General features: G+C 34.2%; 3 protein-coding genes and 2 pseudogenes across 3 annotated transcripts; all 5 read left to right on the top strand.

Moving 5' to 3' along the window:
- The first annotated feature begins 802 nt into the window (after nt 1-802).
- LOC126719953 (xylan glycosyltransferase MUCI21-like) lies at nt 803-2015 on the top strand (annotated as a pseudogene).
- An 18626-nt stretch (nt 2016-20641) lies between these two features.
- Nucleotides 20642-23524, top strand: LOC126719952 (receptor-like protein 7). Its single transcript, XM_050422449.1, has one exon. It carries the CDS (start codon nt 20642-20644, stop codon nt 23522-23524), a length of 2883 nt encoding a protein of 960 aa, XP_050278406.1.
- A 12080-nt stretch (nt 23525-35604) lies between these two features.
- On the top strand, nt 35605-58253 carry LOC126719951 (receptor-like protein 33). The gene is made up of 2 exons (XM_050422447.1): nt 35605-35947; nt 55302-58253. Exons 1-2 carry the CDS (start codon nt 35816-35818, stop codon nt 58251-58253), a joined length of 3084 nt encoding a protein of 1027 aa, XP_050278404.1. The 5' UTR covers nt 35605-35815.
- LOC126718939 (receptor-like protein 32) lies at nt 37586-39370 on the top strand (annotated as a pseudogene).
- Nucleotides 58254-68460: 10207 nt separating the features above from the next.
- On the top strand, nt 68461-69579 carry LOC126719950 (receptor-like protein 33). The gene has a single exon (XM_050422446.1). The coding sequence runs from the start codon at nt 68461-68463 to the stop codon at nt 69577-69579; it is 1119 nt and encodes a 372-aa protein (XP_050278403.1).
- Nucleotides 69580-72089: the final 2510 nt, after the last annotated feature.

Here is a 72089-nt window from a genome sequence, read left to right as displayed (position 1 = left end):
TGAATAGCAGGAAGTTGAGAAAGCAGGGAAAAAAAATTGAAAAAAAAAAAAAACCTATAGCCGCGTTTCTTAAAACGCAGCTATAGACTCTTATCCAGCTACTTGAAACAACCTATAGCCGCCTTAATAACCGCAGCTCAAAGCTGTCCTGGAGCTGCGTTTCCAAAAACGCGGCTATAGGTCTGGTTTTAGCCGCAGTTTCAAAAACGCGGCTATAGGTCTGGTTTTAGCCGCAGTTTCAAAAAACGCGGCTATAGGATTTGAGCTACGACCCATAGGAAACGTGGCTCAAAGCCTATAGCCGCGTTTTTGGGGTCTTAAGCTGCGTTTTTCAAACGCAGCTTTAGACCCTTTTTTTTGTAGTGACTTATTCTCAAAAACCCAAATAAAAAAGGAGAAATCATTTTGGATTTATCTATTGAACCATTAATTCTTAAACTTTATATTGTTAGGAAGTAAATTAACTGTGTATATTAAGCATAGGGCATATTACTGACAAACTTAATTGTTAAAGCTTGATTCCACAGGCAGAAGGAACAAACTGTTTATGAAACCATAGCTGCCTTTATAGTACTAAATAACATTTTTTTATTTTTCTTTTAGCAAAAAATCCAACAAACTAATTTTTATTAGTGTAGAAATAATTTATATAAAGCAAACAATCATCAATATTACTCTTATTTTTTTCTATGTAATTAATTTTGTTAAAATATCCAACACCCAAAAAAAAAAAAAAGTTTCAATTTGGAATAATCTTGAAGCTTCAAGCTTATTGGTGGGGCTAAATTTCTTTCAAATTCTTATGGTTGCAGATATGAAAAGTTTAGAATCCAAATCAATTAGCAAGCCAGAAGCAAAAGATATCAGCTGTGATCGTTCTCACAAAAACTATGACTTATGTACAATCAGTGGCCCAACAGTACTGGACCCTACTAGCTCAACATTCTTTGTAATGGACCCCAAAACCTTGACCCCACAAAAGCCCACGGTAGAAAAAGTCAGGCCCTATCCACGAAAATGGGAGACTCACACAATGTCCAGAATCAAAGAGGTCACCCTCATCTCAAGCCCAATAGTCCCAAACTGTGAAATCCAACACAAGGCCCCAGCCATAGTATTCAGTGCTGGTGGACTCACTGGAAACATCTTCCATGACTTCAATGATGGCTTCATCCCCGCCAATTCAATCTTCCCTGATCAAGATGTTGTACTTGTGATATCGAAGGCTCGTGATTGGTGGGTTAGTAAGTATACTGAAATATTACGTACTTTCACTAAATACCCCATTATAAACCTTGATAATGATATTATTACCCATTGTTTCCCTTCTGCCAATGTGGGTATTATATCACATGATTTGGTTACTATAAACCCAAAATTAATACCAAACTCAAAAACTTTCACCCATTTCCATGCCTTAATTGACAAAGCCTATGGCCAAAAGCAAAACCATCCCTTTAAATTTAATCCTTCTAAATCTAGGCCAATTCTTGTGTTGATTAGTCGTAATGATGGTGTTAGTCGTGTACTCTTGAACCAAAATGAAGTAAAATTTGAAGTTGAGAAGATTGGTTTTAATGTGATTATTTTTGAGCCAACACCTATGACCCCTATGCACAAAGCTTATGAATTGATACATTCGAGTCATGCAATTATTGGTATACATGGTGCAGCCCTTACACATCCAATTTTTCTCCGGCCTGGCTCCGTGTTCATGCAAGTGGTGCCGATTGGGACTGAATGGGCGGCGGAGGTTTGCTATGCGAGATTGGCTAGGAATGTGGGGTCAGAGTACATGGAGTATAGGATCGAAACTGAGGAGAGTAGCTTGATAGAGAAGTATAGCAAGGATGACTTGGTATTAAGAGACCCAGTTGCTTTTAGAGGAACAGATTGGTCTCTCATGAATGTGTACTTTGAAGGAACAAAATGTTACATTGGATTTGGACAGGTTTAGGGAGTACTTGAAAGAAATGTACAAGAAGGCCAAGAAATTCATGAACAAGGAGGAATAGTGATAGTGTTGATAGACATATATATTGGTTCATCAAAAAAGAAAAAAAATAGATATATATATTGAAAGAACATTAGATGATTCAATAACTATTTTTTTGTTGATTATTATTATTTTGTGGAATTCATGGGTGGAAAAAAAAAAACCCTTTCAGTGAAGCATAACGCAAAAAAAATTAAAAAAAAATTTTGCCAAGCCAAAATCACTTACTGACATGTTATTACTCCTCTTAGTAGGTTCTCTAGTAGTAACATAATTAAGTTTGATCAGAGAGCAGCGAATCTTAGCATTTACTATATTAAAAAAATGTATGAGCAATTCTTGAATTTACTAGATATTCAGATGGTGTTAGCTCTATTGCTCTACTGACCATTTAATTAGTTGATCGACAGCCCCCAAATGGACGTTTTCATGAAGATCAAACCGAAAAATTCAGCTTGATCCCATTTTTTTTAACGAGTGATTGAAGTTATTTGTTAAAAATATTATTAAATATTCAATTATAAGCTACAATGCACTTTTTGATATATATATATATATATATATGAAAACTTGCCAATAGTTTATTGATTTGCAGGTACCGATTTAGTATGATTGTGTGATAATTTGTACACGATTTGACTATAATTGAAAAGAGAATAAAATATTATTTAATAATTGTTAAGGAAAACTATAAATTGAATAAATTACTGAAAAATATGCTCATCTAAACTAGGGGTGGCAATTCTTGTTTGCGTGTCGGGTTCGTGTCATGTCAACTCATGAGTATCCGACTATATAGGTCAACACTAACCCGACATGTTTATTAAACAGATCGATATTCCTCAACTCTAACACGACCCATTTATTAAACAAGTCAGTCGTGTTGACCTATTTATTAGATTTTATCAAAATGAAAAAAAAAAATTATGAAAAAACAAACAAATAAATATTTTTAATATAAAATTCATAACTAACAAGTAACTGTATCACCAATAATCATTCAAAACTAAAGCATATCTCAATATCACAAATAATCAATCACATTATGTCAAAGAAATTAAACCACAACAACTAATAAGTTTATATACCTAGGGTATGAAGGGTATATTAGTAAAATGTTATTTAATTAAATGGGTCAAACGAGTTTCATAAGTTGAACACTAACCTAACTCATTTATTAAACAGGTTAGTTGTGTCAACCCGAATATGACACGAACCCATTAAGCCTTAACCCATAACCTTCTAATTTCGTTTTGTGTCGTGTCAGGTTTGCGGGTCGTGTCCAATTTTGCCACCCCTAATCTAAACACATAGAACAAGTGTGATTTGCTAATTTAAGATGAGAAAAGCTCATGAATATGTTGCAAGGAATGGCTTATAAAAAAGTAAAAAAGAAAATTATACTTCAACCTATGACATCTGTTCTTGATTATAGTTTTTTATCATCAGATCAAGACACAAATTAGTTTTTGGCATAGGTGGGGGATTAACCCCCAAATCTTTTATTCAACCATCAAAGGTTTTATCAGTTGAGTTAATTGAGAATGTGATAGTATTAACTAAGGAAGTAAATATTGTAGTTGTTTAGCCGAATTGGTGGTATGAACCATACAGAACATTAAATTGGTACTAATACTCTTCTAAAATGTACTGAATAAAATATCAGGCTATAGTGGATTGTACCGACTTATTACTAGTGGAGATATGGTGGTACCAACTCAATATTTAGAAAATGTATTGATATGGACCATATTGACTTGTTCTCCCATGGGAATATTGGGCTTTTGCCCTTATTTTGCAAAAATAACAGCAATATGTCCCTGTTTTGAAATTATTTAGGTTCGTGTTCCTATTTTGAAACTCGATTTTAACAAAATTGAGTTACAAGTGGAACTCGACATTAGCAATGTCGAGTTTTATGCATATTTTGTCACTTAATTTTTTTTTTTTTAAAAATTTAAGTGAAACTCGGCTTTTCTAAAGTCGAGTTTCAATTAAAAATTTACATATAACTCGATTTTAAGGATATCGAGTTTTATATTGAACTCGATTTTATTAAAATCGAGTTTCAAAAATAAAAACATAGACCTAAATAGTTTCAAAACAGGGACATATTATTGTTATTTTTGCAAAATAAAAGCAAAAGCGCAATATCCCATTCTCTCGCTAATAACAATTGTGTTGCCCTGAGATAAGGTCTTGTGGGACAATTATTTCCCTATAAATATTAAATTACAAGCAATTGCCTTCGCAGACTCTACACGATTGATATATTTATTCATATTGTCCTAAGTGGTGAGTCCTACTCCTACCCCTCTTGGAAATTTCAGTTAGAAGTTGAAAGTGGATGGTTCAACGAGAAAAAGGCTTTTTGGCCAATAGATTATAATTTGTTTAATGGGACTTGCTTTTTTTCTTTTTATAATTAGGTTAATGGGAGTTGTTGGGAGTTGATTTGGACTAGGAAATTTCAGTTAGAAGTTGAAAGTGGATAGTTCAACGAGAAAAAGGCTTTTTAGCCAATAGATTATAATTTGTTTAATGGGACTTTCTTTTTTTCTTTTTATAATTAGGTTAATGGGAGTTGATTTGGACTGACTTAACAGTTTTTTTTTTTTTTTTTTTTTTTTGAGAAGAAGGCAAGCGAGGACTGACTTAACAGTTAACACTAAAATGTCATCATTATCACCGTATTCATTGGTTTTGGTTTTTATTTAAGTAGAGTACTTTTTAATTCAGAGCAATAAGGGGCTATAATATATATATTATATCCTTTAAACTTTTGTTTACCAAACTTTCTACAAAAGCAAGTCAATGACAGAGTGTTAGTATCTTTAATCATTTGATTCATACCGACTTAACACTAAAATGTCACTACGATCACCGTATTCATTGGTTTTGATTTAAGTAGACTATCTTAATTTAGAGCAAAAAGGGGATCTACTACATATCCTTAAAAACTTTTGTTTACCAGACTTTCTAGAAAAGCAAGTCAATGGCAGAGTGTTAGTGTCCTTAATCACTTAAAATTTTGGTTAAATTACAAAGTCAATTCTTATCCTTTAAACCATATTCGATTTACTCCCTAATCTTTAACTTGTGTTAATTTGGTCCCTAACATTTTCAAGGTCATGTCAATTTAGTCCCTGTCGTTATCTTTTGAATGAAAAAAACTGATGTGTCAAACAGAATAATAAATTTTTTTTTTTATGCCAAATCAACTACTAATTGTACCTCCACGTCAAAATTAAAATGTTCACACGTGAAATAGTTTGGTGAAAATTCTGATTCATCCAAGATTTGTCCAGTACCATTAAATTCATATATTCAGCTTGAGTTCTCGCTTAGATACAAGTAACTCTCTCACTATTGGAAATTTTCATCACATGTTATGTGAAATCCACGTACAAGGCCTAATTATAAAAGATATATAAAACTTGTGAAGTATTTTTTTTTTTTTTTTTTATCACAAAAACTTGTAAAGTAATTATTCCTATGTCTACCTCCAGTATTAGGTCAAAATGGCCAAATACCACTTTTTTTTTTTATTATAATATTTTGCAATCTACCACTGTTTGCAAAATATTTAGCAATCTACCACTTTTTGAAACTTGATTGTATGAAAATCGAGTTTTTCATGGTCCTCGAGTTCAAGTACCATGAACTCGAATTACATAAAAAAATTTCAATTTTGATGGTACTCGAGTTCCATAAAGTCGAGTACTATGGAAAACTCGATTTTCACAAAATCAAGTTTTAAAAATGTGATAAATTGTTAAATATTTCACAAAGAATGGTACATCTATACATATTTTCACAAATAGTAGTATATGGTAATTTTGGCCTCCAGTATTATATGTTGGGTTTTCTTTATTTTCTTTGTTGGGTTTTGGGTTTTGTGCATTTGGGTGTAATGGGCAATTGGAAAATTCGAAGAATTTTCCGTCAACGACGAGCTTGAAGGTCACCTCCTAGAGTATACAACCACGTACCTCCTCCAAAATGGAAAGATGGTGTGCCTTTATGGGAAAAGAAATCCTGCAGTTTGGTTGGAACAATACATACACTATTATATGTCTTAGTCTTCTATCTGAAGAATGATAAAGTATTTTAAAAGTAGTTATTTTTGTTCCCATCTCTATCATCAACAAAGACCCATAGAAAACCAGTGAAACAACTCTGAAAATACCCAGCCAAACGCTACAAAAAAACCCAGCAAAACCCACTGCAGATATCACCAAAAAAGCCCCCATGTACCCAGAAAAATTCAATTAAAACCTCACTGCAAACATAACACAGGACACGAAATTCTTATCCAAACGCCATAGGAAACCAACCCAGAAAAATTCTCACAATACCTTTTGAAACAGAAAAACAACTCCAAAAACTAACCATAAGAACTCTCATGAAACACCCTGAAAAAGCCCAAAAAAACCAACCGAATCCCTCTGTAAAACCCAACCAACCTAGGAAATTTCACAACCAAAATCGACAATGAACCCAGAAACATTGCTCCTCCAAATACCAAAAACAATACAGAGAAAGAGAAGAGAAACAGAGGAAAGTAGTGATTGAGAAGCACCGCAACAGAGGCAACATCAACATTTCAAAGAGCATGAAGATTTAGGATCAGACAAATATTCCTAAACAAGAGAGAGGAAGTTAGGAGTTTTAATTTGGTTTTTTTTTTTTTTTTTTTTTTTTTAATATGATATGGCATACAAAATACATTTTTTAATTATTCAGTTTGACATATAAGCTTTTCCATCCAAAAATAACGACAAAAACTTAATTGACATTGCTTGGAAAAGGTTAGAGATTAAATTAAATATATATAGATAAGGACAAAGAGAGAGGAAGAAGAGTGACAAGGGAGGAACTTATCAAGAAAATTAAGCAAGGTTACAACATCCTCAAACTTTTGTCTTTACATAAACGTAGTCAGATATATTGTCTGCCAATATTATTAAAACACTAAAAATTGTAAATAGAGATATAGCGTTTGACTCATTTTGTCTATGACTGATGACAAAAAATTGTATTATTTTTGTGTAGTGTTTTTCACTTTACTCTATTGTCTCATAACTCGTAAGTAAGTTTTGGTCCAAGAGAGAGGGGGAGAGGAGATTAATCCTTATATCATATGTTACTTCTAATATTATCTTCTTATACTCACTATTTATTCTTTTAAAATGAAATTAATGATGAGATTAGCCAAAGATTAATAAGAAGAAAACTTCCGATTCAATTAAAATTTTTTTGACTAAAATATTATTTTTGTCCCGAAATTTTGTACGAATTTTATTTTTCATCCCTAAGGCTGTGTTTGTTTCGAGTGTATTGGAAATTGGGAAAATATTTTACATGAGGAAGAGTGTTTGGTTTGGATTGAAAATTCAGTCAACTCGAAAATGAACTGGTTTGACCGTAAAATAGGTGGGCCTGAAGTGTAAAATGGTTTACAATTTAGATTTATCTTCAAACCATTTCTTGTGTCTATCCAAACTAAGAGATAGAAAGAGAGAGAGCTTGAACCTGGGACCTAAAGCCTATTGTTGCCTGAAGCACGTCATCGCCTGAAGCCTACTGCCACCTGAAGCACATTGCCGCCGCCCTCTAGATCGAACTCTCGTCCTCTCGATCTCGACATTGCCGCCTACCTGAGATCGTCTCCTCCTTCACTCGATATCGTTGCCGCCGCCCTCTAGATTGATACACCCATGATCGATCTCATTGTCTTTGCCTAAAAATCATCATCGCTGCCTCTAGATCTACCCACCCATGACCAATCTTTGTCCCTTTCTTGATCTAACTCTCTCTTTCCCTTAGTCTCTCACTCGTTCTTCCTCCCTCACTTAGTTTGATTGAATTTTTGAGTTTAATGAAAGGTTTTGTTTTGATTTTTATTTCTTTAAGTTTATATATTGAAATTTTCTATTATAAAATTTGTTTGGAAGTTGAGAAAATGTGAGAAACTAGTAGAAAAATAACATTTTCATAATACAACCAAACACCCAAAAACATTTTCCAAAGAAATTTTCAAAATGCAACCAAATACTTGAAAATATTTTCCTTTCCCAAAAATATTTTCACCTGAAAATATTTTACACTTGGAAAATATTTTACATGTTGCCAAACGCAACCTAAAATTTAAAAAGTTCATTTGACACTCCTAAGAAACTATTAAAAATATTATACTTGTCAATTTTCAGTTTTATATAATTTTTAATTAATTTCCAAACTATAGTAAAAGGTTTTTATTTATTTATTTTTATTTTTATTTTTATATCCCTAAACTACTGATTTTTTTATTATTTATTTTTTATCCCTAATCTAGAATCAAAAGAAATCAGTTGTGACCGTTCTCACAAACACTATGACATTTTGACCATCAATAGCCCAACAGTACTGGACCCCATGACCTCGACGTAATTTTGAATGAACAAATGTCACTTGGTTAACACTTAAAAGATACCTCATCACAACATAATAACAAAATGACTTAAATCCAAACATTGTGGGGGTAAAATCAAAATTACCCCAAACATTAACCATTCAAATATTGCAATATAATATCCAATTTATTTATTGATGAAAATATATTAATTTATATGTAGATCAGTAGTAATATGCTTGCCAACGCATTAATACTGGAGATATGGTGGTACCAATTTATTATTCATAAAATGGGTTTTTTTTTTTTTAGAAGAATTCATAAAATATATCGATATAATTTTGTTTTCCCACAAATTGTGTTGCTCTAATAGATGATCTTCTGGGTCAGTTAATCCATGGTATGCACATGATTGATTTATTGTCCAAAGTGGTGGGTCCTAGCCCCCTTGGAATTTTCAGTGCCATGGTGAAAGTGGATTGGCTAACGAAAAAAGGTTTTTTTTTTTTTTTTTCATTAATTGATTGTAAATGGTTAATGGAGTTGTAGGGAGTTGATTTGAGAGGACTTTACATTGACGTGGAAACTTACCAAGAAAATTGAGTAGGGGTTTCATTACATTCACAAAAACTTTTGTCAAGAGGACTTGCAGAAAAACTAGGTAATATTGCCTTTAAAGTCTATACATTATCTGTCAAGATTAAGGCACTAAAATTTGTAGACAAAGATAGAATTTGAATTATTCTTTCTATTATTGTTTGTTGACTCAAATTTGTATATATATTTTTTGTAGTGTTGTTCACTTTCCTCCAATATCATCTTCTTACAATTTACCATTTATTCTTTTTAGATGAAATGATAAGACTGCTGAAAGATTAGTAAGATGAAATTTTCTAAGCTGATATTCTTTTTTAATATGCTATTTGCTTTTGCTGGATTGAGATTTTCATAAATAATAGCTTACATATGATGTTCCTCAACATTTTTAACCTGCCTTAGATGGGAATTTGGTAGATAAGGTGATTTAAGTAATAATTATGGTGCATGGGGTAGTTTACTGGGATATAAAACATACCAATTCCTTAACCAACATGTTGTCTTGGCAAACCATCAGCAGCAGAATTTTTAAAATAAAAAAATCTTAAAGATGGTTGCAGGCTTGCAGCTTAATAGGTTAGCATGTATTTACTGGTATGTCCATAACATTCATGATTTTAATCCCCCCTACGTCTCCCTCTCTGTAACTATCAAATTACCAGAAAAAAAAATTATAAAGATGGTTGTATTATAAGATTTTGTAATGCATCTTCATATATCATGTATAATATATAAGTTAAAACCCTAAAAATATAATAAAATCTAAAACAAAAAATTCTAGAATAATTATATATTTATTACATGTAGCAAAAGTATTTTCCATTAGCTAGCTATGTTTTAAAATTTTATCAATTAAGCGATTACATTCAACCTAGTCAAACAAATTTAGGTGTTCTGTATTCTATCATATGATCTTGACAAAGTGAGCAAATTGCAAAAGTAGAACCTATGTGAAATGATAATTGTGTGTAAAGTATGGCTTTTAATCTATTTAGGTTTCATTAGTGCAAAAAATCTCAACGCTAACTATAGTAAGCCCCTTGAATTACTAATTTTCAAAAAATCATTACTAGGAGAACTACTATCATTTTATTTGAGAAAACATTTTATTTGATATTCCTAATGCCTATTGTCATTGTCAAGAGTTTTGTAACTCGATGGTATAACTTTTTCTTCTTTACTGGTAGAACTACAGTTCAAATCTCTCACCTCTGATTGTTGTAACTTTCAAATTATTTATAAAAAAAAAAGGAAAAAAAAAAGAGTTTACATTCATTACTTCGATTTACCAAATGTAATGATCTTTATGTGGTAATTTCGCCAAATTTTCACCAATTTTTTTGCATTGTTTTCAAATTGCAAATGCAACTACATTCATTGATTCACGACTTGGTCCTCTTGTAAAATATGAGGAACTATCTTTGTTTGAATATTCTTCTCTTGTAATTATTTGCTAACAAGAATTCGGAAAGGTCCTCTAATAGAAAACAAGGGACCATCTCCATTTTAATGTTCTGATTCTCATGTAATTATTTCTTAACGGTTGCGTTTTAAAACTTGAATTTGGATAAGGTTTTTTTTTTTTTTTTTTGAGTTCCAACCTATGATGTCCAACTAAGACATACTAATTGATTTTTGGTGTAGGTAGGAATCAAACTTTAGATCTCTTATTCAACTATAATAGACTTTACTAATTAAGCTAACTGAAACTCACAATTTGAGCTAACTAGAACCCGGTAGCTAAAAATAAATGAATAATAATCGAATAAGTTATTTTATGACAGACATTGATATAGGTTCTGCAACTTTTTACTACAATTCAGCCATAAAATAGTGGTAATAAAAAAGGGCATTCTATCTCTCACAAACATTGAAGCACCTTACCTCCTAGCAAGTTCCACATTGTGTCCAAATTTCTATGATTTTGTACCATTGGAACCAAAACTATTCTGCAAATTAATACAAAATTGTTTTAAATCTTTTGATTAGGTCCTCTCATTAAATATGAGGGCCCCTTTTCCGTTGAAAGCTCTACCTCTCATGTAATTATTTGCTATCAACAATTTGGAAATTGGTTACCAATTTTAACTACCCATGATTCAATTTTCCATCTTCTACACCTGACAAATCTGTCCATTCATAGTCCCTCCAAACCGATTACGACAATGGAAGAATCTCCTAAAGTGCAAGGAGGTTCTCATTGGATGTATGGAAATTAAAGGGGAAACTTACCAAGAAAAATGAGGATTTCTAGAAGACTTGTAGAAAAGCTAGTTAATATGGTCTTTAGCTTGGTGGAAAATTGTGGATTTCAAATTTTAAATACTTTTCTTAATCAATGACATTCAATCTGGTTAAACAAAATGGGAGGAGAATTTAGTTGCTCTCTAATATGATCTTGACAAAGTGAGCAAATTGCAAAAGTAGAACTTACGTGAAATGATAATTGAGTGTAAGAGTATGGCTTAAAAAGTTTTAGGCTTCATTAGTGCTAAAAATCTCGACTCTAACTACAGCAAACGCCTTTAATTACTAAATAAGCAAATTCATTACTAAAAGGGTTTGTTGATATGGTGTTTGTCACCTTGGGAAAATAAAAAAGTTGCCACTAATATCACTTCGAATAAAAACGAGATTGTTTTAGTCTTTTGTAAAAACATTTTATTTGGCATTTCTAATACTCACCTTCATTGTCAAAGGTATTTTAACTCAGTGGCATAACTTTTTCCTCTTTATTAGGAGAACTAGAGTTCAAATCTCTCTTTTCCAATTATTGTAATTATTGAAGTATTAAAAAGAAAAAAGGAAAAAAGAAGAAGAAGAAAAGAGTCTACATTTGTATTTTGCATTGTCTCGAATGTCTAATTGCGAATACAACGACATTCATTGATTCACGACTAGGTCCTTTCATAGAATATGAGGAACCATCTTCATTTGAATATTCTTCTAGTCTACATTCGTTGAGAAGAAAAAAAGAACAGAGTCTACATTCGTTACTTTGATTTACCAAATGATAATGACCTTAACGTGGTATCAAATTCTGCATTGTCTCAAATGTCTAATTGCGAATACAATAACATTCATTGATTCATGACTAGGTCCTCTCATAGAATATGAGGAACCATCCTCATTTGAATATTCTTCTCTTCTAATTATTTGCTAACAAGAATTCAGAAATGTCCTCTGATTCTCATGTAACTATTTCCTAACAAGAATTTGGAAAATTGGTGCAGGAGTTTATATCAAATTAAAGGCCTTAGGACTCAAATTTCCGTCTTCTACACTTCAAGATGACAAATTCCAGCCCATCCATTGGTCCCTCCAAATGCAAAGTATGATCTATAGATAAGGACAAAGAGAGAGGAAGAAGGTTGACAAGGGAGGAACTTACCAAGAAATTAAGCAAGATTTCAACATCCTCAAAACTTTTGTCTTTACTTAAACCTAGTCAATATATTGTCTGCCAAGATTATTAAGGCACTGAAAATTGTAGATAAAAATATAGCATTTGACTCATTTTGTCTATGATTGATGACTAAAAATTGTATTAATTTTGTGTAGTGTCTTCCACTTTACTCTGTTGTTTCGTAAGCAAGTTCTGGTCCAAGGGAAAGGGGAAGAGAAGATTTATCCACATGTTACTTTTAATATTATCTTCTTAAAGTCACTATTTATTCTTTTAAAATGAAATTCCTGATGGGATTATGAAAAGATTAATCAAAAGAAAACTCCCTATTCTATTAAAATTTTTTGGCTAAAATATTATTTTTATCTCTAAATTTTACCTGGATTTTGTTTTTTTTCTCTAAACTTTAAAAAGTTCATTTCTCACTCCTCCTAAACTATTAAAAATATTATACTTGTCAATTTCCAGTTTTAAGGGTTCATTTTAAAATCCCAAACTATCGTAAAAAGTTTTTTTCTTTTTTCTCTAAACTATTGAAAAATTTCTTTATTTATATGAACTTTAGGTTCAAAAGCAATCTTTTTGCCATTTTATTTATTATTATTTTTTTTTTGGTAAACTGGAATTGTATTAAACTAACAAGGCAAAGAACAATCAGGACAGAGTCTGTTACACCATCTACCACTACGGTCAGCCTCAACAGAGGATAATAAGCTAACAGGAGGAGCAGAAAATAAAATAAAATCTAAAGACTGAGAATGGCCAGAATTTGCTAACCAATCTGCGCATATATTCGCCTCGCGATAGACATGATTTATACGGACTTGAGGAATCTGCAGAATCAGCTGTTTGCAGTCTTCAAAAATGGGCGAGATCACTGAATTTCTATGAGAAGGGCTGTTCAAAGCATCCACCAATGCCTTAGCATCAATCTCAACAATGATAGCAGAAAAATTTCGTTGAAGACATAGCATCAAGCCATCCCGCAGCGCCCAGACTTCAGCCGTGAAGCTGTTAGCACTTCCCAATTTTCTAGCAAAACCAACCACCCAATTACCCAAACTATCTCTGATCACTCCTCCTCCTGCTGCTGATCCTAAAGGAGCATTCCAAGATCCATCCGTATTGAGTTTCAGCCATCCCTGATCCGGTTTCTCCCACCTAATACGTTTAATCACCATCCGCTTATGACGTCTAGGTTGGGCTGCACACAAGAAGAATTCCGAAGCTAGCAGAGCAATAGTCTTGCCTAGATTCGGATTATGCCCCCTGTTTGTAAAAACACATTGGTTTCGCTGCTTCCACACCAACCAGATAATAAAAGAAAATAGAACATTCCAAGGGATGCCCACAGAATTTTGGTTTGATTTGAGTCTGCAATTAGAGGTTAACCAATCTCTGATGTCTTGGGAGAAAAAATTGGAGTATAAACATTGAGATCCCAACTGGTACCAAATAGGTCTCACCAAGTTGCAATCTCGGAGAGCATGTAAGATCGACTCAGCCTCTATATGACACAGCGGACAGGTGGTTTCAAGCGGAATTCCTTTGTTGGCTAAGCATTCCCTAACACCGATGCTTTGCTTCATACACTTCCAGATAAAAATTTGAATTCTAGGCAAGGTGACCAACTTCCAAATCCAAGAACCAGCTGAAGAAACATTACTTGAGGAATTAATAGCAAGGCAGTAGGCATTTCTCATATCAAAATCACCTCTAGGAGAGAATTTCCAGGCCAGCTTGTCACTGCACCTGGCCACCAAAGGAAAGGGGACAGCTAGAATATCCGCTTTAACTTCGAGGGGAAACTCAAAAAGGATCTTAGTCCAGTCCCATCCAGCTGAAGAGTGAACATCTTTGACTTGCAAACTACAATTGGCTTGCGGGAGCGGGCCTTGTATGTGCTGCCTAATGGGGCCAGAGTTAGACCAACAATCCGACCAGAAATTCAGGCAGCTTTCATGGCCTGGCATCCATTTGACCCCTTTATTAAAGACTTCCTCACCTCTTTTCATCCCTTTCCAAATTGGAGACATAGGGAGTTTTGCTCCATTCCTTGAATTGATTCTCTGTCTAGTGCAGTATTTGAATTTGAGAACCTTAGCCCAAGGGGCATTTTTCTCTGTGTGAAACCTCCAATTTAGCTTGGCTAGGAGAGCCGTATTCCTACCCTTAGCAGATTGTAACCCCAAACCACCATATTCCTTCGGTTTAGTCACTTCTGCCCAATTAACCCAGTGCATCTTCCTTGTATGATCCGTCGAACCCCAGAGAAAATTCCTATTGACCCTGTCAATACCCTCAAGAATTTTGCTGGGAAGAGGAGTGTACTGCATCACATAGTTCGGAATGGTCGAAGAGGAAGCATGGATGAGAACCACCCGACCAGCCATAGAGAGTAAATTGGCTTTCCAGCCAGCCAATTTTTTCTTGACTCTATCAAGAACAAAATCAAAATCATGCTTGCGGTCTCCTGTATGCTTCAAAGGAAATCCTAGGTACTTACCAAGATTGGGAGTTGAATTAAACCCAAGAATACCAGAGAGAATATCTCTTTGATCCGGCTCCACGTTAGGGGAGAAGAAAACACGAGACTTAGTTTCACTCACACTTTGCCCGGACCTTAAGCAAAACTCCTGAAGAACATTCTTAATGATGTTACAATTTTCCGGGTCCGCACTTGCAAAAAGAACTAGGTCGTCCGCAAAAAATAAATGCGAGAAGGAAGGCCCACTTCTAGAAGCTTTCACTGGAGACCAAAGCTTGGCGTCACACTTCTCTTGAATTAGATGACCCAAAAACTCCATGCATAGGATAAAAAGGTAGGGAGACAGGGGGTCCCCTTGTCTAATACCTCGAGAAGGACAGAAGGAGTCGAGGCAGCCACCATTAAACAGAAGAGAAGTTGACACCGAGGAGACGCAGCTCATAATAAGATCAATAATGTTGGCAGGGAAGTTAAATTTAATCAGCATTTCCCTAATGAAACTCCATTCAATTTTATCATAAGCTTTTTCCAGATCAATCTTAATAGCCATAAACCCCTTACGGCCTTTGATTCTACCTATAGTGTGAATAAGTTCTTGAACAATAATAACATTATTTGCACCTCTTCTTCCCGGCACAAAAGCTGTTTGGTAAGACGAGACAAGCTGATCCAAGTACGGCCTAATCCGAGCAACAATAATCTTGGATATGATCTTGTAGGTAGTATTGCACAGACTAATTGGTCTATAATTTCCAATGGTTTCCGGGCCTTGGATTTTAGGGATAAGCACTATGTGGGTTCTATTAAGGTAGTCAGGAACCTTCCTTTCCAAGAAGACTCTCCTAACTTCCTCCTTGACAGAATCCCCAACAACAAGCCAGAAGCGTTGGAAAAAACCAGTATGAAGACCATCCGGCCCCGAAGCCTTAAAAGGTTTCATGGACCATAAAGCATATTTAATTTCCTCTGGGGTGACCAAGGCACCAATAGCCTCCTTGGCATGCTCAGGCAGCAGCACTTTCCAAGACCCATCATGCCTTGGAGCCCGAGAGACCACCTCAATAGAAGTAGTATACAGGGAGACAAATCCACTTCGAAAATGATCCATGACTTCTCTCTCCTCAGTTAACCACAAATCCCTCTCATCTTTAATTGAGGAAATATGGTTCCTTTTCCTTCTAGCTAGGGCAGACACATGATAAAAGGATGTATTACGGTCTCCCTGAACCAACCAGTTAATTCTGGACTTCAGCAACCAAAGGTCCCTCTCCTGATCAAGAACAACCTCCAATTCTTTCTGTAATTGATTCTCAAGACTAATGAGGGAAGAACTAGGGCTAATGGACAGAGCTTTTTGAGCACCATAGATTCTAGCCAAGATTCTTCTCTTTTTCTGATGGATATTCCCAAAATGGTCCCTGTTCCAAATGGTAGCTTCCTTAGCGAAAACCTCAATAGACTCAGCTAAATTCCTATCTCTACTCCAAGCATGAGACACTATATTGGGAAAAGATAAATCAGATAGCCAGAACTCATGAAATCTGAAGGGCCTGTTAAGCCGAACCACTCTACCAGGACAAGTCTCCATTAAAACCGGGCAATGATCAGAGTGAAAACGGGGAAGATGGGAAACTTTCGCTTCCGGATAGAGAACACACCAATCCGGGTTCATAAAAAATCTGTCAATCCTCTCCAGAATGAGATTGTTGATGTCTCGTTTATTAGTCCAGGTATACCTTGGACCAGAAAATCCCATATCCACCATGTTGCAAAAATCTAAACAATCTTTGAAGGCCAAAGACCAATTAACACTAACCCCCCTGCCACCAAATTTATCCTCTTGAACAAGAGGCTCATTAAAATCCCCAGCCATAATCCATGGCTTATTATGCAAATCAGCTACCTTAGATAAATTGTTCCAAAGAATACCTCTCTCCTCACTTCTGGGACTAGCACAAATGGCAGAGAAAATCCAAGAGAGGTTTGAGGCACGTACCTTTACTTCTATGTGGATTTCCTGCTCTGTTTTTGCAAGCTCCTGAACCTCCACTTGGTCTTCGTTCCACAGCAACCATAAACCACCACTAAAACCAATCGTCTCCGTATGAATGGCTCCATCAAAAGGCAATCTATCTGAGACTTCCTTGGCTTTACTACCACCCAACTTAGTCTCCATCACAACAAGAATAGCCGGATTATGTCTACGAGCTAACTCATGAATATCAGTCTGAAAAGAAGGTTTTAAGGCTCCTCTACTGTTCCAAATTAAAATATTCATGGTAAAACAAAACAGGGCTGGAGAAAACAAATCAAACAGAAGGCGGGACTCCATTCCCTTCCTCCGAATCCATACCATCCAAACCCAAGTCCACATACACTGACCCATCTCTGTACCGCGGACTAGCTTGCTCTCCAGTAATCACCTCGCCAATATCCACACTCGCGAGCTGACCAATTTCAACAACTTCGAACTGAACGGTGCTGGCCTCACCATTTTCAACAGCTCCAGGAAGCACGGCAGTAGCTTGCTGATCGCCTGGGGTTTCACACCAGCCACTTTGATGCTCCAACTCACCAGTAGGCGCAGCTGTGAACTTGAAGGTGGAATCAAAAGCAGGAAGAGTTTCATGGTTGTGAGAGGAGTCATGGAAGGAAGGCCGGAAGTCTGGTTTTGCAGGAGGGATTTTTCTCGTATGGGTTTCGTCGCTGCTAGTGCGCGGAGATGAATCAATTCTCCTGGCGAAAGCTTTTTTGCCTTTAACAGATTGGGGATAATTTCTGTGGGATTGGGCTTGCGTTTTCTGCCTTGCAAGAGGCCCAAAGCCTGTAACAACATTATCGTCCCCCTTAGCCACCAGCCCATTAACCAACGGGCCCAAATTAAAACTACCTACATGGTCCACGCCATTTCTCTTAGGAGTCCAGACCGACTCAGCCCTTCTGGTGTGGTCCCCAGCGCCATGCATGGAGATCGTGTGAGACCTGCTTTGGGTTTGAGCAGTACTATTAGGCGACGTGCCCCTCCAACCCGGATTTCCTGGAGTTGGTTGAGTAGCACTATTCCGGCCAGAATTTCCAGTACCTTCTGTACTGAAATTTGCTCTTGTCCCTTTACGCCCATTCGTCCTTCTACTCACCACCATCCACGGCCCATATTGCCCATTCGGTTGCGATTCCTCTCTCACCTCTGTACTGTCCTTTTTTGCCGTTGTGGAATGGCCAACATGTGACTCACGTGATGTACCATCACGGCCATCCGGCGCGACCACAGCTTCCTCTGAACCCATCTTCTCCTTACCCTTGTGAATGGTGTAAGGACACGCCTCCACCTTGTGTCCAAGTCTCCCACAGGAGAAGCAAAGACTTTGAATGCCCTCATAGGTCACAGCCTGTTCAAATCGTCCAATTAGGATGGTGTTCACTAGAGGTTTGTTGATATCAATCTGTATGCATAGTCTAGCATATTTGCCACGGGCCTCCATGGCTGTGTGAGAATCAATTCTCAGTACCTTACCAATGGATTCTCCAATCTGCTTTAAAACCTCTGCTTCATAAAGCTCAAAAGGGAGCTCACACAGTCTGATCCAAACCGCAATGAGTGAGACATTCGCCGTTGAAGGTTTAAAGAAGGGTTCCCACGGCCTAATAGATAAAAATTGGTCACCTATAAACCATGGCCCTCTTCTTAAAACATTATCCAAATCCTCCTTAGCAAAGAATTTGACTAGAAAAAAACCATACCCAAGATCCACACAGTCCATCCTACTTGATGGTCTCCACATTTGGCTTAGTTTGGTTCGCATGTAGATGAGGCTATTTGTTCTTCCAATCAGTTTCACTATTATAGCTTTCGACAGGGGGCCACTAATGCGCCGTCTGGTTTCCTTCGTAAGCTTGACAGTGACCCAGCCTTCTGGAATCTGACCGGTTGCCTCGCTACCCTCATCATCAGAAAAATCATCCTCCTCCATAAGACTCTCAAAATCAAAAGCATTTACATACGCCCCTGGCATTTCGCCCACCAGCTTTTCCTTGAATGAGGCTCTGGCAAAGGAGCCAGAACTTTGTTGCCCCAGGGTTGGAGAGCTCTCTCTAGAGCCTTCATTGAACCCGGCATGGTGATAGTCCTTCACTTTCTTGTTGCTTCTGGCCAACTCTGCCTCTTCCTCCCTAGAGAGAGTACGTGGGATACTCATGACTGATTTAAATTTTATTATTATTTATTTATTCGTTGTCTATCATTGCTAAAGTAAGGTTTTCGTAAATTGTTCTTATATATGATATTCCTCAAACTTTTTTTTTTTTTTTTTTTTTTTTTTTTTAGACAAGCCGGCTAGAATAGGTGTTGGTAGAATATGATTTATGAATTTTGATTATTACACCAGATATCCTCCACTTTTTTTTTTTGAGAGAGTTTTAACCAGATATCCTCCACTTTGTTGATACGATATTTGTTACCTCAACAACCAAAAAATATCACCGCTAAAATTATTTTTCAATAAAAATTGCCTTTTGAGAAAACATTTATTCGGCATTCCTAATGTTATTTGGTCCACTACTATTATTTTTTTAAAAATATATGCCTATCACTTCAATTTATCGAGTGATAGGCATTACTTTTTCACCCAAAAAAAAAAAAAATGATAGGCATTACTTCTGGAATGTGTGTTAATATTAGTAACATTTTGTTAATATTTATAACCCAAAAATCCGTTACAGATAAACATTGTTTGTAAATACGGAATTAGTAAAAGTAAAAGAGGCCCAAAGCCATGAAAAGTATTACAGTGCAAGAAGAAAGAAATAAAGGAAAAACAGAGAAGAACGAGAGAGAGAGAGAGATTTGATGGAAGAAAAGTCTGTTCTCATTGATAACTGAATCAGATACAAGCACCAATATATATAAAGGTAACCAGATCCGTAAGAGTGGAATTAACCTAACTCTCAATCAATTGCTCCAAACTCTGACACGCGTACATCAACAGTAGCAGACTACTCCCTTCCTCAACTACACTATGCTACCTGTAGTTTGTCTCATATTTTACCTATACTATAGGTCTTTTACCAGCAGCCTTATCACCAATTGTGTCAGCAACTTTATCATCAGCAGCATATACTGTGTCAGCAACTTTACCATCAGTAACATGTGCCTGATGTGCCTTCACAAGCCATAGTAGGAAAGATAACGGTGTATGGAAAGATAAACACCTTTTAATGGATTCTAGTATGGTAGGAATCAGATGAGCACCTTCAGGTGTATTATGGAAAGAAAATTATAGTCAATACTGATAGCTCTTAAAATTCCAGTCAGACGGTCCTTTCAAATCAGTATGGTGAAATTCAATTTGATTTAGACCACAAAAATTAATAATTAAAAATAAAGATAAATATCTAGTTACTTTAGTCCTTTCAACTTAGCTCCCATTCCCATTATCTGCATTATCGTGTGTGTATAAATATCCACTCATATCATCGGTTCTTTACTGCTTATAACACTTGCCACCCAATTCTCCATTTACTTCCTCTGCTGTAAAGATGTTCAGTATGGGGAAAATGAATCATCAATACCTGCCTTTGTTCCTTGCCTCTTGTTTCTTCTTCATTTCTCTTTCTCAAACTTCCTCTAATGCTTCCTCTCAACATCATTGCCTCCCTGACCAAAGTGCTCATTTGCTGCAACTAAGGCAAGAATTTGTTGAAAGGAATTATTCTGATTATTTTTATTACTATGATTACTACTATAATGGTTCTTATCCAAAGATGAAGTTTTGGAAGGCAGATAGTGATTGTTGTTCCTGGGATGGGGTCACATGCGATACACTGAATGGTGAGGTGATTGGCTTAGACCTGAGCAACAGTTGGCTTTATGGGCGTCTCAACTCTAACAGCAGTCTCTTTAGTCTGAATCACCTTCGGAAACTCAACCTTGCCTCCAACAACTTCACTTTCTCCGCAATCCCATCTGAATTTGGCCAGCTTGTGAGGTTGACCCACCTCAACCTCTCTTTTTCCTTCTTACATGGCCGAATCCCGTCGGAAATTTCGTGGCTATCCAATTTGGTTTCACTTGATCTCTCTCTCAATTATTTTTATTACTCTGATGGTGGTTATTATTATGAGAAATTCTTGGATCTCAGAAGAATTGATCTTGAAGCACTTGTCCAGAACATGACATATTTGAGGGAACTTCATTTAGACGAAGTCAACATTTCATCATCGCTACCTCAATCACTGGCAAATTTGTCTTCCTTGACTTCTCTTTCTCTGTCTTCTTGCTATTTGCAGGGTAAATTTCCCTCGAATATTTTCCTATTGCCCAGGATACAAACCATTGATCTGTCATATAACAGAGAACTCATTGGTTTTCTTCCCAAATTCCAATCTCATAGTTCCCTAAAGAAATTGGTTCTTCATGCAACAAATTTTTCAGGGAAATTGCCCAATTCAATCGGCAACCTCAAGTCCTTGAATTATTTGGCTCTTTATTCAAATAATTTTTCAGGGCCAATTCCACCTTCTATTGGAAACCTATCACAACTTACTTTTCTTTACCTCTCATTTGACAATTTTAATGGTCAGCTTCCTTCCACATTGGGAAACCTTGCAAAACTCTCTATTCTGGCACTTACCAAAATCCTTAACTATCAGGAAGTACCATCTTTCTTGCAAAATTTTACACAACTAGAAGTCTTAAGCCTTCCACAAAACAATTTTGACTGCAGCTTCCCAATTTGGCTGACAAATATTACTAAACTCCGTGTCATAAATTTCTACGGAAATCAGTTGAAAGGGCCAATCCCATCCGAAATAGGTAGACTTTCTAAGTTGTCTACCCTTGACTTGTCTCATAACTCACTCACAGGGGCCATTCCCTCAATTTTGTTTACAAGCCCTTCATTGTCTAGATTATATCTAGATCAAAATCAGCTCACTGGCCCGCTCAAATTCCAAAATGTCTCTACATCACCATTAAATGTCCTGAGTTTGAGTGGAAATAAATTGAATGAATCAATTCCAAGGTCAATTGCCAATTTCACTAAGCTACAAGGGCTATATCTTTCTTCGATCAACCTAAAGGGCAAGGTGGAGTTAAACATTTTCTTCGAGATTAAAGAGCTTCGAGATCTCGATCTTTCAGGTAACAAAGTATTGGTTCCAAAAGCAAATATCAATTCCACCCTCCCCAAATTTTCATCTTTGTCAATGTCTTCTTGCAATTTGACTGAATTTCCTGATTTTCTGAAAGCCCAAAATGAATTGCAAAGTTTAGACCTTTCCAATAACAACATTGAAGGTAAAATACCTAAATGGTTTTGGAATGTTGGAAAAGAGACACTGGGTTCCTTAAATCTTTCTTTTAACCTTTTAAGCAAATTTGAGCAACCACCTGTAGTTCTTCCATGGAAAAATATGTACCTTCTAGACTTGAGTTCCAACATGTTCCAAGAGTCATTTCCGATTCCCCCATTGTCTACAAGTTATTTTTTTGCCTCAAAAAATAATTTTACCGGAACCATCCCTCCAATGATATGTAAGGTGCATACTCTGGAAGTCCTTGATGTGTCTAATAACCAATTGACTGGTCAGATTCCACAATGTTTGCTGAACTTAAGCAATTCTCTTTTAGTATTGGCTATGAGAAATAACCACTTTCTAGGAAACTTTCCTGAAACGTTCATAAATGGATGTAGTTTGAGGACACTAGACTTGTATCACAACCAAATAGAGGGGAAGATTCCACGGTCTTTAGTTAAATGTCAAACGCTAGAAGTTCTGAACCTTGGAAACAACAAATTGAATGATACATTCCCTTTTTGGTTGGAGTCTTTCCCAGAGTTAAAGATTCTTGTCTTGCGAGGTAATGGATTCTATGGTCCTATCTGGGATCCTTGTAAAAAATTTGGCTTATCCAAGCTGCATGTCATTGACCTCTCTCACAACAATTTCTCTGGCAAGTTACCATCCGAGTATTTTCAAAACTGGAGTGCAATCCTAGACAAAAACTCATCACAATCAGGGTACATGGGAGATGACTCCAATTATTACAAAGATTCAATGACTATAGTGAATAAGGGAGTAGAATTGAAATTTGAAAAAATCTTGACCATCTTCACAGCTATTGATCTCTCTAACAATAGGTTTTGTGGAGAAATTCCAGATAGTTTGGGGAACCTCAAGGCATTAATTGTACTCAATTTATCAAGCAATAACTTTATGAGCCATATCCCATCTTCGTTGGGAAACCTAGTTGCGCTTGAATCTTTGGATCTTTCTCAAAATAGCCTGTATGGTGAAATCCCTCAAGAGCTAACAAATCTCATATTTCTGGAGTATTTAAATCTCTCTCAAAATCAACTTAGTGGTCCAATTCCACAAGTTCGGCAGTTTTTGACATTTGAAAGTTCCTCTTTTGAGGGAAACTTTGGATTGTGTGGCTTTCCGTTGTCGAAGAAGTGTGGAAATAATGAGATACCAACTTTTGAAATGAGACATGAATCATCATTGGGAGAAGGATTTTGTTGGAAAGTGGTAGTGATTGGATATGCTTGTGGATTGGTAATTGGATTCCTTACCGGACAAGTTGTCAGCTCAAGAAGGACAAATTGGCTAGTGAGAAATTTTGGAGTGAACTTATGTAGGTGAAGATTTACACTAGCGAAGGTACTTGTTATAGATTTACAACTATTGTAATAATTGTATTTAAGTGTGTAATAAGAGAAGCCTAATTTAGTGTAATGAAATAATTATTGTGATTTTTACCATTGTATATAAGTATTGCTATAATATATATATATATATATATATATATATAAAAGTATGTCACTAATTCGCCATTGCTTAATACAAATCATTAAATCACTTCTAGAAAAAATAAGAAAAAAAGGGCACAAAGGACAATATAGAGTCGTGATTTGTAATGTTTTAATTTACTAGATATCAAATGGTCTGTAGTGACCCTTTTAGTTAGTTGAAGATTGATAGCCCCAAATAGTTCGATCCCATTTTCATCTTAAAACGGGGGGTATTTTAAAATTTTATAAAGTGCCTAAAGTCATTTGTCAAAATATATTAAATATTCAATCAGGTAGTTATAGTGCATAATATTTTTGTAGAAAAAAATACATTTGCCAATAATTTATTGATTTACACTTATAAAATTAGTATAATTGTGTGTTTTTCTTAATTTTTAATTTATAATTTTTGACAAAGAGCGTATCCTTTTAGTCAGTTGAAGATTGATAGTCACCAACAATTCAGTCCCATTTTCATTTTGAAACAGGGGTATTTTAAATTTTAACGAGTGCCTAAAGTCATTTGTCGAAAAATATTGAATATTCAGTCAGTAGTTATAGTGCATAATATTTTTTTTAGAAAAAATACATTTGCCAATAATTTATTGATTTACACTTATAAAATTAGTATAATTGTGTGTTTTTCTTGATCTTTTTTTTTTTTTTGGGGGGGGGGGGGGTGGGGAGAGGGTGGGGGGAACAAGGGTTTGACTATTCCCTCAGGTTTCAAACTTAGGATCTTATTAATATCATGAGATCTTAGGAACCACTAAGCCAACCACTTGATTTTTTTACATGATTTGACTTTTTATATATATATATATATTAAATGTATAAGAATTTTAGTTAATAGTCTTGTTAAGGAAAGTCATAAAATAAATAAATTACTGAAAATATGCTCATCCAAATGCACAAAGCGAGAGTAGTTTGCTAATTTAAGAAGACAAAAGCTCATGAACATGCTGCCAGGAAGGGCTAATTAGAAGAGAAAAAGGAAAATTAAACTTTGACGCTGCTATCATGGATGTTGGGGTGGTCTTAACAGTAGCATGCAGGGATTGAAGATGAAAGATTCACTCATGCTTAGAACTTATTTTCTTCATCAGGGAGGGAGATGCATTAAGGGAGAAACCCAAGCAATGAAACCGGCCTTACATGCTTTATCCAATGCCGCCAATCTAAGGTGTCTAAACCATATATTAGAAGGTAATGTTGTGAATTTCTTAAATCTTTTAAACTACGAAGTCTTTTGAATTGTTGTATCACTAGGCTAGATTGGACTACTATTTCAACAATTGATGATATCTAATCAACTCTAATTAATTTTGTTGAGGATTTATAGCCGATCTCAAAAAATTTATGGCCTAAGATTTGTTGATGTTGTTGGGATATTTCCAATGTAAGAAGAGATCCAATCATTCTTAACTATTAAAAAAAAAAACAATAAAACAATTAGTGCTGCTTGGTGCTTACAACTTGGCCCAATAGGCTTTTGAATGTAATAGGCTTGGACCTATTTGGCTATTTCCATACCTAGGTTTCTGTTCACTTTTGGATGGCAAAGATGGATAAAGGCCCATTCATTCTGATCAAGAGCATTGCTAGAGATGTAACTCAATTAATATAATCAAAGTAAGGGGGAGATTAATATTTTTTTCCCCTCAACCACAGATCTTTTAGATCTTACGAGAGGATAGATTATATAACCAAAAAAAGAATTTGATCTTAGCGTGGGTATTTGGTTCATATCTTTGACGAGTTTTAAATAATACAATCATTCTCCAATTACGCACAAATATAAACTTTAAATTATGTCAATAACATTTTGCTTCATCCAAGTGTTGTTCAATTTCTTCACCCACGATTGACATTACATCACATTAATCATTTTCGACTTAGCAAAAATGATTAATCATCATTGAGCTTTGATTGGGTATTTTCGTTGTTTTTTCTTTTCTTTTTTTCCTTGTTTTTTTAGGAGGGTTAAGTTAGAATGTCTCTCTTTGCTTAAATGATTTTCTAATGTAATTTGGCTCTCTTTTAAATCACAGCCTAACGTGTGAGCTTGCACCCTCCTAATGCTTCCCACGTCTCTTCCATGAGGGGCAGCCGTGGCGCTACCTTAAGGCCAGGGTGGTCCCAGGACCACCCTGACCTGATTTTTATTTTTATTTTTTCATTTTTTATATCGTAATTTAAAAAAATTTATTTGTCTACCCTTCAAAAAAAATTTGGGAACACCCTTAGTTTTTTTTTTTTAATTTTTTTTATGCCAATAAAGTTAAATTTTACTTCATAATTTGTTCTATATTCAATGGATGAATGATTGTTTGGTTGTATATATTGAAAGAGATGTACCTTATAGCATTGATAATGAGACTTTCATATATTGATTTCAAAATATGAAAACTTGTAGAAGGCAATTGTAAACTTTATGTATTTGCGTGTTTTTTTATTGTTGTTGTTGTCAATATAGAAATTTCTCTTTTTATTAGATCGTATAATTTATATTTCTTAAGGAACACCTTGAGAAAAATTCCTATAGCCGCCACTTTATGAGGTTGGACCCTCTTTCCCCAAAACTTCATCATAGAAAGTTTTAAGTCAAGAAATCAGACATCAGATTGGGCAAAAGATTTACAATTTTTTTTAGAGTTCTTTGTTCTTCAATAATACCTTTGTTTAACACTTTTTATTTTGTTTGAAGTTTCAGATTTGAAGAGCTTCAATTAGATGAGCTTTAGAGCTAGCAAGGTGGGGATATCTGTTGATTGTTTATAGTTTATGCCCAGAAAAGGATGAACAGATAGGAAAGCGTCAATCGTGGTATCAAAATCCAAATAATCTACCAAAAAAGCTTGGATCATATAGCAATATGAAGAAGAGAGATTCAACATGCCTCTCAATAATAGTAATTTTGTTGGTATTTCAGCTTTACTTCTATCTATCTCTGTTATGTTTCGCAAAATTCTATTACAATCTCTTCATTTGTTGTGTGAAAACACTTCCATTTGCTTTCTTAATAATCTCTAATGTCACTTAGACTCTCTGTGATCAAATTCAATCACAATAAAGGGAAGAGCCTTGTTGTTAAGTGATTGTATTTTAAGTAAGTCATGTGCATTGCACACGATTAAAACAACTAGTATGAAACGGAATTTAAAACATTGAGTTATGTGAGGGACCGTGAGCTTGGCTTACCAATTTTTATTCCGACTGGGCTAAACTTACATGAATGAGATATTTACAGAATTATTCATTTTACATAATATAGAATTTTTTTTGTTTGTTTGTTTGTTTGAGAAAAAGGAAAGTGGGTAATAAAAAGATCCTAGCGGTACTTGTCTGTAGCCCCAAATATTACCAATTCTTAAAGTAACAATTTACTAAATGATTATCGTTGGTTTTTTTTTTTTTTTTTTTTTTATGAATCAGTTAGGATTGTATTAAGCTAACAAATGGGACAAAGAAAAAAAAAGCAAGCAAGAAGCCCAAATCGAACAGACATCACACACCCCTCAGCAGCAGTAGGCACATAGCCATTAGCCAATAGCTAGAGCTACTAGAACCAACAAAGCACACAGCCAAGAACTAAAATTCATCCTAAACATGAGACACAGTCAAAGAATTACCCAACGCCAGAGTTTAAGCCCCAATGCAATTGAAATGTGATACATCCTCTGCTAAAACAGAGGAAATAACATCAGGTAAATCCTCTAGCCAAAGCAATCTCAATGAGGTAGCAGAGCAATTTAAGACAAGACTGGAAATCATGCAGCAATCTAAGACTTTGTTGCACCACATAAGCTGGATCTTGAAGAGAAACACCATGAGTCAAAGAATTTCTTTGAAACCAAATTATTCCACTAAGTTGTCACTGCTATGCCAATCACGGTTAAATTAGTATTTTTATACTTTTCTTCTATATTTTTCCAATGCCATTGCTACATTCTGTTCTCATATAAAGAATATTTTCATTAAGTAATTCCTAGAACATGCTAGAATCACTTTGCAAAAACACCCCCACAAAAGAAAAGAAAAGAAAAACATTTTTGATTCATCTATTGAATATCGCTGCTGAACCATTAAATACTTTTTTTTTTTTTTTCGAGAATTAAAGATCAAATACTTTGAATCATTAGGAAGTAATCCAACTGTGTATTTTAGACATATTACTGGAAAACATAATTGTTAAAGCATGATTCTCCAGTCACTAGGAACAAATTATGTTGTGAACTGGAAAATCAAAAAGATAACTTAGTCGATTCAAGGTGACTAGTCTCCTGAACTTGAGAGGGATAATAGAGTTTTTGGTTTAATTTCTACTTGCTTCGTTCATAATTCCTACGTACATAAATACTAGTGAGGAGATAATCCTCATCACCACAAATTCCTAAAACATAGGACCCAACTCCTATTTGAATTGAAATACAAATATTAATCCTAATCATAATTTATTGCAGAAATTCTCATCCTAATCTATTGCAGATCTATTGCAGAAGCTTATTTGAATTCAACTTGAAAACTATCATCCTTATCTTCTTATATTGTTATCCACGTGCAATGCAATCTCCTTTTGGTGTTGTCTGAACCATAGCATTCCCTTCCCCTTGAAGGTGAATCTTGTCCTCAAGATTCTAGTGAGGGAATAGTGTTTTTCCTCCATACGCTTTTGCTTCATCGAGAGTATCAAGTAGGAAGACTTGTGGGGTGGTCTTACAACGGTGTCCAGGTCCGAATTTTTCATTGCAGTTATAGCAGAGTCCCTTCTCACATCTGCCGTGCATCTCAGACCATGATAATTTTTTGAATGTTGCTGAAGGTAATATTTGTGAGTTACTTGTTGGATTTGGATTGGATCTTGGCTGGGGTAAAGGAATGAGACCAGTTTTGGGTGGCGGTTCACCAGTGTGTTGGAGTTTCTCCTCTTGTAATCGAGCTAGGCTAGTAGCATGAATAAGTGTTGTAGGACGAAACAACTTCACCTTTGATCGTATTTCATCCCTTAATCCTCCTATGTAACTCCCTGTCAAAGCTTTCTCCGGCCATTCTTGCACTCGAGATGCTATTCATTCAAATTGGGCTTGATATTCTCTAATTGTTCCCGTTTGGCAAAGTTTTGTTAGAGCCTCGTCAAAGTCCTCATAATCAAAGGGTCCAAAACGAACACACAAGGCATGTGTAAATTCTTCCCATGAAACATTCGTTTTGTTTTCTCAAACCACTGGTACCATTGGAGAGTGTCGTCCTGTAGGTGGAAGGAAGCGAGCGTTATCTTTGCCTCATCTACAGTTTACTAGTACTTGAAAAAATTTTTTGCCTTGTAAATCCACTCGGTGGGATCTTCACCATTAAATTGAGGAAAGACTACTTGGGAAATTCGGGTTTGTACACCCCCAATTGTCCCTCCTTGAGTTCCCTTTGAGCCGCTGTTATGATTGGGTGAACTTCCTTCAAGATTATGATTCCGACTGGTTGAGCCTTCTTCATGACGGCTGTTGTGAGGAGTAGTATTATTTTGGATGTCCATTCCTTCAATTCTTCGTCCCATTTGAGCAATAGCACTGGAGAGAGCCTCCATGGTTTTCTTTATATTAGTAAACTCTTTAACAAACTCTTCCCTTTGGGCTTCAACCTACCTCCAAATAGAGTGATTACTAACTTCCAAGGCTGATATGCGGTCGTCATTGGTTGTGGAATGTGTGGGTGGTGGATTGGGGTTGTTCGTTCATCTGACTCTAATATCAAATGTTGTGAACTGGAAAATCAAAAAGATAACTTAGTCGATTCGAGGTGACTAGCCTCTTGAACTTGAAAGGGATAATAGAGTTTTTGGTTTAATTTCTGTTTGCCTCATTCATAATTCCTACGTACATAAATACTAGTGAGGAGATAATCCTCATCACCACAAATTCCTAAAACATAGGACCCAACTCCTATTTGAATTGAAATACAAATATTAATCCCAATCCTAATCTATTGCAGAAATTCTCATCCTAATCTACTGCAGAAGCTTATTTGAATTCAACTTGAAAACCATCATCCTTATCTTCTTATATTGTTATCCACGTGCAATGCAATCTCTTTTTGGTGTTGTCTGAACCATAGAAAATTATTTATGAAGCCATAGTTGCCTTGTACTAAATAACAATTTATACTTTTGTTGTTCTTTCAAGCAAAAAATCCAATGGACTAGTTTTTATGTCATAGTAATTTATATAAAGCAAACAATCATCAATATTACTTTTTTTCACTTGGGCCAAAGTCTATGTAATTAATTTTATCATGATGGGAAGCACTTAAGGAAACCCTCGTACTTTTGTCTCAATGCTTGCTATTATCTTTATGGGATTGAGATAGCGGTAATAGCTTACTGGTTCCCCTGCTTGCAAGCTTGGACTAGGAATTTACTATGGTGATGCTTAGGTAGAGAAGATACTCCAATCATTTTCTGTTTGTTTGTTTTTGTTTTTTTTTTTTTTTTTTTTTTAATTAACAATAAATGTCTAATGTAATAAATTCGGTGAAATAATATTGTAGTTCGAAGTTTATTTTTTTGGTTTTGCTGTCAAATTCTTCATTGTTGCTGATAAGAAACACTAGCCAAACCAAGTAGCAAGCCAGAATTTAAAAAAATAAAAAAATAAAAAAAATAAAAAACCGTTGTGACCGTTCTTACAAATACTAAGACATTTGTACCATTAATAGCCCAACCGCACTGGACCCTACTAGCTCTACATTCTTTTCTTCTAATGGACCCCACATCTTTGTCCCCACAAAAGCCCATGGTGGAAAAAGTCAGGCCCTATCCACGCAAACTGTGAAATCACACACAAGGCCATAGCCATAGTATTCAGTGCGGGCAGACTCACTGGAAACATCTTCCATGGCTTTAGATGGCTTCATCCCCCTGTTCATCACCACCAATTCAATCTTCCCTGATCAAGATGTTGTACTTGTGACATTAAAGGCCCATGATGATTGGTGGGTTAGTAAATAGTAAGTACACTACTTCCAATAAATACTCTATCATAACCTTTTTTGAGATTGAATGGGCAACCAAGGTTTGCTATTTGAGATTGGCTAGGAATGTGGGGTTAAGAGCAAGGTTGTTAAATTCGGACTGGAAACCCATGATCCGGGCCCCAATCCGATTCTTTAGCCAGAGAAAACAAGTCCTGAAATTAATTGGGAAAAACGCATGCTCCAGGTATAGAACTAGTGACCTCATAGGAGTTTTGGACTTTTGCACAACACGCCACCCACTGAACTAGTAGGCTTCCTTGTGTGCTTCTTGACATTTATATTTTATTTATTTTAATTTTACAAGATTAATAGTTTTGAATTTAATTTTATCACTATTTACTTAATAGTATTTTCTATTTTTTTTTTCAAGAATTATTCTTTTACATCAATAAATATGAATATGAATATGAAAATTGTAAATTTATGTTAAAAATGATTTTATTTTAAATTAAATTTATTTTTTATTCGAAAGATTAATAAATACAATTTTTTAAAGCTTGTTTATATTTATTATTTTCTATTCACTTTATAAAAATAACGAAAATACATTTGAAATTTTTTTTAACTGCATAATATTTTTTAAGGGTAAATTTTCATATTTTTACACATTTCATACATTTATTTATATTTTAATTAATATTAAATTAATTTTGACGTCATCACGGTTCGACCTCGGTTGGACCTCGGTCCGAACTTAAAAACCTTGAACCTCTCCCTTTTTCGGTTCTTTGAACGGTCTGAGTCTGAAAACCTTGGTTAAGAGTACATGGAGTATAGGATCAATGCTGAGGAGAGTAGCTTGATAGAGAAGTATAGCAAGGATGACTTGGTAATAAGAGACCCGGTTGCTTTTAAAGGAACAAATTGGTCTCTTATGAATGTATATTTGAAGGAACAAAATGTTACATTGGATTTGGTTAGGTTTAGGGAGTACTTGAAAGAAATGTACAAGAAGGCCAAGACATTCATGAACAAGGAGTGATAGTGATGATAGTCATAAAATATTGAAAGAACGTTAGATGATTCAATAACTATGTTTTTGCTGATTATTATTATTTTGTAGAATTCATGGGGTAAAAAACCCTTACAGTGAAGCATCACGCAAAAAATAACACTCAGGGAAGCCAAAATCACTTATTGACATGTTATGTTGTTTTATAAGATTAGCATATTACTCCGCTTAGTAGGTTCGGTAGTAGTAGCAGAATTAAGTTTGATTCAAAAATGTGTGAGCAATTGTTGAATTTACTAGGTATTCAGATGGTGTTAGCTATATTGCTCTAGTGAACATTTACTTAGTTGAAGATCGACAGCCACCAAATGGATGTCTTCATGAAGATCAAACTGAAAATTTCAGCTTGATCCCATTTTCATTTTAAAAAAGGGGTTTTTTTTTTTTTTTTTTTTTTTTTTTTTTACCGAGTGACTAAAGTTATTTGTCAAAATTTTTATTAAATATTCAATTATGAGTTGCAATGCACTTTTTTTTTTTAAGAATAAAAAGGAAAAAAAATCATTTCCAATAATTTATTGATTTACAGGTACCAATTTAGTGTGAATGTGTGATAATTTGTACATGATTTGACTTTATTTGAAAAGAGTATAAAATATTATTTAATAATTTTTTTTAGAAAAACCATAAATTGATAAAATGAATTGATATAGCCTTGTTCTCCCACTATTAACAATTGTGTTGCCTTGACAGATCGTCTTGTGAGTCAATTAATCCATGGTATATAAATAATTAAATTGCAAGCAATTGTCTTCACAGAGTCTACAGTCTACATCATTGATTTATTTATTCATATTGTCCTATATGGTGGTACCAAATATTTATTAATTATAAAATGTATTGATATGGTCTTGTTCTCCCACTATTTACAATTGTGATGCCCTGTCAGATAGTCTTGCTAGTCAATTAATCCATGGTATATAAATAATTAAATTACAAGTAATTGTCTTCACAGAGCCTACAGTCTACACCATTGATTTATTTATTCATATTGTCCTATATGGTGGTACCAAATATTTATTCGTTATAAAATGTATTGATATGGTCTTGTTCTCCCACTATTAACAATTGTGTTGCCCTGACAGATGGTCTTGCGAGTCAATTAATCCATGGTATATAAATAATTAAATTACAAACAATTGTCTTCACAAACTCTACAATCTACACCATTGATTTATTTATTTATATTGTCCTATATGTTGGTACCAAATATTTATTCATTATAAAATGTATTGATATGGTCTTGTTTTGTTGCCCTGACAGATGGTCTTGTGCGGATCAATTAATCCATGGTATATAAATAATTAAATAACAAGCAATTGTCTTCACAGACTCTACAATCTACATCATTGATTTATTTATTCATATTGTCCTATATGGTGGTTCCAAATATTTATTCATTATAAAATGTATTGATATGGCCTTGTTCTCCCACTATTAACAATTGTGTTGCTCTAACAAATGGTATTGCGGGTCAATTAATCCATGGTATATAAACTATTAAATTAGAAGCAATTGTCTTCACAGACTCCACAGTCTACACCATTGATTTATTTATTCATATTGTCCTATATGGTGGTACCAAATATTTATTCATTATAAAATGTATGGATATGGTCTTGTTCTCCCACTATTAACAATTGTGTTGCTCTAACAGATGGTCTTGTGGGTCAATTAATCCATGGTATATAAATAATTAACTTCCAAGCAATTGTCTTCACAGACTCTACAGTCTACACCATTGATTATTTATTTATATTGTCCTATATGGTGGTACCAAATATTTATTCATTATAAAATATGTATTGATATAGTCTTGTTCTCCCACCATAAACAATTGTGTTGCCCTGACAAATGGTCTTGCAGGTCAATTAATCCGTAGTATATAAATAATTAAATTACAAGCAATTGTTTTCATAGACTCTACTCTACCGTCTACACCATTGATTTATTAATTCATATTGTCCTATATGGTGGTTCCTACCCTGCTTGGAATTTTAAGTAAAGAAGTTGGAAGTGGATTGGCCAACGAGGAAAAAAAAAAAAAAAAGGCTATATTTGCCATTGATTAGAATTGGTTAATGGGATTTTTTTTTTAATTATTATTTAATAATCAAGTTACTGAGTGTTACTTAACACTAAAATGTCATCATTATCACATTATCACCGTATTCACAGTATTAGTATCTTTAATCATTTGATTTAGATGGACTTAACACTAAAATGTCATCATGATGACTGTAGTCATTGGTTTTGATTTAAGTAGACTATTTTATTTCAGAGCATAATGGGACTCTGTAGATACAATAATCAATGGCAGAGTGCTAATCTCCTCATTAACCACTTAAAATTCAAAAAGAAGAGTTGGGTTCTAGTTAGTTTAACTAGTAAAGTTTTTTGTAGTTGTCATTGAATAAGATATCACTCTAGAAAAAAAATTAAAAATTAAAAAGAAAAGTTTTATTTATCTATTTTAGAATAAATATATTACAAGTATAAATAGTATTTGACTATTATCATTTTGATTTCTATTTAAATTATGATACAATAACAACAACAACAAAGATTTAGTCCCAAAATTTTAGAGCCGGCTATGAATTTTCAATTGATTTGTTAAGATTGGCCACCTGTATTATTTTCCTCCATTTTATTTAAATTATAATATTTGGAAAATTTTAATTTATTTGCTTAACTAAATCTGGCGAGATCTAGACCAGATCTTGTGGTTTCAACCAATCCAACCACTAGAATAGTGAAGTCATGGTGGTCAAAGACCCATATACCCATAATTGGTGACAAGTGGTGCAATTCCAGACCAGAGTTGATAGGATTGAGTGGTAGTCTGACCCTAAACCCAACCCATGGACACTCCTACTTATTTTATAGTGGATAAATAAAATTTAAAAAAATTATAATTGAAATCACTTTTGAAAACTCTAAAGAATCTTAATCAACTTCCAAAGCGTGTTGCATTTTTGGTCTAGTTTGTTCAATTATCAATGCTTGAGCTTAACCTACTTTTCATTTAATATCAGGGAAAACTATTTCATAGGCTAATTAAGCTAGCAAAGTACCAAATATTGGCTTTCAGATATTGAACAGGTAATTTAGTGAGTCTAGGTTATTAATTAAGTCTTCCAAAAAAAAAGGGTTACTAATTAAGTTTTTTTTTTTTTTTTTTTTCTATAAAATTAAAAAATGTTTAGTTTTCAATTAAGGTGAACCCAAATGGTTTATTATGTATATGTTGAGGGCCAAACTCACTCTACACTCAAAAAAAAAAAGAAAAAAAAAAGAGACAGAGAAAGAAAGACCACCACCTATCGATTAAATCAAAAAATGAAAAAGAAAAAAAGAAAAAAGAAAGACCACCCCAAAATGTCTAGATAGCTACATGAAGCCCACCAAGTAAAACCAATTGGACTTAGGAAGTTTTGTGACCTAATCTTTATTAGATTTACATTTGATAAGTGTTATTCACGTTGCAAAATCACCTATTCTCTTTTGCATCTTTGGTGGACTATTCACTTATTCAGTATTTACCATTTAGCACTAACAGATCATATAATCATCCAAATCCAATTAGATAATTCTTCAAGAATGTTCTGTTTTGTAGACAAATGGCAACAAAAAATAAAAATAAAGAAAGAAAGAAATTGTATTATGCAAAATGTATGTTGTTTTCAGATCCCTTATTTTCCTATAATTGCGTCCACTCTCAATATAAATAAATAAATAAAGCCACAACTTACTTTTGAAATGAAAACCAAAATTCCAAAGAACTAATTAATCTGACAAATTATTAGTATATTAATTCATATCCGCAATCTTTCTATATATATATATATAGCATGCCATGAGCATCCTCTTGTATCATCAAATCAACCTGTACTTATCTTCACACTTAATTCGAAGCAACCTCTTTATATGTTGAGATGATGATAATGGGGATATGGAACCAATATCTTACGTTATACCTTGCCTCTTTTTTTTTTTTTCGTTTCACTTTCACAGAGTACTTCTAGTACTTCCTCTGAACACCTTTGCCTCCCTCACCAGAGCTCTGCTTTGTTGCAACTAACGCAAGAGTTTGTTCAAAAGAGAATGTATTTTGAATATGATGATTACTATAATGGTTCTTATCCAAAGATGAAGTCTTGGAAGGCAGATAGTGATTGTTGTTCCTGGGATGGGGTCACATGCGATACACTGAATGGTGAGGTGATTGGCTTAGACCTGGGCAATAGTTGGCTTTATGTGCCTCTTAACTCTAACAGCAGTCTCTTCAGTCTGCATCACCTTCGGAAACTCAACCTTGCCCTCAACAACTTTTCTTCCTCCACAATCCCACCTAAATTTGGCCAGCTTGTAAGGTTGACGCATCTCAACATCTCTTTTTCCTTCCTACATGGCTGAATCCCGTCAGAAATTTCTTGGCTATCCAATTTGGTTTCACTTGATCTCTCTTTAAATTTGAAGAGGATAAAATATGGCCTGACGGGCCTGTTGTAATGGGCCTGACGGATCTGGTTCTATGGGCCGATATGGAGCTGGTCCAGCACTCATTAAAACCCATCGCTGATGGATACAGTAAGGGCCCTTGACCTAAGTTCTCTGTTGCTTACTTCAGAATCACCCTAGAATCTCAAAATGGAAATCCTAGCACAAGGAGGATTCTAGAAGATACGCACACTAAAGGAAAGACCTTGCTCACCACGCTTGGAAATATTCAAGTAGAGTTCTATAAGGAAAAGACTTCCACACCAACGAGGAGTAGCCGATCATCTACTACTATAAAAACCACAATACCCTCGCAAGTGAAGGTAAGCATAATTTACCCTCTCTAGCACTCTAGAGTTGTGAGAATAATTTTAACTTGACCTTCGGAGGATATTTGGCCGGCACCACACCGGTGCTCTATGAAGTTTTCTATTATTTTGTTGTGCAGGTCTACTTTGAGTCGCGAGTGCTGTGTGACCTATTGGTGATATTTTCAGCATCATCAAAATTATTTTTGAATACTTTGTTGGTGGTGATTATTATGAGAAATTGTTGGATCTCAGAAGAATTGATCTTGAAGCACCTGTCCAGAACATGACATATTTGAGATAACTTTATCTAGACGACATGAACATTTCATCGTCACTACCCCAATCCCTAGCAAATTTGTCTACCCTGACTTCTCTTTCTCTGTCTTCATGCTATTTGTAGGGTGAATTTCCTTCAGATATTTTCCTGTTGCCCAAGATACAAACCATTGATCTATCATATAACCAAAAACTCGTTGGTTTTCTTCCCAAATTTCGATCTCGAAGTTCCCTGAAAGAATTGCATCTTCATGCAACAAATTTTTCTGGGGAATTTCCCAATTCAATTGGCAACCTTGGGTCCTTGAGTGTTTTGGATCTTTCCGAAACAAATTTATTTGAGAATTGCCCATTTCAATTAGCAACCTCTAGTCCTTGAATTATTTGAATCTTGATTCAAGTAATTATTTAGGGGCAATTCTCCCATCTATTGGAAACCTATCACAGCTTACTTATCTTTCCCTTTCATATAACAATTTCCATGGTCAGCTTCCTTCCACATTTGGAAACCTTGCAAAATTCACTTCTCTGAAACTTGATAAGATCCTTTTCTATCAAGAAGTACCATCTTTCCTAGGAAATCTTACTCAACTTGAACAATTAAGCCTTTCAAATAACAAATTTGGCGGCATCTTCCCAATTTGGCTAACAAATATTACTAAACTCACTTTTATAAATCTCTCAGGAAATCAGTTGAAAGGGCCAATCCCATCCAATATAAGCAGACTTCCGAATTTGTTTGCCCTTATTTTTTCATAAAACTCACTCACAGAGGCCATTCCCTCAGATTTGTTTACAATCCCTTCATTGTCTGTACTAGTTCTAGATCAAAATCAGCTTATTGGCCTGCTCAAATTGCAAAATATCTCTTCATCACCATTATATGAGTTGGTATTGAGTGAAAACAAATTGAATGAATTGATTCCAAGATCAATTGTCAATTTCACTAAGCTACAAATGCTACATCTTTCTTTGATCAACCTAAAGGGCAAGGTGGATTTAAACATTTTCTTGGAGCTTAAAGAGCTTCATGAACTCGATTTTTCAGGTAACAAAGCATTTGTTTTAAAAGCAAGTATCAATTCAACCCTCCCCAAATTTATAAATTTGTGGTTGTCTTCTTGCAATTTGCCTGAATTTCCAAATTTTCTAGAAGCCCAAAATGAATTGCGAATTTTAGACCTTTCCAACAATAACATTAAAGGTAAAATACCTAAATGGTTTTGGAATATTGGAAAAGATACATTGATTTTCCTAAATCTTTCTTTTAACCTTTTAAGCAAATTTGAGCAACCACCATTAGTTCTTCCATGGAAAAATATGCAAACTTTAGACTTGAGTTCTAACATGTTGCAAGAGTCATTTCCAATTCTTCCATTGTTTGCAAATTATTTTTTTGCCTCAAAAAATAATTTGATCTGAGGTATCCCGCCAATGATTTGTAAGGTGCGTGCTCTACAAATTCTTGATGTGTCAAATAACCAATTGATTGGTCAGATTCCACAATGTTTACTTAACTTAAGCAATTCTCTTGCAGTATTGGTTATGAGAAATAACCACTTTTGAGGAAAATTGCCTGAAATGTTCATAAATGGATGTAGTTTGAAGACACTAGACTTGAATCACAATCAAATACAAGGGCAGATTCCAAGATCCTTAGTTAAATGTCAAATGCTAGATGATCTGAATCTTGGAAATAACAAATTGAACAGTACATTCCCTTTCTGGTTGGTGTCTTTACCAGAGTTAAAGATTCTTGTCTTACTAGCAAATGGATTCTACAGTCCTATATGTGATCCTCATATAAATTTTGGCTTATCCAAGCTGCATGTCATTGACCTCTCTCATAACAATTTTTCTAGTAAGTTACCATCAGAGTACTTTCAAAACTGGAGTGCAATCCTAGGGGTCACTGGCAAAGACAAATCACAACCAAGGTACATGGGAGATGACTCCAATTATTACAAAGACTCAATGACTATAATGAGTAAAGGACTAAAAATGGAATTGGTAAAATTTTTGACCATCTTCATAGCTATTGATCTCTCTAACGATAGTTTTTATGGAGAAATCCCAAATAGTGTAGGGAACCTCAAGGCACTAATTGTACTCAATTTATCGGGGAATAACTTTATGAGCCATATCCCATCATCGTTAGGAAACCTAATTGAGCTTGAATTTTTGGATCTTTCTTGAAATAGCCTCTTTGGTGAAATCCCTCAACAGCTAACAAGTCTCACATTTCTTGAGTATTTAAACCTTTCTAAAAATCAACTTACTAGTTAAATTCCACAAGGTGGGTAGTTTTTGACATTTCAAAGTTCCTCTTTCGAGGGAAACTTTGGATTGTGTGGCTTTCAGTTGTCAAAAAAAATGTGGAAATAATGAGATACCAACTTCTAAAATGAAACGTGAATCATCATTGGGAGAAGGATTTGGTTGGAAAGTGGTAGTGATTGGATATGCTTGTGGATTGGTAATTGGATTGCTTACCGGACATGTTGTCACCTCAAGAAGGACGGATTGGCTAGTGAGAAATTTTGGAGTGAACGTACGTACGTGAAGATTAAGGTTGTGTTTGGCATTGGCTTAAAAAGCCAACTTTTTTTACTATTTAGCTTATTTTTGCTACCATTCAATTTATTTTTGCAACTATTTATAGGTCTCATTGCACTTTTTGGTATTATTTATGGATCCTACTGTATTATTTCAACTACTTTTTAGTTTAATCTACAGTACTTTTAGCAAAAAGTTTTTAGTTTCAACTAAATAAATTATTCCCAAATGGACTCTAAGACAAGCAAAGGCACTTGCTATAGATTTACGACGATTGTAGTAATTGTATTTAAGTGTGTAATAAGAGAAACCTAGTTGAGTATAATGAAATAATTGTAAGAGTCTTAGAATTATATTTTATTATACAAGAAAAAAAAAAAGAAGCATGCAAACCAATATTATATAAGTATGTCACCAACTCGCTATAGCTTAATACAAATCATTATATATGTAGCTCAAGGGACAATCTAGAGTCATGATTTGTGGTTAAAACAAAGTTTTGAATTTCATTTCAAAGACTGTTTCGAATTGACTATTAGAATAGAATATTTTGATACTAGTATGTACCGATATACTGTTTCAAGATTACTGTTAGGACAAAGTTTGGCTACAAACTTGGTTGTAAACTAAAGCTATAACTTCCATTCAAAAAATTAACATGACTACATAATTTGCAAATCTAACCATTGAATAACGTGTTTTTTATATTCTTAACACACATGTCAAATTTTGTGCCAATTAGATATTATTTATTGTATGTTCCATTAACTTTATATTTCGCCAATGCCATTGCTAAATTCTATTCTCATATAAAGAATATTGCCATTTGATACTTCCTATATCAGACTATTCACTTTGCAAAAACACAAACAAATTATAATTTAAATCATTAGGAAGTAAACCATTAGGTGTACGTTTGGCTCCAAATTAAAAAGCCGGCTTATTTTACTATTAAGCTTATTTTTTGTACTATTCATGGGCTTCACTACACCTTTTGATACTATTTATAAGTCCTACTATCCTATTTCAGCTAACTTTTACCTTTATCTATAGTACTTTCAGCAAAATATTTTCACTTTCAGCAAAATATTTTCACTTTCAGCAAAATAATCAGATCGTAAATATCCACGCAAATTGGAGACTCACAAAATGTCTAGAATTAAATGGGTAACCCTCATCTCAGGCCCAAAATGTGATATCAAACACAAGGCCCCAACCATAGTATTCAATGCTTGCAGATTCACTGGAATCATCTTCCATGAATTCAGTGATGGCTTCATCCCATCTTCATTACTACCAATTCAATCTTCCCTGATCAAGATGTTATATTTATGATATCAAAGGCTCTTAATTGGTGCGTCAATTAGTACACATAAATATTACGTGCTGTCACAAAATACTTTATCAGAAACCCTAATAATTATACTATCTCTGATTGTTTCCCTCTTGCTAATGAGAGTATTATATCGCATGGTTTGGTCACTATAGACCCTAAATTAATACCAAACTAAAAAAACGTCCACATATTTCCATGCCTTAGTTGACAAAGCCTATGGCCCAAATTCCAAATCAAAACTATCTCTCTAAATTTAACCCTTCAAAATCTAGGTTAATTCTTGTGTTGATTTGTTGTAATGGTGGTGCAGGTCATGTACTTTTGAACCAAAATGAAGTAAAATTTGAAACTAAAATGATTAGTTTTAATGTGATTATTTTTTAGCCAACACCTTTGAACCCTATCTACAAAGTTTATGAATTGATACATTCAAGCAATGCAATGATTGGTATACGTGGTGCAGCCCTTACACATACAATTTTTCTCCGGCCTGGCTCGGTGTTCATGCAAGAGGTGCTGCATGGGACTGAATGGGCGGTGGAGATTCGCTATGCAAGATTGGCTAGGAATGTGGGGTCAGAGTAAATGGAGTATAGGATACAAGCTAAGCAGAGTAGCTTGATAGAGAATTATAACAAGGATGACATGGTAATAAGAGACCCGGTTGCTTTAAAAGGAAAAAGATTGGTCCCTTATGACTTATGAGTGTATAATTGAAGGAACACATTTGTTTGAATACTTAGAGTTGACTAAAATAAATTTTGCCAGCATGCTTCGACTTAGTAGGACTTGTGTAGTAGTAACAATTCAAGTAGAGGAGATTTGAATTTTGGAAATTTTTATTAAAAACACCAAGAAATTAAACTTTTAGTTAATAGTCTTGTTAAGTTAAGTCACAAAACAAGTGTAGATTGCTAATTTAAGAAAACAAGCTCATGAACATGCTGCGAGGAAGGACTAATTAGAAGAGGAAAAAGAAAATTAAACTTTGATGCTGCTATCATGCAGGGATTGAAGATGGAAGATTCATGCATGCTTAGGACTAAATTTCTACATCAGGGAGAGAGATGCATTAAGGGAGAAGCCCAAGCTATGAAGCGGGCCTTACTTGCTCTATCTAATGCCGCCAATCTAAAGAGTTTAAACAATATTTTAGATGTTGGTGCTGTGAATGTCTTAAATCTTTTGAACTTTGAATTCTTTTGAATTGTCGTCTCATTGGACTACTTTTTCAACAATTGATGATATGTTAATGTGTTTGACTCAAACTAATCTTGTTGAGAATTTATTGCTGATATAAAAAAATTTGGGACCTAAGATTTGTTGATGTTGGGATATTTCCATTGTAAGAAAGAGATCCAATTATTCTTACTGATTAAAAAAAAAATACAATTAGTGCTTACAACTTGGCCCAATAGGCTTTTGAATGTAATAGGCTTGGACCTATTTGGCTATTTCCATCTCTGACCTAAGTTTCGGTTCACTTTTGGATGGCAAAGATAGATAAATGCCCACCCATCCTAATAGAAAGCATGAAATATGTTGGTTTTTTCTTCTAACTCAACCTAGATAATCCTGTCTTTCATGTGATGTGCATAAAATATGTTGGTTTTTTTTTTTTTTTTTTTTTTTTTTTTTTTTTTTTTGGGTGCATAAAATATGTAGTTTTGTACACAAAAAGTGTACAAATAAAATATTTGTCATACTAATAATATTGCCTAACTACGTGTCAGCTTACAGGATGCATTGGTTTGGATGTTATGTTGGTTGACTTTGGGGAAAAAATTACTGCACCAAAACAGAAACCTATTAATTAACCGAAAACAGAAGGTGATCTTAGCGTGGGTATTTGGTTCATATCTTTGTCAAGTTTTAAATAATACAATCATTCTACATTAATTATGCCCAAAGGTAAACTTTAAATTATGTCAATAACATTTTGCTTCAACCAAGTGTTGTTCAATTATGTGAAGAAAAATGCACTCTAACCCACGATGGACATTACATCAAATTAATCATTTTTCGACTTAGCAAAAAATGATTAATCATCATTAAGCTTTGATTGGGTATTTTGGTTCCTCTTTTTTCCTTATATTTTTTAGGAGATTTAAGTTAGGATGTCTTTCTCTACTTAAATGATTTTCTAATGTAATTTAGCTGTCTCTTTTAAATCACAGCCTAACAAGTAACGTGTGAGCTTGCACCCTCCGAATACTTCCTACGTCTATTCCATGAGGTTACTCCCTTTCTCTCCAAAACTTCTTCCGTAGAAAGTTTTAATTCAAGAAAATCAGACATCAGATTGAGCAGAAGATTTACAAATTTCTTATACTTCTTTGTTCTTCAATAATACCCCTGTTTAACACTGTTTATTTTGCTTGAAGTTTTAGATTGAAGAGATTCAATTAGAGGAGCTTTAGAGCTAGCAAGGTGGGGTATTGTACTGATTGTTTATAGTTTATGCCCAGAAAAGGATGAGTAGATAGGATTATAGGAAAGCTTCAATCTTGGTATCAGAGTCAAAATAATCTACAGAAAAGCTTGGATCTTATAGCGATATGAAGAAGAGAGATTCAACATCCCTCGCAATAATATTAATTTTGTTGGTATTTCAACTTTACTTCTATTTATCACCCGTATCAAGAATAAATGTGTCACATTCAACTAAGAGTCTAAGACTATTCAAGGTATGTGTCGCAAAATCCATTTACATTCTCACCATTTATTGTGTGAAAGCACTTACATTTGCTTTCTCAATAATCTTTGATGTCACGTAGACAAATAAATTCTTTGTGAGCAAATTCAGTCACAATAAAGGGAAGAGTCTTGTTATTAAGTGATTGTATACAATCATTTTAAGTAAGTCATGTGCACTGCACACGATAGGAACGACTAATATATTTAGAACGAAATTTAAAATATTGAGTTATATGAGGAACTATGACCTTGGCCTGGTAATCTTGATTCCAATTGGGCCAAACCTACATGAATGAGATATTTATATAATTATTCATTTTCCATAATATAGAATTTAAATAAATAAAAAATTGTTTGAGAAAAAGGAAAGTGGGCAATAAAAAGAACCTAGTGGTACTTGTATTGTCCCAAATATTACTAATCCTTAAAGTTCGGCCCAAAAGGGCTAAGTCTCAATGGATATGTGTTTAATTATGTTATATTAACTACTCATTCTTTTTATCATTATTCAATATAGAACTTCACTCACACTTGTAACCCAACACCTTATACTAAATAACAATTTATACTTTTGTTTTTTCTTTCAAGGAAAGAATCCAACGGACTGGTTCTTATGTCCTAATAATTTATATAAAGCAAACCGTCATCAATATTACTTTTTTTTTTTTTTTTCACTTGGGCCAAGGTCTATGTAATTAATTTTCCCATAATGGGAAGCACTTAAGGTACGTTTTTGTTTGTTTCATTGGAAAACCTTCTATAAAGATAGTTTTCCACATTTTCTAGTGTTTGGTAGAAAAAAAAAAAATGGTCAACGGAAAACTATTTTTAGTCAACAGAAAATCTTAATAAAAATAATGTTTATTTTCTATAGGTTGTTTTCCAAATATTTTTTTTGGAAAACAATCTCTCTCTCATGGTAAGCTCTCTCACTTTTTCTCTCTTCCCTTTACTTTTTCTCTCCTCACACTTTCACTATCATTAATTCTGGTCTCTCTCTCTCTCTCTCTTCCCCTTTATAACACAGTTCTCTAATTTTTTTTTCCCCCTTACTAATCTTTCAATAGCTCCGACTTGCAAAGGAAAATAGATTTGCAGTGGTAATTATTTCATTCCTTTCTACCAAAATCCAAATTCTTTGCCTTGAATTTCAAGCTTGATTTTCATTTTTCTCTAAGAAATTTTCGGTTTGATGGATTCCAAGCAGAAGTTACTTCATTTTCGCAAGTAAAAGTGCAAAAGAAAAATAATAATAATAAAAAAAAATAAGAAGAAGAAAGATTGAATGAAGTAAAATACGAAAATTTTAAACATGGTGCCTATATGGCTCTAAATTGCTTTTACATAGAACGATCTTTACGGTAAATTAATAATATTTTTATATAATGAAAGATAATTGTTTAGTTTAGGAAAATTGCATTTGTTGGCAGATACATTATGCAAATATAATGTAGTGATGATATATTATGCAAATATATTATGTAAATACATAATTTAGAATAATATTGAAGACTTGTGATTGACCATAGTAGACAATTAGTGTATTAGCAAAAAGAGTAGACAATTAAAAGTTATTGTTATTTGTACTTATTAAAGATGTATTTCCCTATCAATTTTATATATATATATATATATATATAGACAAATGGTTGATATATATATATATATATATATATATATGTACGTATGTATGTATGTACGTATGTACGTATGTTATTGTCCATATATATAAGCAAGATGAATGGTAAAGATCATGAAAATTTGACAACTAATTTTGATTGTATCTATTGTCAAAATTTTAGTATGAAAACCAAATTCATTCTTGGTTTTTTTTTTTTTTTTTTTTAATATTTATATTGATTATACTAGTTGGTTTACATAATACACATGTTTTAAATTATATAATAAATATAAATAATAATAAAATTGTATACCAAACACTGAAAAACATTCTCAAGCTTATTTTCAAGGTCATTACCAAACACTGAAAAATGAGATAGTTTTCTAGAAAATTCTCTTTGAAAAATGAACTATTTTCCAAAAAACGTTAATGCTGAAACAAACAGAGTATGAATGTAGATTATATTAGGAATTGTAATCTTTATTACTGAGAATATAAGACATTGTAATGGAATAACTATTACTATTCATAAGTTTGGTTGTTACATGTGGAAAAAGCTTGTAAAAGATAATGTGATGATGTATAAGGAAACTTTATATTTTTGGAAATATATTGATTTTAAAACTTACTATATGCATTAAGGAATAGCTATTACATCCATTTCAAAGATGAATAGTTATTCTTCAATTTAAAGAATAGTTATTCCAATGTAATAACTAATCCATATAATAAAGATGCAACCAAATGACCAAATTGCTATTACACGTGAATGACTATTCTATTATAGGAACTATTACAGTATACCAAACGTACCTCTAGGAAAACCTTATATTTTTGGTTCGATGCTCACTAGTACCCTTATGAGAATAAGATAACGCTATATCTTACTGGTTCTCTTGCTTGCAGGCTTAGAGTAAGAATTTACCATGGTAACATCTATGTAAAGAAAACACTCCAATCATTGTTTGCTATTTTTTATTTTTATTCATTAACAAAAAAGAATGTCTTATATAATAAATTTGGTTGACAAGGTGAAATAATATTGTAGTTCGAAGCTTATTTTTGTGGTTTTGCTTTCAAATTCTCCATGGTTGCAGATAAGAAACACTTTGGTACTTGGTAGCCAAATCAAGTAGCAAGCCAGAATAATAAAAAAAATCAGCAGTGACCGTTCTCACAAATACTAATACATTTGTACCATCAATAGCCCCACAGTGCTGGACCCTACCAACTCAACATTCTTTCTAGTGGACCCCACAGCCTTGACCCAACAAAAGCCCATGGTGGAAAAACCTCGGCCCTGTCCATAAAAATTGGAGACACACATAATGCCCCGAATCAAAGAGATAATAACCCTCATCTAATGCCCATCAGGCCCAAAATGTGAAATCCAACACAAGGCCCTACCAAGAGTATTCAATGCGGGCGAGCTCACTGGAAACATCTTCCATAACTTCAATGTTGGCTTCATCCCCCAATAAATTGCAATGCAGTCAAACATCGAGCCAAACATTTAAAGTAATTTTACATGAGTTTATTAGTAATTGTTAAAACATTTATTTATAGCCGTAATATATTCATTATAAAGTTGATAAATAAAACTCTTCTTGGAGAATTTTAAATGACTAAAATGCCCTCCATTGACTTGCTGTTTTAGAAAGTCTAGTAAACACAACTTTTTTATATATGACCCCTTGAGTATTGACTTGCCTTTTTCTAGGAAGTAAAGTAAACAAAAGTTATAAGGATATACGACCCCATTTGTCTTTCGATGCGTTTTTTTCCTGAATTGAAATAGTTTACTTCAACTTTTTGGAAATAAGCCTTAGATCAAAACCAATGAATACGGTGGACATCTTAGTGTTAAGTCATTCCAAATCAACTCCCAACCAAAAAAAAAAAAAAAAAACCACTGCCAACAACACCATTGACCAATTACAATCAGTGGGAAAAGGCCATTTTCTCTTCGGCCTATCCACTTTCACCATTGCACTGAAAATTCCAAACAGTTAGGACCTATTACTTTGGAAGATAATAATGACAGCAGATACTTCATCACAACATAATAACAACATAACTATATTACTATAATCTAAACATTAAGGTATAAAATCAAAATAACCCCAAACATGAACTATACAAATTTTGCAATATAATCTCCAATTTGTTATTTATGACAATATATTAATTTATACGTAGATCAGTAGAAATATGCTTGCCAACTTATCAATATTAAAGAGATAATGGTACCCATGGTTGTCAAAATCGAGATCTAATTATAGAATCGCATGATTTTACAATCCCAACTCACCAAAACATCATAAGAGAATTTTAAATGACTAAAATGCCCTCCATTGACTTGCTGTTTTAGAAAGTCTAGTAAACACAACTTTTTTATATATGACCCCTTGAGTCTTCACTTGCTTTTTTCTAGGAAGTCAAGTAAACAAAAGTTATAAGGATATATGACCCCATCTGTCTTTCGATGTGTTTTTTTTCATGAATAGAAATAGTTTGCTTCAACTTTTTGGAAATAAACCATAGATCAAAACCAATGAATACGGTGGACATTTTAGTGTTAAGCCATTCCAAATCAACTCCCATCCAAAAAAAAAAAAAGAAAACAACTCCCAACAACTCCATTAACCAATTACAATTAGTGGGAAAAGGCCTTTTTCTCTTCGGCCTATGCACTTTTACCATCGCATTGAAAATTCCAAGCAAGTTACGACCCATTACTTTGGAAAATAATAACGACAGCAGATGCTTCATCACAAAATACTAACAACATAACTATATTACTATCATCTAAACATTAAGGTATAAAATCAAAATTACCCCAAACATGAACTATACAAATTTTGCAATATAATCTCCAATATATTATTTATGAAAATATATTAATTTATACGTAGATCAGTAGAAATATGCCTGCCAACTTATCAATATTAAAGAGATAATGGTACCCATGGTTGTCAAAATCGAGATTTAATTATAGAATTGCACGATTTTACAATCCCAACTCACCAAAACATCATAAGAGAATTTTAAATGACTAAAATGCCCTCCATTGACTTGCTGTTTTAGAAAGCCTAGTAAACACAACTTATTTATATATGGCCCCTTGAGTCTTCACGTGCTTTTACCTAGGAAGTCAAGTAAACAAAAGTTATAAGGATATATGACCCCATTTGTCTTTCGATGTGTTTTTTTTCCTGAATTGAAATAGTCTGCTTCAACTTTTTGGAAATAAACCATAGATCAAAACCAATGAATACGGTGGACATTTAAGTGTTAAGCCATTCCAAATCAACTCCCATCCAAAAAAAAAACAACTCCCAACAACTCCCAACAACTCCATTAACCAATTACAATCAGTGGGAAAAGGCCTTTTTCTCTTCAGCCTATCCACTTTCACCATCGCACAGAAAATTCAAGCAAGTTAGGACCCATTACTTTCGAAAATAATAACAACAGTAGATACTTCATTACAACATAATAACAACATAAGTATATTACTATAATCTAAACATTAAGGTATAAAATCAAAATTATCCCAAACATGAACTATACAAATTTTGCAATATAATCTCCAATTTATTATTTATGAAAATATATTAATTTATACATAGATCAGTAGAAATATGCTTGCCAACTTATCAATATTAAAGAGATAATAGTACCCATGGTTGTCAAAATCCAGATCTGATCATAGAATCGCAGGATTTTACAATCCCACCACACAAAAACATCATATGAGAATTTTAAATGACTAAAATGCCCTCCACCGGCTTGCTATTTTAGAAAATCTAGTAAACACAACTTTTTATATATGACCCCTTGAGTCTTGACTTGCTTTTTTCAAAGAAGTCAAGTAAACAAAAGTTATAAGGATATTTGACCCCATCTGTCTTTCAATCTGTTTTTTTTCTTGAATTGAAACAGTCTGCTTCAACTTTTCGGAAATAAGCCTTAGATCAAAACCAATGAATATGGTGGACATTTTAGTGTTAAGTCATTCCAAATCAACTCCCAACCCAAAAAAAAAAAAAAAAAAAAAATCTCCCAACAACTCCATTAACCAATTACAATTAGTGGGAAAAGGCCTTTTTCTCTTCGGCCTGTCCACTTTCACCATCGCACTAAAAATTCCAAGCAAGTTAGGACCCATTACTTTGGAAAATAATATCGATAGCAGATACTTCATCACAACATAATAAATACATAAATATATTACTATAATCTAAACATTAAGGTATAAAATCAAAATTACCCAAACATGAACTATACAAATTTTGCAACATAATCTCCAATTTACTAATTATGAAAATATATTAATTTATACATAGATTAGTAGAAATATGCTTGCCAACTTATCAATATTAAAGAGATAATGGTACCCATGGTTGTCAAAATCAAGATCTGATCATAGAATCGCACGATTTTACAATCCTACCTCACCAAAACATCAAAAGAGGATTTTAAACTACCAAAATGCCCTCCATTGACTTGCTGTTTTAGAAAGTCTAGCAAACACAACTTTTTTATACATGACCCCGTGAGTCTTGACTTGCTTTTTTCTAGGAAGTCAAGTAAAGAAAAGTTATAAGGATATATGACCCCATCTGTCTTCCGTTCTGTTTTTTTTCCTGAATTGAAAGAGTCTGTGTCAACTTTTTGGAAATAAGCCTTAGATCAAAACCAATGAATACGGTAGACATTTTAGTGTTAAGTCATTCCAAATCAACTCCCAACCAAAAAAAATATATAAAAAAGACAACTCCCAATAACTCCATTAACCAATTACAATCAGTGGGAAAAGGCCTTTTTCTCTTCGGCCTATCCATTTTCACCATCGCACTAAAAATTCCAAGCAAGTTAGGACCCATTACTTTGGAAAATAATAAAGACAGCGGATACTTCATCACAACATAATAACAACATAACTATATTACTATAATCTAAACATTAAGGTATAAATTTAAACTTATCCCAAACATGAACTATACAAATTTTGCAATATAATCTCCAATTTATTATTTATGAAAATATATTAATTTATGCATAGATCAGTAGAAATATACTCGCCAACTTATCAATATCAAAGAGATAATGGTACCCATAGTTGTCAAAATCGAAATCTGACCATAGAATTGCATGATTTTACGATCCCACCTCACCAAAACATCATAAGAGAATTTTAAATGACTAAATTGCCCTCCATTGACTTGCTGTTTTAGAAAGTCTAGTAAACACAACTTTTTTATATATGACCCCTTGAGTCTTCACTTGCTTTTTTCTAGGAAGTCAAGTAAACAAAAGTTACAAGGATATATGACCCCATCTGTCTTTTGATGTGTTTTCTTTCCTGAATTGAAATAGTCTGCTTCAACATTTTGGAAATAAGCCTTAGATCAAAACCAATGAATACGGTGCACATTTTAGTGTTAAGTCATTCCAAATCAACTCCCAACCAAAAAAAAAAAAAAAAAAAAAACAACTCCATTAACCAATTACCATTAGTGGGAAAAGGCCTTTTTCTCTTCGGCCTATCCACTTTCACCATCGCACTGAAAATTCCAAGCAAGTTAGCACCCATTACTTTGGAAAATAATAATGATAGCAAATACTTCATCACAACATAATAACAACATAACTATATTACTATAATCTAAACATTAAGGTATAAAATCAAAATTACCCCAAACATGAACTATACAAATTTTGCAATATAATCTCCAATTTATTATTTATGAAAATATATTAATTTATACATAGATCAGTAGAAATATGTTTGCCAACTTATCATTATTAAAGAGATAATGGTATCCACGGTTGTCGAAATCGAGATCTGATCATAGAATCACACGATTTTGTGATCCCACCTCACCAAAACATCATAAGAGAATTTTAAATGACTAAAATGCCCTCCATTGACTTGCTGTTTTAGAAATTTTACTACAACTTTTTTATATATGAACCCTTGAGTCTTGACTTGCTTTTTTCTAGGAAGTCAAGTAAACAAAAGTTATAAGGATATGTGACCCCATCTGTCTTTTGATGTGTTTTTTTTCCTGAATTGAAATAGTCTGCTTCAACTTTTTGGAAATAAGCCTTAGATCAAAACCAATGAATACGGTGGACATTTTAGTGTTAAGTCATTCCAAATCAACTCCCAACCAAAAAAAAAAAAAAAAAAAACAACTCCCAATAACTCCATTAACCAATTACAATCAGTGGGAAAAGGCCTTTTTCTCTTCGGCCTATCTATTTTCACCATCGCACTGAAAATTCCAAGCAAGTTAGGACCCATTACTTTGGAAAATAATAAAGACAACGGATACTTCATCACAACATAATAACAACATAACTATACTACTATAATCTAAACATTAAGGTATAAATTCAAACTTATCCCAAACATGAACTATACAAATTTTGCAATATAATCTCCAATTTATTATTTATGAAAATATATTAATTTATGCATAGATTTGTAGAAATATGCTCACCAACTTATCAATATTAAAGAGATAATGGTACCCATAATTGTCAAAATCGAGATCTGATCATAGAATCGCATGATTTTACGATCCCACCTCACCGAAACATCATAAGTGAATTTTAAATGACTAAATTGCCTTCCATTGACTTGCTGTTTTAGAAAGTCTAGTAAACACAACTTTTTTATATATGACCCCTTGAGTCTTCACTTGCTTTTTTCTAGGAAGTCAAGTAAACAAAAGTTATAAGGATATATGACCCCATCTGTCTTTTGATATGTTTTTTTTCCTGAATTGAAATAGTCTGCTTCAACTTTTTGGAAATAAGCCTTAGATCAAAACCAATGAATACGGTGGACATTTTAGTGTTAAGTCATTCCAAATCAACTCCCAACCAAAAAAAAAAAAAAAAACAACTCCGAACAACTCCATTAACCAATTACAATTAGTGGGAAAAGGCCTTTTTCTCTTTGGCCTATCCACTTTCACCATCGCACTGAAAATTCCAAGCAAGTTAGCACCCATTACTTTGGAAAATAATAATGACAGCAGATACTTCATCACAACATAATAACAACATAACTATATTACTATAATCTAAACATTAAGGTATAAAATCAAAATTACCCCAAACATGAAGTATACAAATTTTGCAATATAATCTCCAATTTATTATTTATGAAAATATATTAATTTATACATAGATCAGTAGAAATATGTTTGCCAACTTATCATTATTAAAGAGATAATGGTATCCATGGTTGTCGAAATCGAGATCTGATCATAGAATCGCACGATTTTATGATCCCACCTCACCAAAACATCATAAGAGAATTTTAAATGACTAGAATGCCCTCCATTGACTTGCTGTTTTAGAAAGTCTAGTAAACACAACTTTTTTATATATGAACCCTTGAGTCTTGACTTGCTTTTTTCTAGGAAATCAAGTAAACAAAAGTTATAAGGATATGTGACCCCATCTGTCTTTCGATGTGTTTTTTTTCTTGAATTGAAATAGTCTGCTACAACTTTTTGGAAATAAGCCTTAGATCAAAACCAATGAATACGGTAGACATTTTAGTGTTAAGTCATTCCAAATCAACTCCCAACCCAAAAAAAAAAAAAAAAAAAAAAAAAAAAAAACTCCCAACAACTCCATTAACCAATTACAATCAGTGGGAAAAGGCCTTTTTCTCTTCGGCCTATCCACTTCACCATCGCACTGAAAATTCCCAGCAAGTTAGCACCTATTACTTTGGAAAATAATAACGACAACAGATGCTTCATCACAACATAATAACAACATAACTATATTACTATAATCTAAACATTAAGGTATAAAATCAAAATTACCCCAAACATGAACTATACAAATTTTGCAATATAATCCCCAATTTATTATTTATACTAATATATTAATTTATACATAGATCAGTAGAAATATGCTTGCCAACTTATCAATATTAAAGAGATAAAGGTATCCGTGGTTGTCAAAATCGCGATCTGATCATAGAATCGCACGATTTTACGATCCCACTTCACCAAAATTAAAGGCCTTAGGACTCAAATTTCCTTCTTCTATACTTCAAGATGACATATTCTAGCCCATCCATTGGTCCCTCTAAATGCATAGTATGATCTATGGATAAGGACAAAGAGAGAGGAAGAAGATTGACAAGGGAGGAACTTACCAAGAAATTAAGCAAGATTACAACATCCTCAAAATTTTTGTCTTTACTTAAACCTAGTCAATATATTGTTTGCCAAGATTATTAAGGAGCTAAAAATTGTAGATAGAAATATACATTACAAAAAAAGGGGCTCTCCCAGCGTTTTCAAAACCACTGGGATAGCCCCAGAAAGTACATGATAGGGTCAATCCTCATGTTACATCTAATATTATCTTCTTACAGTCATTATTTATTCTTATAAAATGAAATTATTGATTGGATTATGAAAAGATTAATAAGAAGAAAACTTCCTATTCTATTAAATTTTTTTTGGCTAAAATATTATTTTTATCCCTAAATTTTACATAGATTTTGTTTTTCTTCTCTAAACTTTAAAATTTTAATTTCTCACTCCTCCTAAACTATTAAAAATACTATACTTGTCAATTTTCAGTTTTAAAAGTTCAATTATAATTCCCAAACTATTGTATTTTTTTTTTCTTCTCTAAACTATTAAAAAAATTCTTTATTTATACGAACCTTAGGTTTAAAAACAATATTTTAGCCATTTTATTTATTTATTCGTTGTCTGTCATTGCTGAAGTGAGGTTTTCGTAAATTGTTCTTATATATGATGTTCCTCAAACTTCTCTTTTTTGGTAGACAAGCCCAGCTTGAATAGGTGTTGGTAGAATGTGATTTATGAATTTTGGTTATTAAAACCAAAATTCATAAATCACCAGGCCATGAACAACATGAACAAAAGCTTGTCTCCTACAAACAATTCTTAGAAAACTTAGCACATGACATGCCAAAAGAACATGAATTCAAGTTTTTGTCTTTCCAACTTCGCTTTTATAAAAAATAATTAAAAATATATAAACATTAATAAAAGTAATAAAAATGACTTATCAATTAAATTAACAGAAAGTACAACTTCAATTAGAATGGAATGGAGCAATAGAATACATGTGACCGACCTCAACTGGTCTATTGAAGAACAATAAGCAACTCCAAAATTGGCGACAAACTACTATCATGGATGAGACCCTTCACCCTTGGGAATAAAAATTTTAGGTGTGACTCCATAGAATTCCAACTCCTAACCAAAAAATAAAAAAATCGTTGATAAATTATTATTATTTTTCCAGATTGAGATGTGAAAGTGAAAATGTAGAATAACAACAACAGCTACTCCGTTAGACTTGTGCATATATGTGCTTGCATAGTACGATGTTGGATGAGATGTGAATTTGTGGAGCACAATTCATTGAATACCCCCATGGCCCAGTCCACAACACATCCAAAAAAAGAAAAAGAAAAAAAAAAGCTACTACAAGATTACCTAAAGATATTGAAATGGTGACCAAATTAAAGTACTTCGATTTATCAAGTGATTGGCCATTACATCTGGAATATGTGCTAATATTAGTAACATTTTATTAATATTTATCACCCAAAAATTCGTAACAGAATCATTGTTTGTAAATATGGAATTAGCAAAAGAGGCCCAAACCCATAACAAATAAAACAGTAACACAACGGTGTATGGTAAGATCAATGAGCACCTTTTAATGGATTTAATTATATCAGACGGTCCTTTCAAATCAATATGGTGAAATCCAATTCGATTTAGACCACAAAAAATAATAAATAAAAATAAAGATAAATATCCAGTTACTTGTCCTTTCAACTTGGCTACCATTCCTTTTATCTGCATTATTGTGTGTGTATAAATATCCACTCATATCATCGCTTCTTTATCGCTTATAACACACTTGCCACCCAATTCTCCATTTACTTCCTCTGCTGTAAAGATGTTCAGTACGGGGAAAATGAATCAGCAATACCTGCCTTTATTCCTTGCCTCTTGTTTCTTCTTCATTTCTCTTTCTCAAACTTCCTCTAATACTTCCTCTCATCATCATTGCCACCCTGACCAAAGTGCTCATTTGCTGCAACTAAGACAAGAATTTGTTGAAAGGAATTATTCTGATTACTATGATTATTACTATCATGGTTCTTATCCAAAGATGAAGTCTTGGAAGGCAGATAGTGATTGTTGTTCCTGGGATGGGGTCAAATGTGATACACAGAATGGTGAGGTGATTGGCTTAGACCTGAGCAATAGTTGGCTTTATGGGCCTCTCAACTCTAACAGCACCCTCTTCAGTTTTCGTCACCTTCGGAAACTCAACCTTGCCCTCAACAACTTCTCTTCCTCCACCCCAATCCCATCTGAATTTGGCCAGTTTGTAAGGTTGACCCATCTCAACCTCTCTCGTTCCTTCTTACATGGCCGAATCCCGTCGGAAATTTCAGGGCTATCCAATTTGGTTTCACTTGATCTATCTTCCAATTATTTTGGTTACTCTGTTGGTGGTGATTATTATGAGAAATTGTTGGATCTCAGAAGAATTGATCTCGAAGCACTTGTCCAGAACGTGACATATTTGAGAGAACTTCATCTAGATGATGTGAACATTTCGTCGTCACTACCTCAATCCCTAGCAAATTTGTCTTCCCTGACTTCTCTTTCTTTGTCTGAGTGCAATTTGCGGGGTGAATTTCCCTTAGATATTTTCCTGTTGCCCAAGATACAAGCCATTGATCTGTCATATAACGAGGAACTCATTGGTTTTCTTCCCAAATTTCAATCTCGTAGTTCCCTAAAGGAATTGCGTCTTCCTGAAACAAATTTTTCAGGGGATTTGCCCAATTCAATTGGCAACCTCAAGTCCTTGAATTATTTGGATCTTTCTTATACAATGATTTCTGGTGAATTGCCCAATTCAATTGGCAACCTCAAGTCCTTGAATTATTTGGATCTTTCTTATACAAAATTTTCAAGGGAATTGCCCAATTCAATCGGCAACCTCAAGTCCTTGAATTATTTGAATCTTGATTCAAGTAATTTTTCAGGGGCAATTCCCCCTTTTATTGGAAACCTATCACAGCTTACTTATCTTTCCCTCTCATATAACAATTTTCATGGTCAGCTTCCATCTACGGTGGGAAAACTTGCAAAACTCACTTCTCTAAGCCTTGACAATATCCTTTACCATCGGGAAGTACCATCTTTCTTGGGAAATCTTACACAACTAGAATACTTAAGCCTTTCGAATAACGATTTTGACTGTGGCTTCCCAATTTGGCTAACAAATATTACTAAACTCCGCTCGATAGACTTCTGGGGAAATCAGTTGAAAGGGAAAATTCCATCCGAAATAAGTAGACTTCCTAATTTGTCATACCTTGACTTGTCTCAAAACTCACTCACGGATGCCATTCCCTCGGTTTTGTTTACAACCCCTTCATTGTCTTCACTATCTCTAGAACAAAATCAGCTGATTGTCCCTCTCAAATTCCAAAATATCTCTTTATCACCACTATATTACCTGGGGCTGAGTGAAAACAAAATGAATGAATGGATGCTAAGGTCAATTGTCAATTTCACTAAGCTACAAGATCTAGAACTTTCTTCGATCAACCTAAAGGGCATGGTGGAGTTGAACAATTTCTTCAAGCTTAAAGAGCTTCGGTATCTCGATCTTTCAGGTAACAAAGTATTTGTTTCAAAAGTAAACATCAATTCAACCCTCCCCAAATTTTCAAATTTGTGGTTGTCTTCATGCAATTTGTCTAAATTTCCAGCTTTTCTAGAAGCCCAAAATGAATTGCAATATTTAGACCTTTCCAACAACAACATTGAAGGTAACATACCTAAATGGTTTTGGAATGTTGGAAAAGAGACATTGGGATACCTAAATCTTTCCTATAACCTTTTACGCAAATTTGAGCAACCTCCAGTAGTTCTTCCATGGAAAACTATGTACCTTTTAGACTTGAGTTCCAACATGTTGCAAGGGTCATTTCCTATTCCCCCATTGTCTACACAATATTTTTTTGCCTCAAAAAATAAATTGACCGGAAGTATCCCCTCAATGATATGTAAGGTGCATGCTCTGAAAGTCCTTGATGTGTCTAATAACCAATTGATTGGTCAAATTCCACAATGTTTGCTGAACTTAAGCAATTCTCTTGAAGTATTGGCTATGAAAAATAACCACTTTCAAGGAAACTTGCCTGAAACATTCAAAAATGGATGTAGTTTGGTGACACTAGACTTGAATCACAACCAAATACATGGGAAGATTCCACGATCACTAGTTAAATGTCGAATGCTAGAAGTTTTGAATCTTGGAAATAATAAATTGAATGATACATTCCCTTTTTGGTTGGTGTCTTTATCAGAGTTAAAGATTCTTGTCTTGCGAGAAAATGGATTCTATGGTCCTATATGGGATCCTCATATAAATTTTGGCTTGTCCAAGTTGCATGTCATTGACCTCTCTTACAACAATTTCTCTGGCAAGTTACCATCCAATTACTTTCAAAACTGGAGTGCAATCCAAGGGGTCACTGACAAAGACAAATCACAAACAAGGTACATGGGAGATGGCTCCAATTATTACAAAGACTCAATGACTATAGTGAATAAAGGAGTAGAATTGGAATTGGTAAAAATCTTGACCATCTTCACAGCTATTGATCTCTCTAACAATCAGTTTTGTGGAGAAATTCCAGATAGCGTGGGGAACCTCAAGGTACTAATTGTACTCAATTTATCAAGCAATAACTTTACGAGCCATATCCCATCATCTTTGGGAAACCTAATTGAGCTTGAATCTTTGGATCTTTCTCGAAATAGCCTCTTTGGTGAAATCCCTCAGCAGCTAACAAGCCTCACATTTCTTGAGTATTTAAACTTCTCTCAAAATCAACTATTTGGTCCAATTCCACAAGGTGGGCAGTTTTTGACATTTCAAAGTTCCTCTTTCGAGGGAAACTCTGGATTGTGTGGCTTTCAATTGTCCAAGAAATGTGGAACTAATGAGATACTAACTTCTGAAATGAGACATGAATCATTATTGGGAGAAGGATTTGGTTGGAAAGTGGTAGTGATTGGATATGCTTGTGGATTGGTAATTGGATTGCTTACCGGACATGTTGTCACCTCAAGAAGGACGGATTGGCTAGTGAGAAATTTTGGAGTGAACTTACGTAGGTGAAGATTAAGACTAGCAAAGGCACTTGCTATAGATTTACAACGATTGTAGTAGTTGTATTTAAGTGTGTAATAAGAAAAGCCTAATTGTTGTTGTTTTTGTTTTTTTTTTTTTTGTTTGTTTTGTTTTGTTTTGTTTTTTTGTTTTTTTTTTTTTTTTTAGAAACAAGAAAAGCCGAGTTGAGTGTAATGAAATAATTATTGTGACTCCTACCATTATATTTAAGTATATATAAAAATATTAAAAAGTTAAAAAAAAAATGTGCACACTAATATCATATAAGTATGTCACCAACTCAACATAAGCTTAATACAAATTGTTAGGTTCTAAGAAATTAGGAACTAAATGTATTAGAACTTCAATTTGTAATGTATTGGCAAACCATGATCAAAACCTAGAGTCTAGATTTAGGCTGCTCAAAGTGTGTTTATTTGTAAAGTTGGAATCGAGTGATTGCAGAATTTACTGGACTAAATCTGCAAGGCTCGATCAATTAAAAATTAGACTTGATCGATCGAACCTTGTACAGATTGTTTTTTCTACAGAATTTCCAACTCAGCCCAAGCCCATATGACATGTAGGGTTTTATGTTTTGCTTCAAGTTTAAAGAAAAAACCCTAGCCATGTTTTAGATGTTGTTGATATGCTGTGTGTGTGAATCTTCTGTGAGATCTAGAGGTGTTTACCTTCATACACACTTAGGGTTATCAAGATCAAGATTGATGTCAAGAACTTGGTGATCTCTTTAGTTGCTATTTCAAGAACTTAAAGAAAAACACAAGTAGGAGAACTTGTGGTAGCTGTGGATCAAAGAAAGAAGTAGTTCGTGGACTCGGAAATGTCATGTGGTCATAATAGTAAGTTTTCTACTCGAGGTAGCAATAGGATGTTAGTGGTCTAAGTCTTATTGTGCAAATTTCAATTCTTTCATAGTGGATCTATTTTACCTTGAGGATAGCTAGGTTAAATCCTCCCCAGGTTTTTTACCGGTTTGGTTTTCCTAGGTTATCATATCGTTGTATTATTTACTTTTCTGCATTATTTATATGATATGATTTGATTGTGTTAACCTAGATCTGAATAATTTATCTAAGAAATTACTTGGCTAAATAACTAGGTTAAACAACTTGTGTTTTATAGGGTCTAAAAATAGACACAAATCACTAAATCACTTCTTGAAAAAGAAAAAAAAAAGTAGAGTCATGATTTGTGGTTACAACAAACTTTTGAATTTTGTTCCAAAGATAGTTTCAAATTGGCTACTAAAACAGAATAATTTGGTACTAGTATGTAGCAATGTACTATTTCAAAATTACCATTATATATATATATAATCATAATTAATATATATATATATATATATGTGTGTGTGTGTGTATAATCACAGCTAATACTGAAAGCTCGAAAATGTGTTAAAACACAAGAGCTGTTTAGACCCCCAAATTAAAAATTACGACTTGATAGATTTTACTCTAACTTATACTAAGTGCGAAATAGAGTAAATGCGAGTGGATAAACAAATAAACTACTCTAAACCATTTTCAATATAACACATCAGTAATATGAAAGCTAAAAGAGTAGGGAAAAAGAATGCAAACACAAAATAACACGCCTATGTGTTATCGAAGAGGAAACCAGAGTACTTAGCATAAAACCTCTTCGCTGCCCTCCAAGCGGTAATTGATCCACTAGACAATCAGTTGGGATACATGGGTTAGCAAGGGACCCTCTAAGTCTAATCTACCCGATGCACCTAAGCCCTCCAAGCTCCTACTCCAACAAGGCTTCTCAGAATCGTGTCTTGTCTAGCTCTTCGGATCCTGCAATATGCCTGATCACATCCGCCAAGCCTCACCAGCTTCTTTTGGCAATTCCCCAAAGCTTCCTGATCTCCAAAACACTCTACACTCTGAAAATGTGTGGATTGTGTTTGGGTACAAATCTCTTCTCAAGGTATAACAATGGGAGAGGGAAGGAAAAGAGACTACAATGATTTCTTACTAAGGATGAGTAGCTCTCTCTCTAAAAGATGGGTGTGTGTGTTGTAGAAAACCTATCTAGGGTTTTTTTTCACTGAATGGCCTCTACTATATTTGTGGGTAATGAGGGTATATATAGTATGGGTGAAGGGTAAGAAAGTCACATTCAAAAATCCTCCAAGCAAAGAGTCTTGCGGGTATCTTGCGAGAAGGCCTTACCCACGAAATACTTACGAAGTTGACAGCCTAGCACGACTCTTCAGCTTCTAGTCATGTGCTTCTAACATGCCCTTTTCGTAGGAACTCTTCTCGCAAACTTCTCACGAGCTAGTCGCGAAATGCACTGATCTTTAATTAAGCTTGAGTCTTTACCAATTTAATACTGAACCCAATACAATAAAATCCCACAAAATACAAGGAACAAAATTAAAGCAATAACAACACTTTTTGTCATGGAATAAAGCCAACATATAACATAGTTGTAAATCACAAATTTACAATCTTCCCCTTTGGCTATTCCGTGACAAAACACCCTATAACAGACTCTAGACTTAAACGTGAGTTTGGGAACAATGGAAAAACTCACTCACACCTAAATCTAGAAGTTGTGATGAACTTGGAACATATATACCTGTAACCTGAAACACTTGCACAAAACACATTAGACCCTCAAGGTATAGCAAGTAATAAAAGGACAAGTATAATGTAACAAGTAAACATACGATCATGTAAGCATGTTGTAAAACATATAAGCAACTTGATCAAACACAAAACAATCATATGGAAATGACTACAATGATCATATAGCAAAGCAAATGATCATCCGAACATGCAACCAATAAAGCACAATAACATATGGATGTATGCATGCCCAACACATAAGCATGATGCGATGAGAGTAGCAAAACATAGATACTAAACATAACTCAAAACACCATAAAACAACGAGAAAACAAGCATAATATAAATCTGATAGGCCAAAAACGAATTGACCCCTTGTGATAAATTAATTGATTAATTAGCCAAGTTTATTAATTAATCAAATTAACATGCAAACGCATGGTAGCACAAACAAATCACCAATAAACTAATTATGCAGTGGAAAATAAATAACACGGTGATTTGTTTACGAATGGGGAAAACCTAACGGCAAAAACCCCACCGGGTGATTTTTAGGTCACCACTCCCGAAATTCCACTATTATCAAAATAAGTGGTTACAAGTAAAGGAATCCCAGTACCTTATACCAACCTACAATGGAACCCTTACCCCAATACCCAATTGGACTTGTTCTGTAGTGACAATTTCCCTTTTCGATGCACAACTCCTAAGTACATGACTAACCAATTGCGCAAATCCCAGTATGCGACTTCAATCACCAACTAGGGAAGGTTGTTGGCTACAAAGTTCTTCAGTTCATCCACACAATGAAGATCAAGAAGATGCTTGGTCACAAAACCTTAAGGTGCACATACACAGCAACTTCTTCAGAAGAGATGAACAAGGGCGAAACTTTGTCTCCGGTTACAATTTGCTTGAACAAACTTGATGGGATAGTGAGAAGTTAGTGTCTCCAATTCGTCCAAAGGTCTCGTCTAGGACCCAGAGAGCAAGCAGGATCAGAAATCACCCAAGAAGGAGAAGGATGTTCAGGGACGAGAATATCGTTCGTGGACAATGAAATTGTCCATGGACGACAATGAAGTCATTCATGAACGATGATCAGACGTCCAAGAATGACCAAATCGTCTATGAAATGGATAGACGAACATGCAATACTTGGGAAATTCTCAATATCTTGGAACGGTTACCAAACCCATGATTATCGCCATAAATTCCTCGAATACTTAACTTCCATTAACAGTTGCCACTTCTGTAGCCGATAAGGAAGTTATGCCTGGACTCATTAGTTTCCACGAATCTTGGGGAAGTTACTAAGTTAATAACCGCTCCAAGGTTCTCTATATAAAGGACCGGTCTGAATCAAACCAGAGAGGTACATTCTGAAATTTTACTCCTAAAAAGTTGGAACTCCATTTTTGAGAGACTAACTTAGCCATCAGAGGGTGTTTGGCCGGTCAACTCCGGTCCTCTTTTTATTGTGTTCGCCTTTGTAGGCCTTTGTAGGCCTTTCACAGCCACTAGTAGCCCACCGAAGTTGGAGCATTTAACCTACTGATTCTGTGCAACATCAAAACTATTCTCAAAACTTGTGCAACTTGTGAACACTTTGACAGCCCTTAAAATAATCCTTTTATATGTCTAGGGTTAGAGTCAAAACAGAACTAGAATTCTATTTTTCATAAAGCTCAACAGATAGCTGTCTGTCGAGGTGCTGTTGAGTTTTAATGAATAGCACTTCTTCAGTTTGAATCTTGGATAAACTTGCATGTCTTCAACACTTGATCTTGAAACATAGTTTCTTGAAGTATTAAACACATCCTCGATCTACCCAAATACAAGTAAAGTACGTTTTGTCAAAGGATAAGCCAATTACATAAAATAATGACATATGTTCCTAACAAGTGAATCATATATGTCCTAACAAAATCAAAACAAAACAAGGTTTTCTCATAAAAAAATGTCTTCTCCCCCTTGATATATGTATCTCCCCTATGGCTTTCTCTCCCTACAAATGTGCACAAGGTAGAATTTTCTCCCCCTAAGATTGTGCACGTGAGTCATATAGAAATGACAAAACACACTGGTATACTCTCCGGTATACTCTCCCCCTTTTTGTCACAAATAGACAAATGAATCAAGAGGAATGAAGGAAAGAAAATAAGATATGAACAAGGGTAAAAGATGATGCATGAGGGTTGCAAGATGAATGAGAAAATGAAGCTCAAATGAAAGACAAAAACATCTTTTAAAAAAATGCTACAAAGCATAAAGAACATGACATGCTAAAGATGATGGAACATAATATAGACCTAGGCATGACATAGACACAAGAACATATTATATGTGCTAAAAGGTCTAAAAAGACTTAACTAGGATGAGTGAAGTGCAAAACGTGTCAAGTGATCAAGTGTGCGCAACAAATGTGCATCTAGTGTGCATGTGAGATGCATGACCAATGCATGAGCAAGCACTCAAGGGGCAAAGTGTATAAAACACACAACTAATTATCAAAACATGATAAACATGAATAATTATGGTGATCCCCAAAATTTGGTACTCATTGGAGTCCAAAACAATGAGAAAATGCCATTTGGGCATTTTATTAAACACTTAGAGTGCACACACTACACATGTATGTTAAACAATGCATGAACATATGAAAATCTTACCTAAATACATGTTATTTTTGCCACAAAGGGGCCAACATCCAAAGCCAATCATCATTTAAAACAAAGCCCAATAAAAAAGATTGACAAAAATTAAGTTTTCCAACTCCCATTTGAGAATCTCAACTATGAACATAAAACTCCTAAAAACAAAATCTAAGGATCAAAATCAATGAAAAGAGTTAAAGATTACTTTAGAGATGTTTATGGAATGTAGGCCACTTGAAATTAGTTGGGTTTTGATGTTGAAGCATTAAAATAGGGGTTTGGGAGAAGATGAGAGAAGTTTAAAAGAAAAGACCCACGAAATGCCCTTTAAAAGCAAATTTGGAAATTTTCGCTGGTTAGCTTCCTGCGAAAATTTCGCTGGGATTTCGCTGGTAAGCTTTACTCATGAAACAGTCGTGAAACTTTCTGTCCAAAGCTAAAAAACTTGAGAATTGGAGTCTTTAACTCATGACTGAGCTTATACATGAAAACACCAAAAAAAAAATGTTTTTCACACAAAAACAATTTGAAAAAACTTTGAAAAACATGGGTGATACAAATCACTTCCAAAAGTAAACAAAAAGAACAAAAATCTTTTTGGTTTGATCCATATATGGTTGAGCACACACACATCACATTTGATCATGTACAATTACGCAAATGATATAAGCATTTTTGAACAAAGTCTTGTGTGTTGTGGGTGAGTATCAAATGTGAAATAGTCCTTAGACTAGAGTGAAACTTCAATGATTAATTCAATCAAGTCATACACAACTGGTACTAAATCAAGTGGTCTATTTCAATTTTAGAAATGAACATATATGACCTCCCACAAGAAGATGATTACAAATCTTAGAAGTTTTTCATTTGGCTTCTTCACAAATCATAACATTTGATCCTTTTTGGACAATACATCTCTTTTTGAGGGGTGCTTGAAATTTTTGATATTTCAATATTGAGAGTGAGCAATTTGGCTTTTTAAGCACCATACAATTCAATAAAAAGTCGCTTTCCCTTTTTCCTAGTCAAATATTAGTATGTACGACGACTTTTGCAGTTCATTATCTCTTTTTCATTTTGAGATTTACATTTGGTGAGCTCTATTGCAAAAACATAAAAATAAAGTGGGAAGAGATATAGGCACAAGTCTATGCAAGTATCAAGACCATCAAGTCCATTGACCAATTATTCATGACAAACATGAAGATCTATTTACAACAATCACACATAGTTTTCAAGATTTCTCTCACAAAGATATATGTGCATACAAACAAGCTAAGCTTGTAAATGTACTATGCCATTGATACGAAGGTACTAGGCCAAACTCACATGTGATATGTCTCAAACATATACGATCAAACTTTTAAAAAATTTCACTTTTTATGTATTTTTGGATTTTTATACACATAAAAACAAAAGCATTAAAGTATGATCAAACGCAAAAACAACAAAAACAATACATATAAAGAGATGCATGATGCACAAATGCATGACAATGAAGCATCTAATACATGAGGGGTCCTACAAAGATCAAAAGAATTAGATCAAGGACCAAAAGAGCACAACCTCTACCATAGGAACCCTTCCTCATCCAAACGGAAAGATTGTTTGGAATGAATGTCTCATGAGAAATGAGACGAGGGTTGGAAGAATGAGAGCTGGAGATGCACATAGACAAGGAGTTAAAAGCATTAAATTTTATTTAACAACATGTTATTTTCACTCAAATCCGGTTTACCCTTTTTAGCACGACTTCCAAGAAGCTCAAGTTTCTTTTTTCTTTTGATTCTTTTAAGAGCATGAAATTTAAAGCAATGAGGTCTTAGATGACCAAAGGCACCACAATGGTGACAAACAATGTATTTTGGTCCACTAGGCTTTTTGGGAATGGATCTAACAACATGATTTTGTTCTTTCAACTTTGGACATTGACGTCTTATATGACCAATCACACCATAATGGTGACAAGTTGGAACAAACTTAGACCCATCCAAAACCTTAGATTGAGACCTAAATAGAGGCTTAGGCTTAAGAGCCTTTCTCTCCACCTTTTTACTTCTTTTATGTGGAGGAATGTACACTGATTTGTCCTTTGAGGTAGAACACACAATAGGCACAAAATCGGGTACCACAACATAATTGCAACAAATATTTTCATCCTTTTTAATAGAAGGTTCAGCAATCAAATACTTGGCATGCATCTTAAGAGATTCATTTTCACATTTTAGCTCATCAACAAGTTTGTTAGACAAAACAAGTTTAGCATCCAAGTTCATATTCAAACACTCAAACTCTTTCAGCTTTTCAAGAGAATTTTCAGCAAGATTCTTATATTTCTCAACCGAATTCGTTAAGCTTAGCAATCAAATCATCATTTTTTCAAAATAACTTGCTCAAATTCTTTTGAAACTTCTTAGCATTTTTCTTCAAGAGTTTGATGTTAGAAATATCAACAACACCCAAAGATTCATGTAACATAGCATCATAATCATGAGGATTATCACTCATAGAGGCATTTTCACAAACACATGGCATGTTACATTCATCAACATCCAAAACATGCATAGAAGTATACAAAACACTATCCATGGCAAATAACACAAGGGGTTAAGGATCACACTTAGGTAATGAAACTAAAACAAGTGTACCTGCTCTGATACCAATTGAAAGCTCGAAAATGTGTTAAAACACAAGAGCTGTTTAGACCCCCAAATTAAAAATTATAGCTCGATAGATTTTACTCTAACTTATACTAAGTACGGAATAGAGTAAATGCGAGCAGATAAACAAATAAACTACTCTAAGCCATTTTCAATATAACACAGCAATAATATGAAAGCTAAAAGAGTAAGGAAGAAGAATGCAAACACAATATAACACGCTAATGTGTTATCGAATAGGAAACCAGAGTACTCAGCGTAAAACCTCTTTACCGCCCTCCAAGCGGTAATTGATCCACTAGACAATCAGTTGGGATACATGGGTTAGCAAGAAACCCTCCAAGCCTAATCTACCCGATGCACCTAAACCTTCCAAGCTCCTACTCCAACAAGGCTCCTCGGAACTGTGTCTTGTTTAGCTTTCCGGATCCTGCAATATGCCTGATTGCATCCACTAAGTCTCACCAGCTTCTTTTGGCAATTCTCTAAAGCTTCCCAAGCTCCAAAACACTCTCTACATTCTGAAAAGGTATGGGTTGTGTTTGGGTACAAATCTCCTCTGAAGGTATGACAATGGGAGAGGGAAGGAGAAGATGCTACAATAATTTCTCACTAAGGATGAGTAGCTCTCTCTCTAAAAGATGTGTGTGTGTGTTGTAGAAAACCTATCTAGGATTTTTCTCTCTGAATGGCCTCTACTACATTTGTGGGTAATGAGGGTATATATAGTATGGGTGAAGGGTAAGAAAGTCACACTAAAAAATCCTCCAGGCAGAGTCTCGCGGGTATCTCGTGGGAAGGCCTTACTTGCGAAGTTGACAGACTGGCACAACTTTTCAGCTTCCAGTCATGTGCTTCTCATATGCCCTTTTCGTGGGAACTCTTCTCGCGAACTTCTCGCGAGCTAGTTGTGAAATGCACTGATCTTCAATTAAGCTTAAGTCTTCACCAACTTAATATTAAACCCAATACAATAAAATCCCACAAAATATAAGGAACAAAATTAAAGCAGTTACAACACTTTTTGTCATGGAATAAAGTCAACATAAAATATAGTTGTAAATCACAACTTTACAAATGCCATTTTATTAACCAACATAAATTCATAAAAGCTAGAACATTTAAAATATATACAAAGGATCATAAAATATCATACATAATAAAACATACCAAAAACTCATAAAAATATTTTATGTAATTAATTAAACTATAGTCTCAAAACATAATTATTTTTTTAAAATACATCTCATACATAATTAAAGTAACCAAAAATTTCACAAAATCTCGATTCCGATCAAGCCAAACCCATGTGAATGGTTTATTTACATAATATTGATTTTTTTTTTTTGAGAAAAAGGTAATTAGGTGATAAAGAACCTTTAAAAAAAAAAAAATTGGGTGATATAAAACCTACTGGTCCTTATCTATAGTCCCAAAAATTAATAATCCTTAAAGTAATAATTAAAAAAAAAATAATGATCGTTGGCTTTGGTTCACTTTTGGATGGCAAAGATGGATAAAAGCCCACTGATTCTCATAGGGAGCATTGCTAGAGATGTAACGCAATTAATATAAACAAATTAAGGGAGAAATTAATATTATTTTCTCTCAACCACAGATCTTTTATTCAACAAGAACGAGAAGATAGATTATAGTTTCTACAAGGTTCATTCATGTTCCTCCTCTATGCTGCACAGAAACTTCCATCAATTTCAAGTTTATTTTAACTCAACCTAGATAACCTTGTCTTTCATGGGATGTCCTTAAAATATGTTGGTTTTTTTTTTTTGTTTGGGTGCATAAAATATGTAGTTATGTATACAAAAAGTGTATAAATAAAACATTTGTCACACTAATGGAGCTGAACAATTTCTTTAAGCTTAAAGAGCTTCGCATTCTCAATCTTTCAGTTAACAAAGTATTGGTTTCAAAAGAAAATATCAATTCAATCCCCAAATTTTTAAGTTTGAGGTTGTCTTCTTGCAATTTGATTGAATTTCCCAATTTTCTAGAAGCCCAAAATGAATTGATATTTTTAGACCTTTCCAACAACAAAATTGAAGGTAAAATACCCAAATGGTTTAGGAATGTTGGAAAAGAGACATTGAGTTACCTAAATCTTTCATTTAACCTTTTAAGCAAATTTGAGCTACCACCAGTATTTCTTCCATGGAAAAATATGAACCTTTTAGACTTGAGATCCAACATGTTGCAAGAGTCATTTCCTATTCCCCCATTGTCAATAAATTATTTTTTTGCATCAAAAAATAATTTTACTAGAAGTATCCCTCCAATGATATGTAAGTTGCACGCTTTGGAAGTCCTTGATGTGTCCAATAACCAATTGATTGGTCAGATTCCACAATGTTTGTTGAACTCAAGCAATTCTCTTGTAGTGGTGGCTATGAGAAATAACCACTTTCAAGGAAACTTGCTTGAAACATTCATAAATGGATGTAGTTTAAGGACACTAGACTTGAATAACAACGAAATACAAGGAAAGATTCCACGATCTTTAGTTAAATGTCAAATGCTAGAAGTTCTGAATCTTGGAAACAACAAATTGAATGATGCATTCCCTTTTTGGTTGGAGTCTTTACCAGAGTTAAAGATTCTTGTCTTGCAAGGTAATGGATTCTATGGTCCTATATGGGATCCTTGTATAAATTTTGGCTTATCCAAGCTGCATGTCATTGACCTCTCTCACAACAATTTCTCTGGCAAGTTACCATCTGAGTACTTTCAAAACTGGAGTGCAATCCTAGACAAAAACCCATCACAATCAGGGTACATGGGAGATGACTCCAATTATTACAAAGATTCAATGACTGTAGTGAATAAGGGAGTGGAATTGATATTTGAAAAAATCTTGACCATCTTCACAGCTATTGATCTCTCTAACAATAGGTTTTGTGGAGAAATTCCAGATAGTGTGGGGAACCTCAAGGCATTAATTGTTCTCAATTTATCAAGCAATAACTTTATGAGCCATATCCCATCATCGTTGGGAAACCTAGTTGCGCTTGAATCTTTGGATCTTTCTCGAAATAGCCTCTTTGGTGAAATCCCTATGGAGCTAACAAGTCTAACATTTATGGAGTATTTAAACCTCTCTCAAAATCAACTTAGTGGTCCAATTCCACAAGGTCGACAGTTTTTGACATTTCAAAGTTCCTCTTTCGAGGGAAACTCTGGATTGTGTGGCTTTCAATTGTCAAAAAATTGTGGAAATAATGAGAAACCAACTTTTGAAATGAAACATGAATCATCATTGGGAGAAGGATTTGGTTGGAAAGTGGTAGTGATTGGATATGCTTGTGGATTGGTAATTGGATTGCTTACTGAACATGTTGTCACCTCAAGAAGGACGGATTGGCTAATGAGATATTTTGGAGTGAACTTACGTAGGTGAAGATTAAGGTTGTGTTTGGCATTAGCTTAAAAAGCCAGCTTTTTTTACTATTCAGCTTATTTTTGCAACTATTTATGGGCCCCATTACACTTTTTGGTACTATTCATAGGTCCCACTATATTCTTTTAGCTACTTTTTAGTTTTATCTACAGTACTTTCAGCAAAAAGTTTTAAATTTCAGCTAAATAAGCTATTTCCAAACTAACTCTAAGACAAGCAAAGGCACTTGCTATAGATTTACGACGATTGTAATAATTGTATTTAAGTGTGTAATAAGAGAAACCTAGTTGAGTATAATGAAATAATTATAAGGGTCTTAGAATTATATTTTATTATACAAGGAAAAAAAAAAGCATGCACACCAATATTGTAAGGTTGAATTTAATCAACCATCTTGTTGGCTTTATTTTGTATCAAATTTTCTTGTATTTCAGCATTTAGTAACCCTGTATTTAGGTCGGATTATTGTAAGGGTAGTGAGTGAGATAGAGTGTTGAAATGCTTAAGAGTGTGCAAAACAACAGAGACTCGCGATTGGATCTCGCGGGTGACTCGCGGCTTCAAGCCGCTGAAGCAGCACACGTGCCAAGCGTGCCAGAAGATGAAGCGTCATGCTAGCTAGAGCACTATAGGACAAAATAGGACAACTGGCCGTTTTTTATCTCACGGCTAGATCTCACTACTCAGTCAAGCTGCGAGGCCAAGCCTTGAGCCAGCCTTGTTTTGAAAATCTTGACTCTTCACATTCCATTCTCACCCCAGTATAAATACCCCGTATACCCACAAAAGAATGAGAGTTTCCAGAGAGAATTTTGAGAGAGAAATCCTAGAGTAAAATAAGATTGATTCATCCACAATCTTTACATAAGAGACTCTTCAAATTTCTCAACTCTCTTCCTCTCCATTGTTAAACCCTTGAGAGGTCTTTTTACTAAAACATTTTCTCACCATATCCATTATCGTGAGAGAGCTGTTTGGTGTTCTGGGAAGCTGTTTGGTGTTCTAGGAAGTAGTTAGGAAGGAACCAATCTACATTGGTTGATGCTATGGTCAAGTAGCGGAATTCGGGAAGTTAGAAAAGAAATAGGTTCGACGCAAGCTTGGAGGGCTTAGGTATACTGGGTAGAGTAGGCTTAGAGGGTCTATTGCTGTTCATGTATCCCAACTACATTTTCTAGTGGATTACTTACCGCTTGGAGGGCGGCAGAGAGGTTTTACGCCGAGGGCTTCGGTTTCCTCTTTGATAACATATCGTGTGTTGTCTTTGTGTTTGCATCTTCCTTCCCTTTTATCTTTGCCTTTTATTATTTGCTGTGGTTGTAATTTTAATTGGCTTAGATTGTTTACCAATTCTATTTATAATTTTTGTTCATTTTCCGCATACTAGTTGTTTGTTATAAAGCTTGAATTGGTTATTTTGTAATTGGGGGTCTAAACGTTCAAAGGTGTTTTATACACTATTTGAACTTTCAATTGGTATCAGAGCGGGTACACTTTTAGTGGTTTCATTACCATAGTGTGATCCTTGACTCCCTATTGAGATGGATTGGTCTCAATCCCTAAATGCACCTCCATACTTTGATGGTAGTAATTATGCTTTTTGGAAGGTTCGCATGAGAGCATTTCTATACTCCATTGATGAATCTGTTTGGGATGCTGTTAATATAGGTTGGACCAGGCCTGAGGAAGCCAAATCCATATGGGATAAGGCAGCACTCGCTGCATCTAATGCTAACAGTAAAGCACTTAATGCAATTTTCTGTGGTGTGTCTCCAGATGAGTTTCATAGGATTTCTCACATTACCGTTGCCAAAGAAGCATGGGAGATATTGGAGACCACCTACGAAGGAACGAAGAAAGTGAAAGATACCAAGCTACAGATGCTGACCACTCGGTTTGAGGAGCTAAAAATGAGTGAGAATGAGTCCTTTGACTCTTTCTATAGCAAGCTGAATGAGGTGGTTGTAAGCAAGTTCAATTTGAAAGAGAAAACGGAGGATTCTAAAATTGTAAGAAAGATCCTTCGATCATTGCCAGAAAGTTTTCGTGCCAAAATGACAGCGATTGAAGAGAGTAAGGACCCTGATGAGATTAAAGTCCAAGAGCTGGTTGGTTCTCTTCAGACTTATGAAATGTTGTTGCCCAATCAACTGAAGAGCAAATCTCTTGCTCTTAAGACCATTAATGAGAAGGTGGAAGTCCATGACTCATCGGATGAAGATGTGGTTGACAAAGATGTTGCATACCTTGTAAAAAATTTCTGAAAATTCTTGAAATTCAAGAATAATGGCAAATTTGGTGATAAAGGGAAATTCCAAAGTTCAGGAAGGGAGAAAAGGGAATTTAAAAAGAAAGATGGAAAAGAATCCCAATCTACACAAGGTGTCACTTGTTTTGAATGCAACGGGCATGGACACTTTAAGAAAGAATGTCCAAATTATTTGAAATCGAAAGGCAAAGTGTATGCCACAACATTGAGTGACTCGGATTCTTCCAATTCAGATTCTGAG

This window comes from Quercus robur, chromosome 3, assembly GCF_932294415.1.
Source record: "Quercus robur chromosome 3, dhQueRobu3.1, whole genome shotgun sequence".
NCBI lineage: Eukaryota > Viridiplantae > Streptophyta > Magnoliopsida > Fagales > Fagaceae > Quercus > Quercus robur.
The sequence above is the reverse complement of the archived record's forward strand: the minus strand, read 5'-3'. Positions and strand labels throughout refer to the sequence as shown.

Coding starts and splice junctions, on each gene's coding strand:
- LOC126719952 (XM_050422449.1), top strand. CDS start 20,642: ATGAAGTTTTGGAAGGCAGATAGTGATTGTTGTTCCTGGGATGGGGTC.
- LOC126719950 (XM_050422446.1), top strand. CDS start 68,461: ATGATATGTAAGTTGCACGCTTTGGAAGTCCTTGATGTGTCCAATAAC.
- LOC126719951 (XM_050422447.1), top strand. CDS start 35,816: ATGTATTTTGAATATGATGATTACTATAATGGTTCTTATCCAAAGATG. Junction 35,948..55,301: donor GTGAGGTGATTGGCTTAGAC/CTGGGCAATAGT, acceptor ATTGGCTTAGAC/CTGAGCAATAGTTGGCTTTA.